The sequence below is a fragment of the Camellia sinensis genome, chromosome 9, assembly GCF_055761805.1.
Source record: "Camellia sinensis isolate YWXY chromosome 9, ASM5576180v1, whole genome shotgun sequence".
Taxonomy (NCBI): domain Eukaryota; kingdom Viridiplantae; phylum Streptophyta; class Magnoliopsida; order Ericales; family Theaceae; genus Camellia; species Camellia sinensis.
This window is the reverse complement of record NC_138969.1, coordinates 164,327,168-164,383,803: the sequence shown is the minus strand read 5'-3', so window position 1 is coordinate 164,383,803 and position 56,636 is coordinate 164,327,168. Positions and strand designations below refer to the sequence as shown.

Sequence of the window (56,636 nt, the reverse complement as noted above, 5' to 3'; positions counted from 1 at the left end):
ATTTGGCTACTAAACTATTTTAGTCGCCAAAAGTCTTCACTTCTTGCTACTAATTCCATTTTAGTCGCCGAAAGTGCTACTTTCAGCGACGAAAAATTTTTTTTTTAGTCGCCATTTGTACTTTTTGTTGTAGTGAAATATATTACTTTCATTCCTTATAAATCTTCTTTATACCATCTTCAAAATATATATATTTGTACGATTTTTTATAATTGAATGAATCAACATGTATGAATTTATAAACAATAGTTAAAAAGTCATAGAGTAATTAATCCTTTCATATTAAAGTTATATGTGTTTTCAAATTGGAAAACTTGTTAGTAATATGCCAAAAGAGCAAAATAAAATAAAAATTGAACAAAAATAGTCAAATAAAAACTAATTAAAAAAAAAGAAAAAATTACTAGAAGCCACGTATTCTAGATCAATGCGATGAAGTTTGTGGAAACAAATTCCCAATGCTGTGTGACTACATTTGAATTTAGATACTACTCGAGATGACATTTTATATTACACACACTAATCACATTATTTTAAGAATTCTGCAATATATTAGTATTGGTGCAAATAAATAAAAGGTGAGGCCATCAATTAATATATTTAATGTAATGTCACATGAAATGATATTCAAATATGATATCTTATTGTGTTTGGCAGTACCTTAGACAATATAAATAAATGAAATTTTGTTATAAATTGTTATTAGGGATGTATGCGGTGCGGTTCGAGCAGTTTGAAAGTAAAATTATAAATTGAATGACGGATTAGCAGATTGACAAATTGCGGTTTGAACAGTTTTGGACGGATTAACGGATTGGAGAATATTGTAACCTATTATCAAGTCTTTGCACAATATATAATACTAATTTGCATAATATTTTGCATATATATAACACAAACTAATTTTATATAGTATTTTTCATATATATATAACTACTACTTTGTAATAATTTAACATATTAAATCTCTCTCACACTCATTTTTACTTTAATATTTCATTATATATGATAGTACTGCTAATTGTAGGCCCTCGCTTCCAATGTCGTCCCCTGATCACTGAGCCCATCGAGGTACCTGCACAAAAGCCCAACGGGGAATGGGAGTCCCCCAGCGGACCCTTCGACAGTCAAGTTAGAAAAGAGAGGGGTTAATGGCGAATGATCGGAGAATAACGATAGGGCACTTAACTTTTTGTGTGTCTTGGAAGCCTCCTTATATCCTTTGTTCATCATTTCCTTGTCCACTCCGACCTGTCATGTTGGCCGAAAGTCTATGTTCTAACTTGCCTTGTTCATGGTGAGGCTGCCTGTTCCGACGTGAAGGGATTATCGCATTTAATGCTGCAGGGGCCTTATTAATGGCTGATGTGTGGTGCAATAATTTTGCAGGATCTTTGTCTGCTTATGTGGCTGGTTCCCCTCTTAACATGTGTTTAGATGCCATTGGTTCTTGGTGCAACGTTGGGTTTCAGTAGCGTTGGGCTTTAATGCTTAAACCATGAGTTGGGCTCTAAATGGTAGGCCAAAAGCCTCTATGGGCCCACCGATGTCAATATTTCCCTATTCCCAAGTGCAGCTTCAGTCCAACGAAGGGAATAAAAATGAAGACGGACCGACCGCAATAAGGGGGACCGAGCGAGAAGACCGACCGAGAGGAGAAACGACCGCGAAAGAGGGCCGAGCAAGAAAACCGACCGAGAGGAGGGCTGACCGCAAAGGGGGCCGAGCAAGAAGACCGACCGAGAGGGGGGCCGACCGTGAGGGTGGATCGAGAGAGAAGGCCAATCGAAAGGAGAACCGACCGCTAAGATGAATCGAGCGATAAGGCCGATCGAGAGGAGGGTCGACCGCGAAGGGAGACTGAGCAAGAAGACGGACCGAGAGGAGGGCCGACCGCGAAAGTGGATCGAGCGAGAAAGTGGCGGCGCGCGAGGCTCGATGAGCGGCAGGGCACGTGGTGATGTGAAGTGGAATAGATAGGGAAGGGGGGAAAATGGAGTGAATCGTGGTTGTACACGTGACATGATCCAATGATAAGGGAGGTGATGGGTTAGTAGGAAGTGAAGGGTTAGGACTAATATGGGACGTGGAAAAGGCGAGGGCGGATACTTTCAAAAAATTTCAAATTGGCAAAATTTAATCTCGATCTTTGGAATTTAGGCAAACCGTGGGCATTATGTTCTCAATCTAAATTGTTTGCAACTCTTTTGGAAAGAGACGGAAGTTGTCTAAGCGCATTATTGGCCTTTTGAGATTTTGAAACATATTGGGGAAGTGGCATATCGGTTAGCTTTGCCGCCATCACTATCTGGAGTTCACGATGTTTTTCATATTTCTATGCTTCGAAAATACGAGCCCGATCCATCACACGTGTTGGATTGGACTGAGTTAGAGATGGACTAGGATGTCTCTTATGAGGAGAAACTAGTGAGGATCTTAGACACTCGGGATCAGGTCTTGCGTGGCAAGACAATTGCCTTGGTGAAAGTGTTATGGAGACAACTAAGGAACGTGAGGTTGAGGTTCGTAAGAAGTATCTGGACCTTTTTATCGATGTTTGAGAGTTGTAATAGAAATGTTATTTTGATATTAGGATGTATATTGTATATGTTATGAGATAGGGTGAATTTCGTATGTTTAATTAGGAGGTTGTGTTATCATGCCATGATTGTGTTTCTACAATTGTAATTGATTTTGATTCAGCGAGGTTATCTAGTTTAAATTTCGGGGACAAAATTCCTTAAGGGAGGAAGGTTGTAACGAGTTGAATCAAATTGAATTTATACTTTAATCTCAGCTGGGGATTTATTTTAAATTATTAAACTCCATTCATTTTGGACCCAATTGATTGAATCGTGACCCGTTAGTAACCATGTAATATTATTGTGCTTTATTATTATTATTTGATTACCATAAAAGAGTTGTGAATATTTATGGCGTGTACCATTAAACGAAATATATTTTGTGGTGAGAAAATATTATATTTACTTTTGTTATTAAAGATGTTGAAATGTATTTTAATTGATATATATATATATATATGGGTGTGAATATATATATAGTTAGATATTTGTTTAGTTAAAAAAAAAAAAGAAAAAAGAAATATCTATAAATAGTAACCAAATAAATATTTTGTTCAACTTTTGGGTTCTTGCTGTGAGGAAAGAAAGAAAAGGGGTTCAAAGTTGGTTTTTTTTGGGTTTGATCTAGTGTAAGTCATTTTTGACCCCTAGTGCTTTGAATCAAAATGTAGAGGGCGGAAAAGGCGTCGTTTAGCTCCGAACAGATTTAATTTCTGTTGCCAAATTTTTTGAAAACTTCTTGGGTTGAGGTAGGGATTTTTCCCACACTTATTTATGCACTTTTACTTGATTATATGGAGCGTAGAGTTGTATATAATTTAATTAGAATTTTTGAAAAATTTATGATTTATTTGCTTAAAAGAGAAATTTTGAGAAAAATAAAGGGTTGATGCCCAAATTGCGAAAGTGTAAACTTGGAATATGTTTGTAAGGTTATGAAAGAGCTGTGTTTTAAATTTGAACAAAAACGGATTCCGACTCGATCGGTTTTGAAATTTTTACCGGTTTGCGACCAAAAGAGCATTTTTAAAGAAAATAAAGGAATTAGGTTTAACTTTTGGGGCTTTTGATCAAAACAGGATGTCATAGTTGAATAATGCTTGGAGAATGAGTTTGAAAAGAAAATGATGTTTTCTAGGGCATTAACGGTATTATTTTGCTTAATGTATCTATTGGAATAAAACCGACACAGTTAGAAATGGACCTTGAGAGGTTATCGGACGTGATTGTGATATGAAAACTAGTGTAGTTGTTCATATTTGATGAGATGTGGAATAGATTGCATTTATCGAAATTTTTAAAATTTAATTATTTAAATATCTATTTAGAAATATATGTGGCCTTAGAATTTCAATGTGGCCTTAGAATAAAAAAAAACTACCATATGTATTTTGTTATGGAATTTATGCTTATTCATACTAAACATGATCCAATGTGGCCTTCCATCTTCAATGTAAATAAGTATACTTCCAGTCTTAAACCAAACACCGCCAGTTTATAATTGTAAATTTATAAATGTGCTTAGAGACAAGCCTGAACATGCATTTCAATGTGGCCTTAGAATCAATTTTTAAAAGAATAAAGCTTCAGACCCCAGTGGGGGTGCTGGGGGTCTACTGTGGTTGGTGAAATTTTTTTTTTTTTTTTTTGAGCCAATGACAGGCCGACACGTCATTGGGGGTCTGACTGGGGGTCGCCCCCACTAGGGGTCGGAAACATTGCTCTTTTTAAAAATTTAAACTAAAAGTAAGGATCCTCTAGAGTTTTTTTTTTTTTCTAAAGTTTCCTAGAGTGGTGCATTGTGTGGTTGAGATTTAATGACAAGTCACATCAATTTTTCAGCATTAAATATCAACCACACAATACACCACTTAAAAAACTTTAAATAAAAAATACTCTAGAGGATCCTTGGTGCCCTTTATTCGTCCCACGAGTTCTTCTTCATTGACTTATATATTGAAAATTATTTGATGTCATCAACCTTGACAGTTGTACAACGACAACACACACACACAAAAATAATAATAATGAAAATCAAAATTATCGTTTTATTTGGAATGAAAATATCAATATGAAAATGACATCTAGACCTCACCTTAAAAAAATGATAATGTGAATGATGAAAATGCTTCAAAATCCTATATCAATCAATTCAACAATATAATAATGCGTTCTCACAAAATAAATAAATAAATGGGGTCTTGACTCTATAATTGCAATTTGGGACTCATGGAAAAAGTGGAGCAATGTCGTCAATTTTTTTCCCTTTCAAACCTGACAAGACTAAAAACATTTAGGATAAATTATAGGAGAAATTTATAATGTGCCTCCCTTAAAATGGTACATATAGTAAAAAAATGTATTTTTTTATAATAAATATTATGATTATTTGTGATATGTGTTAATGATATTTTGTGATAAAATTATGAATAGTGTGTACTCTAAAATTAGAGATGATAATATTATGACACTGCGATTTTTATTATGACATTTTGGGACTTTGTTATGACATTTTTTAGGAGAACCCTCACCTCTGATTAGTGCTAAACTGTGACTGAGCATGATAAGTAATTGATTAAGCTGAAATTCTGAACTGATTGCATGAGTATGTTGCTTTAAATGCATTTCTATCTGTTTGATTACTGAATCATCTGTTCATGTTCTGATTTCGAATTGCGAATTGGAAGCCTTATCGTCGACCGATTCAGAAATTGATTAGTATTTTATGCTAGTTAGAATTTATGTGATTTTATGATAGGTTTAATTAAAATTTGATTTGGAACAATTGAATTAGATTAAATAATGCTAGATTGATTGGGCCTAGGTTTATTACCTTTTTGCCATTGAGTGGCTTGGCTCATTGACCAACCCTTTTTACACCTCATACATATTTGATACATCATTTTGTCCATCTTCTAGACCAAAACCGAGTGAGAGAGAGGGAATAAGAGGAAATAAATTGAATTCACTAGAGTCTTGCTTGAACTTAGAATAATTGAAGAAGATTTGCAAAATTAGGCTCCTACACTTGGAATTCAAGACCTAAGGTAGGGAATTCACTCCCTTGAACATGAATTTAAGTTGTTTCTTGCATGGTTCATGGTAAATGAGTGATTTGAGTTAAGTGCTAGTTTAAAATGTTGATTTGAGAGTCCATTCAAGCATGCATGTACATATCTTTGAATTGTGAGTTTGTTTTCATGAAAATTTCCACATGTATGTTCATATTTTAGTGGTGGTTCAAGAATTCACCATGATTTTGAGTTCAAGCTTGCATTTGATTATGTTTTAGGGCATTAGAGTTCATGGGAACTCATGCATGTGTGGTTCTTGCATTGTTCTTCAAGGTTCTTTGAAATTTGTGTTCAATTATCACACCCTTGGGCTTGATTTAATAAAAGTGATATTTCAAACATGTTGTATTATGGGTTTTGAAGTGTTTTCCAGAAAATTAGCCCAAAAGAATCGAATTTGAAGCTTTAAAGGTTGAGTTTTGTGCTTGGGGGTCAATCTGGAGATTCCAGATTTTGGATCCACGCTCGAGCAGAAGACTTCACTCTCGAGCGTACACTCTGAGTACATGCACTTACGCTTGAGCGTAGAAAGTCACGCTCGAGCGTACACTCTGAGTACATGCACTTACGCTCGAGGGTAGAAAGTCACGCTCGAGCGTGAAATGCATATGCCCAGAAGTTCATGTGTTTTGCAGTTCGCTCGAGCGAGAGAATTCACGCTCGAGCGAGGACCTGAGTCTCACGCTCGAGCAGAGGTCGAGCGTCCGTCGAGCGTTAATATCATGCAACCAGTACTTTTCATGAGTTTGCAGACCGCTCGAGCGAGGGAAGTCACGCTCGAACGGAGCTTTATTGTCTGCATGTCTGCTCGAGCGTAGAAAGCCACACTCGAGCGTGGACCCTTGTTTCAGCAAATTTTGAAAAGTGTTTTAAAGTATATTTTTGTATCCTCATTTCATCCTAGGCATTCCTAGGTCAAGTTTAAGGCATCTTAATGAGGATAATGTTATAGGACCACACCAAGTCAAGTTTAGGGGCTAAGCTATTAACCCCAAGTGTGTAACTCAGTGTGTGTTCGTTCTGCAACTGTGTAGGGTTGGCACCCGAGGACGCTGATTAGCCTGTCTGTAGCCCAATACTCTGTGAGTAACGATGTTGTAAAGATATGTTCAATTATAACTATTTTTGAACGATTGATTGTACCACTTTCTGAAATGGCATTATTTACTAAATGAATGTTTGTCCTATTTGTGAACTGTATTCGTGGCATCCATAGCAACTTACTGTTACTGTACTGTTACTGCAACTGTTACAGAGATCTCTGTCAATTCCAATGTTTGGAACTACCACTGTTTACTGTTATGATGGCCATCAACTGACTGTTCGGTCTGTTAAGACCTACTGTAATGTTTGCTATTGGATGTACCACATATGACTATTATGGTTTCTAAATAACTGTTACGGCATGAAATATGAGCCACTGATTGAATAACTGATTTACTGATGCAAATGACTATTTTAATTAATGAAAGGACATTCATTCTTAACCCCTTTGCGCATATGTTATTCACTGGGTTTTAGCTCACTGTTTATATTTATATGTAGGTGTCCAGGCACCGGACCGAAGCTAGGAGCGTCAAGTTAAGCTCCCGCTTTGTCAAGCCAACCTTTGTGCCTCGCTTCGAGGTTCCGAGTTTGTTCAAGCTAAGGCTGTTTTAGGATGTCTCAGTTTCACCCTTTTGTCTCTGATTTGTAATAAATGTTTTAGACTTGACTGTACAGTTATGGTGAAGGGATTTGGTCCCTAACCTGGATGTTTGTATATGACGTATATATATATATATATATATGTTTTGATTATGAATGTGGCTTGTTTATAAAAGTCCTTTCGCATTTAGATTGTCACAGCTCATTGGACATATCTTTTATTTACTGTTTGGCTTCCGTCGGCCCCTTCCTCTGTTTTACTGTTATGACTGTCAAATAGGCCATTGGTAATCACAGATTGCTGGCCGGTTGCGATGCTAAACCCATAGGGGCGAGTTTGGGTCGTGACACAGGCTCTGTGAATCTCTAGGTGAGTGTCTGCAAGTAAGCCCTAATGCACTACCACTGTCATTTTTACCAGTGAAATAGAAGGCTCGACACCTAACCGCGCGGTTTTACACCCCCTACCTAGATTCACCAAGTATTCATCTTTTCGCAAACAGATACATTTCCAAACGTTTCTCAAAAACAGATACATTTCCAATGAAATGAATGTAATGCAATGTCCGATGCAACAAATGAGGAATGTGGTTCAATTTACCTAAGTCTCATGTATTTCAACAACAATCATGGCTATCCTCCACCGATAGCCCAAAACAGATATTTCTAAATAGATATTTAAACAATTAAATTCCAAAAATTCTGATAAATGCAATCTATTCCACATCTCATCAAATATGAACAACTACACTAGTTTTCATATCACAATCAGGTCCGATAATCTCTCAAGGTCCATTTCTAACTGTGTCGGTTTTATTCCAATAGATACATTAAGCAAAATAATACCGTTAATGCCCTAGAAAACATCATTTTCTTTTCAAACTCATTCTCCAAGCATTATTCAACTATGACATCCTATTTTGATCAAAAGCTCCAAAAGTTAAACCTAATTCCTTTATTTTCTTTAAAAATGCTCTTTTGGTCGCAAACCGGTAAAAATTTCAAAACCGATCGAGTCGAAGTCCGTTTTTGTTCAAATTTAAAACACAGCTCTTTCATAACCTTACAAACATATTCCAAGTTTACACTTTCGCAATTTGGGCATCAACCCTTTATTTTTCTCAAAATTTCTCTTTTAAGCAAATAAATCATAAATTTTTCAAAAATTCTAATTAAATTATATACAACTCTAAGCTCCATATAATCAAGTAAAAGTGCATACATAAGTGTAGGAAAAATCTCCACCTCAATCCAATAAGTTTTCAAAAAATTTGGCAACAGAAATTAAATCTGTTCAGAGCCAAACGACGCATTTTCCGCCCTCTACGTTTTGATCCAAAGCACTAGGGGTCAAAAATGACTTACACTAGATCAAACCCAAGAAAAACCAACTTTGAACCCCTTTTCTTTCTTTCCTCACGGCAAGAACCCAAAAGTTGAACAAAATATTTATTTGGTTACTATTTATAGATATATATTTTTTTTTAACTAAACAAATATCTAACTATATATATATATATACACTAGCAGTTGCCACACGCGATACGTATACAATTCAAATAAATAAAAATAAAATAAAATATTTATCATATATTGTGTGCTAGTTAAGTGGTAAAAGTCTTACTCATTCGACATAAATCTAAGGTTCAAACCCCCTTCTCTCATCTATCTAATTTTTTTTTTTCAAATAAAAAAGTAGACACATGGCAGTATAAGAAATAAAGGTTTCAAGACACCATAAGAGGTGTTCACTTTATAATAATATACTAGCAGTTGCCATACGCGATACGTGTGCAATTCAAATAAATAAAAATAAAATAAAACATTTATCATATATTGTGTGCTAGTTAAGTGGTAAAAGTCTCACTTATTTGACATAAGTCTAAGGTTCAAATCCACTCCTCTCATCTATCTAATTTTTTTTTTATTTCAAATAAAAAAGTAGACACATGGCAGCATAAGAATCAAAGGCTTAAAGACACCATAAGAGGTGTTCACTTTATAATAGTATAGATAGATAGATAGAAGATATATATATATATCAATTAAAATACATTTCAACATTTTTAATGACAAAAATAAATATAATATTTTCTCACCACAAAATATATTTCGTTTAATAGTACACATCATAAATATTTACAACTCTTTTATGGTAATCAAATAATAATAATAAAACCACAATAGTATTACATGGTTACTAACGGGTCATGATTCAATCAATTAGATCCAAATGAATGGAGTTTAATAATTTAAAATAGATCCCCAGCTGAGATTAAAGTATAAATTCAATTTGATTCAACTCGTTATAACATTCCTCCCTTAAGGAATTTTGTCCCCGAAATTTAAACTAGATAATCTCACTGAATCAAAATTATTTAAAACTGTAGAAACACAATCATGGCATGATAACACAACCTCCTAATTAAACATAAGAAATTCACCCTATTTCATAACATATACAATGTACATCATAATATCAAAATAACATTTATATTACAACTCTCAAACATCGATAAAAAGGTCCGGATACTTCTCACGAACTTCAGCCTCACGTTCCTTAGTCGTCTCCTCAACCCCGTGGTGTCTCCATAACACTTTCATCAAGGGAATTGTCTTGTCACGCAAGACCTAATCCCGAGTGTCTAAGATTCTCACTGGTCTTTCCTCATAAGAAACATCCTTGTCCATCTCTAACTCAGTCCAATCCAACACGTGTGATGGATCGGGCTCGTATTTCTAAAGCATAGAAATATGAAAAACATCGTAAACTCCAGATAATGATGGCGGCAAAGCTAACCGATATCCTACTTCCCCAATACGCTCCAAAATCTCAAAAGGTCCAATAAAGCGCGGAGACAACTTCCGCCTCTTCCCAAAAGAGTTGCAAACAAATTATTTGCATTTTTTGTTTTAATCAATTCCTATGTGATTATGTGCGCTACCTCTACTAAAGAACTTCCGATATGTCATTTCATAAAATTTAGATTGAAAACTTGGAGCTCCCACAAAGCTTGTGTGTTAAAAGTCCCCATATTCTTTATATAATAGGATAAATTACACTTACCTCTACTAAAGTTTGCCTTAATTACAAATACCTCCCCTATGGTTTCAAAAATTACACAAATTTCCTTTATTTTTTATAATAATAGTCGAATTCTTACTTCTGTTGGAAAGACGTTACTAAATTAAACAAAAACAGTGACATCAGTTATAATAAATATGCAAATATCCAAAATACCCTTCACATCTTTTATAAAACAATACACCCCTTCTAATTATTTGTCTCTAATTTTCCAATAGCTGTTAACTTTCCCTCCAAAGTCTCTTTCTACCACCTTACTTATGGATGAAGATTTCATGTGAGCTCTCCCTCTCTCTTTTAGTTCTTTGTATTATGGTCAATTTCACTGTCAATTTAACATCATTAAGGCTCTTTTAACGGAAAGAAAGAATTTGACTATTATTTTCAAAAGTAAGAGAAATTTGTGTAGTTTTTAAAATCACAAGAGAAGTATCTATAATTAAGGCAAACCTCAGGAGGTTAAGTGTAATTTAGATAGATTGGCACTGTGGATTTCTAGGGTTCCCAATAATCACCAACATTGCTCTCCATCTATTCAACTTCTTTATTCAATTCGATCCAATTCATTTCAGTGAATAAGGGGTTTTGATATTTTTTATCCAAGAAATGCCTCAGAGATACTCGAAGAACAACAACGACCTCGCATTCTTCACCTACGATGAGAAGCGAAAGCTAGGGTAGGGAACACAAAGGGTCGAAAGGCTCGGCAAAGACTCGATCAAGCCAGTTCTGATATTTTTGAAGCCCTTAATTAGGGATGGCAATGGATAACCTACCTTGTGGGTATCCATGGAGACCCAACCCAAATACATGGGATATGTTTGGTTTGTGTTTGAGAGATGTGTTTTAGAGATAAAAAGTACGAGAAGTTGTTTGGTTTGGTTTTTTTCAAAAGATGTTTTGGAAAATTATTTTGAGTGAGAGTTTTGGAAAAAGTGATTGATTTGATGTGTGTGAGAGAGAGATTTGTTTGGAAAACTTGTTTGGTTTACAAGTTTTAAGGAATTTTTTTGGGAAAATTTGTTTGGTTTGATTACTTTTAAAAACTTATTTGTAGAGAGAATTTCCCAAAAAATTTTCAGAAATACAAACCAAACGAACCCATGGATTTTCCCCTCTTTTTCTTATCCATTGGGTAGGGTAGGTGATATTCTTTAAATATCCACAGGGGATGGATTGGGGATGGGTACCCACAAATTTCCCCATATGTTTTTTTTTTTTTTTTTTTTTTTTTTTTTTTTTTTTTTTTTTTTTTTTTTTTTAAGATTCACAACTAAAACTAAATATACATTCAATTTTTTTTCTTTTTTTATTTATTTATTTTTTCAGGTTCACAACCAAATTTTTTTTTTTTTTTTAAAGATCCACAACCAAAGCTAAATATACCTCCAATCTTTTTTTTTTTAATTTTATTTTTAAGGTTCACAACCATTTTTTTTAAAATTTTTAAGATTCACAACCAAAGCTAAATATACATTTAATCTTTTTTCTTTTTTTAATTTTTTTTTAAGGTTCACAACCAATATTTTTTTTTTTTTAAGATTCACAACCAAAGCTAAATATACATTTAATTTTTTTTTCTTTTTTTTTTTAATTTTTTTTTTAAGGTTCACAACCATTTTTTTTTTTTTAAGATTCACAACCAAAGCTATACATTCAATCTTATTTTATTTTATTTGGCTCAACAATAAAATCAAATACACATTAATTAACATTGTCACATTATTCTTGTCAAATTTTATGCATATCTAGAATTTTTTAAATTTATTTAAAAAAAATTAAGGACACTGTCTAGTGTAGGTTTCGGTTTGCTTTTCTATGTTATTTTATTTTGTTGTGTATTGTAATTTTCAGAATGGTTTGCTTGTTCTGAAATTTCAATTAACGAGTATGAATCTATTTGTTTTATGTTATCACACAATTTATACAACATATATATATATATATATATATGAATGTATTTGAAAATAAGAAAAATTGTAGAGAATCAAAACAAGCATGAGTTGTGATTGGTTAGAAATGATGGGTACATAAATTTATTTGCTAGAAAAACAAAAAGGGGATACAAAGTCATACTAAATAATTTTTTTTAAATTAAAAGAATTTTTCTTAGTTATGAACAAATTTAACTGAAATCAGCTTGTTTCCCAATGTTATGCTTCATTTATTTAGATAGAAAATATTTTTTAATGAAAAATATTTTTTATAAAAAAAATTCAAAATATATTTTTTTATATTTGGTGGTGGTGGTGGTGGTGGTGATGGAACGAAGGTGAAAGTAGAAATTGTTACATAGTGGTGGGGTGATGGCGGCCGTGATGATGGTAGTGGCTATGGTGATGGTAGTGTGACAGTGAAAGTGAGAATAGTGGTGATGGTGTTGTGAAATTAGTAAAAATTTAATTGAAAAAACATTTTTTGTTTTTTAAAAGTAACAAACAACAAAATTCGTGGGGGACTAAAGGAAGAAGATGGAGGATGGATTGGGTGTGGTAATGCATAGATATCTTAAAATGAGTGGTTCAGATTTGTTAAAGGTATAATTAGATTTTGGATAAATTAAAATGAATTGTTCAAATTTGCTAAGAGAAAGATGGTTTAATGTCTAAATTGTCCGTGGCTAACAATTCCTTGTTTATGCCATAATGCAATTTAATATGAGTCTTATAACACTTTCTTCAAACAAACTTTTTGATTGTCTCAAAATTATATATTTGATTATTATAAAACAAACTTTTTAATTAATTAATTAATGTGTATTTGATTTTGTTGTTGAACCAAATAAAATAAAATAAGATTGAATGTATATTTAACTTTTGTTGTGAACCTTAAAAAAATAAAAAAATAAGTTGTTAACATTAAATATATTAAAAAAGAAAGAAAAAAGATTGAAGGTATATTTAGCTAAAACCTTTATAAAAAAAAAGACAAAAGAAAAACAAGAAGGTTGTTAACATTAAATATATTAAAAAAGAAAGAAAAAAGATTGAAGGTATATTTAACTTTTGTTGTGAACCTTAAAAAAAAAAAAAAAATGTTAACATTAAATATATTAAAAAAGAAAGAAAAAAAATTGAAGGTATATTTAACTTTTGTTGTGAACCTTAAAAAAATAAACAAATAAATAAATAAAATAAATAAATAAATAAAAACTGTTAACATTAAATATATTAAAAAAGAAAAAAAAAAGATTGAAGGTATATTTAACTTTTGTTGTGAACCTTAAAAAAAATAATAAATAAATAAATAAATAAATAAAATAAAAAAAAATTGTTAACATTAAATATATTTAAAAAGAAAGAAAAAATATTGAAGGTATATTTAGTTTTTGTTGTGAACCTTAAAAAAAAAAAAAAAAAAGTGGTTGTTAACATTAAATATAAAAAATAAAAATGGGGATTAAAGTGGGTTGGAGAAAATCCATACCCATTAAAAAATGGGGAGGGTGGTACCCATGGGGAATGGGGAATGGGGAAAATTTATTATAGGGAAACGGGGATGGGGAATTAATATCCACCCCATTGCCCCCCATTGCCATTCCTACCCTTAATCGACCCTTTGTGTTGCGTCTTTTGCAAAGAATGCATTCTCGAGTGCTTGTTGGCTCAGAAGAAAGACATTCAAAGGTCTGTCAATGGTTTATGTGCTTATTATTTTGATGCTTTGAATTTTATCAAATTTGGGATCTGCATATTGATTGAATTACTTTAATGGGTTAAAAATTGAACCTTTATGTATTGTCATATGAGTTCTGTGGCAAATTTTGTTGTTGTTAGGACTTATCTAAATTTCATGATTTGTGACTGAATGAATGGGTTTTGGGGTTTTAATTGAAGTTATAAAGGGGGTTTTTTTTGTGTAAATTTTTTTGTTTTTGTATTGGTAAATTATAAATGTACTTTGAAATTTGCTTAGAATATAAATTATTTTTATAATTTTAGAAATTACATTTCACATTTTCATGTTTCTAATAGCATGACAAATAATGTTTTTTATTAATAAACTATCAAGTTAATTAACCGTTTTTAATGACGTCAGAAATATATTTCAATTAATTATTCATATAATTTTATTATTTTATAGGAGAGTAGTTAGGAATTTTATTTTTCTCTGCTAATTATGTTCAATAAAAAATTATGATAATAGAGTGTTTATAATTTTTAAAACAGCATGTGGCAATTCATATTTTAAGCAGGGTGTATTTCTAAATTTAAAACCACATGTAACAATTCGTATTTTAAGCACAGTTAATTTCTAATTTTTAGAATCACATATGGTAATTTGTATTTTAAGCCAGGTGTATTTTTAATTTTTAGAATTACATGTGGCTATCCATATTTTAAGCTGGGTGCATTTTTAATTTACCCGCTCTTATTTGTAGAAATTTTGAATTTGTGATGGGTAGTAGTATAATAATGGGTTGGTCCTAGTGTTGATGATTGTTAAGAAGTATGCTCTGAAAAATGTGATATAGGCTCAATTTGGTGGAGTTTGTTTAAGTTAAAAATTGTTAATAAGAAAGTAGGCGTTTAACTTTTAAATAATTAATTTTTTTCAACTTATTTAAGTTATTTTGCCTAATAAGTTATAAATAAAAACTGTATTAAACGGTCTGGCACAGATTCTCAAATTATAATAAGTTATAATTATTCCCAAAAACTGTAACAAACAGTCCCAAGCTATAATTATCCCCAAAAACTGTAACAAACAGTCCCAGAGTAGTTATGAATACTACAAATGCAATACCTATTAAGCTCTCCTCCTTTATGTCTTTTAATTTTAGAAGCCCTAAAACCTTTAAATTTTTCAATTTCTTTAGACAGAGAGCTTTCCAAAATAAATATTAGGACATTTTACTAACACTTCTTTTTCAACATATAAAATGTAGAAAATGATTTCTTAGCTTTTGGATACAATAGAATTTAGAGTAAATAAATTACACTGTTATTTATCAAATAAAAAAAAAAAAAGAGTAAATAAATTACACTAGCCTTGATTCAGGGTTTAGCCAAATGCAAAGTGCCCCCTTACTTTTTGAAAATTATAGATTCCCTCCTGTTGATGAATTGTTAGAACAAATTTCTGGGGGAGTTGGCTTCAAACTATCGGAATTTTAGAAGTTAAAAATTACGTTTAATGCTTTCCAAAGGAAGGCGTGAAATAATAATTTCCCTACAATATAGTTACCACCTCACACATCCAATAGCTTGTGTTGGTGACATTCCTTGTTTTCCTTGTGACACCATTCTATGTTTACCTGTTTGTCACACTCTGTAACGATTCCTCCATGTAGTTTATTATTTGTTTGTCATTGCCCCACTGAAAAGTTTTACGTTGTTTGGCAGGAAGCTAGCTGCACATACAGCTCAGCAGAAGCAAGAAAAAGAAGAGGAAGAGGAGAAGTTAATGCTGCAGGAAGCCGGAGAGCTTGATGCGTTTGATCAGCAAAACCACGGTGCAATGCCACAATATAGTGATAAGAACCATAACAAGGACAAGAATGGCTTTCCCGGTGCAAACAGCGTGAAGGCCACCTCTTACGAGGAAGAAGCCCACCTCTTACGAGGAAGAAGCACTCTGAACAATGAAAGCATTCTGGCTTCCCACTGCCACACCAGAAGCTCCTGCTAAGGTTGAAGCCCCATCCACCGGTACTATATGCCCGGAAGGCAAAGAAAAACTGAAGTTGAAAACCCTATTCCCAATTTACTTCACTGAAGACAATTATGATGAAAAGAAATCACATTCTCTTGTGAAGACCTATATATGTCCCAGCTGCAAGGTCACTCTTACCAATGCACTCTCGCTTGTGGCTTTAAGTTCTTGTGGACATGTGTTTTGCAAGAAGTGTGTTGATGAGTTCATGGCTGTCGATAAGGTTTGTTTGGTATGCAACAAGGGATGTAAAGAGAGGAATTTGGTTCAGTTGGGAAAAGGAGGGACAGGCTTTGCTGGCCATGGGGATCATTTAGTAGCAACTGATTTCAATCATTTGGGTAGTGGTTCTGGTTTGGGGCTGGTGAGGCCTGCAATGAAGACATGAATTGAATTCAATTGAGATGATTTCCTTCAGTTAGTGTTGTTCCATGATTTGCTTTCATTTAGTTACATGTTTATTGTGGGATAGCATTGTGAAAGCATTACAGTATTTTATGAATGGGTGAAGGGGCACTAGGAAAGATTCAAGGTTCTTGATCTATCTTAACAACTATGTGGTGTTTTGAGAAGATGGTAAAAAGTTATTTTTTTGCTTTTAACCAAACTTTTTAACTTTTTCAAAAATTCATTAGGAAGTTGGTAAAAAGTTATTTTTTGGCTTAATATTTGTTTACAATAATGCTTGAGACCACTAAAAGTGGTGCTCTAAAAGCACCACTAGTGATGTGGTAATGGACGGGGCCTACTGCTTGTGTCTTGTTTTTTTTTTTTAAATGCTTGCCAACTCATTAGTGGTACTTTAGAGCACCACTTTTAGTGGGATGTATCATTACCCTATTTGTTTATGTTGTCACATCAGCATGGCTAAATATAAATTGACCAAAATACTCCCACCCAATCTACAAAATATACATTTTCACCCATGTACCTAATTTCTAAACTGATGGTTTCACAAAAAAGAAGAAGAGGGTAGTTCCATAATTTCACCTGTGGCTTATAACCACAATTCCAAATCAATTTTAGCAAAAACAGCCAGCGTCTGGCGTCTGCCTTCAATGGTCGGACGCGGGTTATTACCGTGTTCCCAAAATTACTCTATATTAGAGATCTTAAATGAATTATTTTACACAATATTTGACCATTGAATGCGGTTTATTACCGTGTTCCCAAAACTACTCTATGGCATGGTTTGGCAAGTGGGTTTGTATAGGTATGGGGCTATTTTAGCCATAAAAGATAAAATAAGTTATTTTAGTCACAACAAACAAAGTATCACATCTAACCCATAATCATTACATTCTTCTCTCACAAAAAAAGTTAAAAAAATTAAAAAGTCAAAAAATCATTTCCAAACCAAGCTTTTTAACCCAGACTAAAATAGTCAAAAAAAAATCAAAAAGTCAAAAAGCCAACTCACTTTTCAAACAACACCATGTTTAAATGAATTATTCTACCAAATATTTGATAATTGATTTAAGGGCCCAATTGGTGACTGGTTTCAAATTTTTTCTTTCTTCCTCAAAGAAACTCTTAGCAAGGATGTTAAAAATGTCAATAGTTAGATGAAAGCTATTAACGGACAGAGAGAGTTAGGTTGCGTTGGATAGAATTTTGTAAATATGATTTGAGAGTATGAGTTGTATTTTAAGTTTGTGAGTTGTGAAATTATGATTTGAATGTAAAAAAATTTATTTGGTTATGATTTTTTAATAGAGTGTTGAATTAAGATTTGAATTGTATGTGAAATTAAGTTTTGAAATTTGATTTGACATGTGAAGTAAGAAAATTTCTTTAATTATGAGTTTTGGAAAGACTTTTCAAAACTTAATTCAGATTGTTATAACTCATAACAAAACATATTACTTTCACACTATTGGAAATTTTGATCAACACTCATAAAATTCAATTAAAACAATTTATTATTAACAGAAAATAACATTAATTAATTTTTTATTTGAAAATACTACAAAGGAAATAATTTTTTTTCAAAATAAATATTCAAAAATTTTAAATCATAAATATTTAAATAATCTAAAAAATTTAATAAGTAAAAAATTAAAATAAATATTCAAAAATTTAAATTGTAAAAATTTAAATAATTTAAATATTCAAAAAATTTAAATAATTTAAAATTTTAATATTTTAAATTTAAAAACAACATTACACTCAAATCGTAACAAAACACATAAAACAAAACTCAATTAAGAAATTATTTTTAAAACTCATAACTAAACACATAACTCGAAACTCCATACTACTTTCACAACTCTACACTCAAATCGTAACCAAATACATAACAAAAAAATTAAAATATTTAAAATATTTTTATAAAATAGAGTTTGAATTTATTTTTATAAAATATTTTAAAATTTAAAAAATTAAAATCGTAATATTTAAAAATTAAAATATTTAAAAATATTCAAAAAATTAAAAAATTAAAAAAATCGTAACATGTTTAAATATTTAAATATTTAAATATTTAATATATTTAAAAAAATTAAAATATTGATTTGAATTGAGTTTTGAAAAGAGTTTTGAATTATGCGTTTGGTTATGAGTTTTGAAAAGCAATGATTATGTTTTGAATTGAGTTGTGAGAAATAATTATAGAATTATAATTTGAAAGCTCAAAACAAATACCACACTCAAATCATTAGGTGAAACTATAATTTAAGAGACTTAACAAACGGGGCCTTAATTTTTAATTCTTTATTTTATGTATATATATATATATATATACAACAATGCTCCATACACCCAGTGGGGGTGGCGCCCCAGTGACGTGGCGCGCCCCCACTGGTCGAAAATCAAAAAAAAAAAAAAAAAAAAATTGTTTTCTTTCTTCCAACCCCCAACTGACACCTCACTGGGTGTCACCCCCAGCTGGGGGTAGGAAGCATTTTACTATATATATATATATATATATTTAAGTAGATTTTATACTTATTTAACACACATTTGAACATCTTTATTGTTGTACTTGTTCTTTAAATTAACAAATACGTAAGACATAAATTTGAGTAGTATCATTTTTATCATTACACATCCACTGTGGTGCAACTTTTTTAAGCACCTGTTTTTGGGCAACTTGTAATAGAAAATTTTCAAAAAAGGTTTTGGCAACTTAAGATTTTTTTTTTTTTTTTTTGAGAAATTATATATTATATATGTGGAAAAGTGGTTTGGAAATACTCTTCTGATCTTGGGGGAAGCTCGTAATCCTCAGCTAGCCACCTGAAAAAGAATTAACACTGCGGTCGGGGGTGTCGGAATTAGCACTCCAATGGGCAAGTCAATCTCTACTCTCTGAATTACTTGTATTTTAAGTTAAGTGTCATGGTTCTCACGTACCTCTTTCTGGCTGATGTTCTTTTATTTATATCTTTTCTTTCTTGGGCCTCGGGATTAGGTCCACTTTCAATTCGCTATTCGGCATCTTTTGTAGCAAACCAATTTTCAGTCGGCCCCTTGCTTAACCGACTATTTGGCCGAGTAGGATTGGATTCGAGCGTGCGAGACGACGCCGAGTGCTATATACTTCGACTCTCCAAGTTCGACTATCCGAAATCTCTACGACTCCCAATACTCGGTCCGCACAATTGCCCCCCGAGCACTCTTCTAACGACAGTTGGCTGGAGTGTTTGGCTTCGAACTCGAAAAGTTAGAGCTGAAATTCGGCGGCTGACCTCATTCCAACGCAAATGTCTGAACACACGCTTCTCGGTTACAATTTCAACTTCCCGCCCCTCCGTACACTTCAATTTATTGTGATTTAAAATTTAGACATCTTGTCAAATACATACACACTTTTAGACATTCGTCGCTAGACTGCCTTCCGAATTACCTCTGCAACTTCATTTTCTTCACTATCCTCATCGCTTCTTGTAAGTTCTCTCCCTCTCTGCTTTGAATCTTTTTTCTTGCTTTGTTTTTGGCTTAGCATATACCTATAGGCTGGGGGAAATGGCAAAACATTTAAAAGATCTCCTCTCTTCGGATCGAATTTCTGGCTTCCAACGCCATTTCTCCATTCCTGATGACGTCTGTCTGTCACTTGTGATAGACGGCACCCTCAATATAGAGAGGGCTGATGAAACCACGATCGTCTTCCCTCTCCTATCAATTGCAGAGGGTGGAGTCTGTTTCCCCCTTCACCCATTCCTTAGGGCTGTGCTCTGCCATTGGGGCTTAATCCCTTCCCAACCCAATGTCAACTTCTTTAGAATAGTAATGGGGATTATCACACTAAACCGTCACCTTAGGCTTAACCTTGGCATTCCCGCTATTCGTCATTGTTATGCCTTGGCAAAGTCTTTTGGTCGGCGCGGGCGTTACTTCCTTAAGGCCAAGGACACCGACTATCAACTAGTGACTATGCTTTTTAGCTCTGGGAAGCGAGTCGATGATGTTATAGTCGTCGTTCAAGGTAACTGGGAATTCGGCGAAGGCGAGGATCGCCTCGATTCTATTCCTAAACGAACGGGCGAACCAGGTGGCCGTATAGCTTCTTTTATTTATTTTTTGTTATATTTATAAAGCATCATTTTCGAGACCTCATGGTTTTGCTTGTGCAGGAAATGATTTGAAGAAAGTCCTGACCTCAACCGACGACGCTGTTCTTTTGGAAATCAAGGTTGCGCTCAAATATTTCGGTCGACCGAGTCTTCAAAAATAGGGGAGGGTGGCCCACGTTCTACTCCGCTACGAGCCGACTTATACGACCTTTTTGGCGGCAGAAAACATCCCAATTCCGAAGGGTGAGGAGTTTCTTACCGCTCTTATCTTGATTAATTTCAAAAAATTGAGGTAAGTTGGTTTCGAGGGGTCAGATTCGGAGCGACCGGAAGTAGCTGAGGTCGCCGAGTTAGATCAGTCCAAAGCCGAAGTCAACGAGGCTTTGAAGTTAGTGTTTGAAGAAGCCGGCCTCAATTCAGCCGACCCTCTGTCCACTTCGGGCCGAGAGGACCTTCCACTTGACAACATTTTTTACGGTTTAGAGGACCTTCTCGGCGCGTACCGCGAAGATATAGCTGGGTTAAGCCTCACTCAACTTGCCAAGAAGGCGAACGCGGAAATGATGGCCGCGCGGCGAAGAGTTGAGGCCGTTCGAGCTGCCGAATCTCAGCCCTCCCTGCCTGTTGGCGAATCTCAGCCCTCCTTGCCTGTTATTGAGGAGGGAATAGCAAAAGGCCGAAGTGCCAAGGCCGAGTTGGTTGTGCAGGTCGGTCAAGAGGCAGAGCAAAGGGCAAAGAAGCGCCCTGCTGAAATCGAGGCCGGCTCAGAAGAAGATCGCGCCGACAAACAACCTCGTTAGAGGAATCAGACGTGATTGTACCTTTTGTTATTCAACCGAAGATAAAAAACACGCCGATCCCGTCCGATGCTTCGGTAATTAAAGATCCAGCAGTCGCACTCAGCATGGCTACGTCCGTTTCACTGCCGGCTGACAAGGCGGCTTTTCGGGCAGAGCCGGATCTGGTTGCAATAGCGTTGGTCGCGTAATTGGCTTTTTTGGTATATATCTTGACTTTGTCTTTTCACTTTACGCAAATACTGTTTTGGTCTTAATTTCCTGTTTTGCAGACCGTTGAAAGGATAGCCGAGATGGGCTGTCGCCATCATGACGCCGTCGAACAGCTCGGCCGTTTACAAACGGAGGTTGAGGGCCAAAGGAGTAAGGCCGAGTTCGAGGCTTTAAGGGCGAAGATGAAAGGCGCGCGGGCTGAGGTCGAGATGGAGAGAGCCCGTAATGCTGATCAACTGAGATCGGCCACCAAGAAGAAGGCGGACGCGAGCGAAGACGCACTTAAATTGGCCCAGGAGGCGATCTCCAAACTGGAGGCTGAGTTGGAAGAAATAAAGAAGGCGAAGGAAATAGCCGACCTGGAGGCTTCCAAGGCATTTGAGGCCGGGAAAAATGCTGCTTTCGTCGAATACGTAGACGAAGTCCCCAAATTTGAAAATCAGGGATTCAAACACGACTGACTCAAAGCCCTTACTGCTGCTGATGTGACATTGGCTATGCCGATTCCATGCAAGCAAGTGGATGTTGAACCGTTGGAGTCTGACTCCGAGGACTAATTTGGGCGACAGTTTTTTTTTTTTTGTTTTAGGATTTCGAATGTATTTTCACAGCTTTTCGTTTAGTAATTTTCATGTATTGCTACAGTCATAGTTTTTTACTAGGCATTTTCATATAAACTTGTAGTTTTTTGTTTAGTAATTTTCATATGCAAAATGGCTACAATTGGTGCCCAATTTACTAATGAAAATTTCCTTTTTGCCTTGCTATTATTTGTGCTAAGTTTTGTTATTGATGAATGGTATTGCTTTCAATTGTGACATGGGTGCATTTTGCTTTCAATACCAAGTATCATAATTCAATCGGCATTGGGTTTAGGTACATGGCCGGTCAGATTAATAAATCTGCCTTTGCCCCAGCCAGTACATGAGCTTCATAAGTCGAATAGGACTAGTTCGTGGAGTGGCTGAGGCATAAAACGATCGGCATTGGGTTTAGATACTTGGCCGATCAGATTAATAAATCTGCCCTTGCCCCAGCCAATGCATGAGCTTCATAAACCGAATAGGACTAGTTCGTGGAGTGGTTGAGGCATAAAATGATCGGCATTGGGTTTAGATACTTGGCCGATCAGATTAATAAATCTGCCCTTGCCCCAGCAAGTGCATGAGCTTCAGAAACCGAATAGGACTAGATCGTGGATTGGCTAAGGCATAAAACGATCGGCATTGGGTTTAGATACTTGGTCGAGTAGCTGAGGCATAAAACGATCGGCATTGAGTTTAGATACTTGGCCGATCAGATTAATAAATCTGCTCTTGCCCCAGCTAGTAAATGAGCTTCATAAGCCGATTAGGACTAGTTCATAGAATTATCCGATCGGTGTCTGGCTTTTGGCGTTTGCCATTAAAGATGTCGCCTCGGGGGCGCTGCATACATTAAGAATAAATGAGGTGAGTTCGCGCCAGTGATTCTATTTATTCTTATTCATACTCGATTTAAACTAGCTTGGGGTAAGTGCGAATGTCAAGCAGACTGTTCTTTAACAGCAGAGGAGAAGGACGAACATTAGTGGAGCTAGACACCGCAATGAATCGCAGCGGCGAGCCTATACACATGAGAGGAAGGACGTCCAAGGAACAGGAAAAATGGCAGCCCCCAAGTCATCGAAGTAGATCACCCCGAAAAGAAAAACAGCAACGGGAAGCTCCCCGCGACCGCGACCGAGGAACGAACCAGACGCGGTGCCATGACCTTTGAGTTTTGTGGTTTTCGTGGGGAATAAACCGATGATGGAGGCGGATTCCATCATTAAGGATCCGAGCACGGCGGTCGAGTTTGCTCGACAGATCTTTCCACCGAAAGTCCAGCAATCGATGGTTGGACGACAAGATTTCGAAGTATTTCGAGAAGGTATCCATGGGGCGGTGAAGGGGCTGTACACCACTTATGAAGTCGGTATGCGCCTGCGCGCCGCGCGATGAGAAATAGAGAAGAAGGATGAAAGAATCCGCAGTTTAGAGGCCCGCGCGGAGAAGGCCGAGCGTGAGCTCAAGGAGCTTAGGAAGGCTCAAACCACCGAGTCGCGTGCGGCGGGTCAATCCAACCCGATCGTGGAGGAGAGTGTGACTCAATGGCTGTTGAGTCACGCCATCGCCGACCGAGATGCGGTAACTGTGTTCACCATGGAGAATGCGAGGACCATGGGTTACGAACAAGGCTTCCATGCGGGCTGAAAGGTTGAGATCGACAAAACCAAAGGGAAACTTGCAGAGGAGGTCTGCCGATACGAGAACCGGGGATTTAGGCACGGTTAGATCGAGGCACTTCAGGCCGTGGAGACTCTTCGAGCGAAGGGCGTTGATTCGGCGTTGCCGTTGTACCAGCGTGCTCTTTTTCCCTTTTCCGCTTTTGAAGTCGAAAAGAGTGACGATGAGGGAGACGCCAGATAAAAACACACATTGTGATGCTCAAAACGCAGATTGTGTTAAAAACTATGTAATCATTAGCTAATCGAATAAAATGTTTTGTTTTCAATGTTCGTGTTTTTTTTTATAATTTTTGTTTGGCAGACATATGTTTGCCTGTTTTATGTTTTATTGCATAAATGTTTGAATAAATGTGTTTTAGATTATTGGATAGACATTGATCGTCCGGAATTCATTTCAAATATATATATGCCTTAATGTGCAAACGGTTTTTGTCGGTTCGCCATAACAGAGCGTTCTTCATTAAATATTTATTCAGTATACACGTGTTACGCATAGCCCTGGCTCTAAATCCAGAAGCTTTTTCGGTCCAAAGGCGTCATGTGTCGATGAGGCTCTGAATCCGGAGACTTTATTTGGCCAATCGTGATATCCACGAAGGGCGCTCTGAATCCAGAGGATTTATCGGCCCAGAGACATCATGCGCTGATAGGACTCCGAATCCGAAGAATGACTAATCATGATAAACACGAAGGGCGCTCCGAATCTTGAGGCTTTATCAGCCCAAAGACGTCATGCGCCGATGGGGCTCCAAATCCAAAGACTTTATTTGGCCAACCGTGATATCCACGAAGGGCGCTCCGAATCCGGAGGCTTTATTGTCCCAAAGACTTCATGCGCCGATGGGGCTCCGAACCCGGAGACTTTATTTGGCCAACTGTGATATCCACGAAGGGCGCTCCGAATTTGGAGGCTTTATTGGCCCAAAGACTTCATGCGCCGATGGGGCTCCGAATCCAAAGATTCACTTTATTTGGCCAATCGTGATAAACACGAAGGGCGCTCCGAATCCGGAGGCTTTATCAGCCTAAAAACTTTATGCGCCGATGGGGCTCCGAATCCGGAGACTGACTTTATTTGGCCAATCGTAATAAACACGAAGGGCGCTCTGAATTTGGAGGCTTTATCGGCCCAAAGACTTCATGCGCCGATGGGGCTCCGAATCCGGAGACTTTACTTGGCCAATCGTGATATCCACGAAAGGCGCTCCGAATCCAGAGGCTTTATCGGCCCAAAGACTTCATGCGCCGATAGGGCTCCGAATCCGGAGACTTTGACTTTATTTGGCCAATCGTGATAAACACAAAGGGCGCTCCGAATCCGGAGGCTTTATCGGTCTAAAGACGTCATGCGCCGATGGAGCTCCAAATCCGGAGACTTTATTTGGCCAATCGTGATATCCACAAAGGGCGCTCCGAATCCGGAGGCTTTGTTGGCCCAAAGACGTCATGCGCCGATGGGGCTCCGAATCTGGAAACTTTATTTGGCCAATCGTGATATCCACGAAGGATGCTCCGAATCCGGAGGCTTTGTCGGAACACATTTGAACTGGATTTGGCAGTGAGTAAACAAGGATCTTTGCATTACAAAAGTGGTGCACGTACACGTTAAATCATTCAGAACTAGTATCATTCCCCACAAGTCGGGTTTAATAATAGAATTTTCGTAAGTGCGTTAAATTCCAAGGGCGTGGGAGGCTCCTTTCAGACATGTCTTTAAGCCGATACGCCCCTACCCCTGCGATCGAATCGACCTAATAGGGGCCGTCCCAATTGATGCCCAATTTTCCATCAGCCGATTTCCTGGCCGCCAGAAGTACTTTCTTCAAGACCAACTCTCCTAGTCTATAGCGGTGCAGCTGAACACGTTGATTGTACGACTTGGTAAGCTGTTGCTGGATCGTGCCATGGAGGCAAGGGTGCGGTCTCTTCGTTCTTCGATCAGAATCAAATCCAAAGCCAGCATCATGTCGTTTCGGCCCATATTAAAAACTTGCGATTTCAGGGTTGGGTGGCCGATCTCCAGGGGTATGATCGCCTGGGTTCCAAAACATAAAGAAAACGGCGTTTCTCCAGTGGATCGCCTCGGCGTAGTTCGATGTGCCCATAATACACTCGGTAATTCTTCGACCCATTTGCCCTTAACTTTCTCCGGCCTCTTCTTGATGCCGTCTAAGATGGATTTGTTAGAGGCTTCGGCTTGACCATTGCTCTGGGGGTAAGCCGGCGTGGAAAAGTAGGGCCGGATATCATACTTGCTGCACAGCTCCCGGTAGACATCACAATCAAATTGGGTGCCGTTGTCTGAGATAAGAGCTCTTGGAATGCCGAATCGTGTTATGATATTTCTCCACACAAAGCGTTTGACATCAGTATCTTGAATATGCGTTAATGCCTATGCTTCGATCCATTTTGTGAAGTAGTCTGTGGTGACGATCAAGTATCGCTTGTTGTCCGGGGCCCTCGTCAATGGTTCTACGATATCAAGCCCCCACTAGGCAAACGGCCAGGGACTAGTGATAGAGCTTAACTCTTCAGTAGGCAGATGGGTTAACAGGGAGAACTTCTGGCACTATTTATATTTTTTCACATAGCATTCGGCATCAAATCTCATTGTCGGCCAATAATACCCCTGTGTTATAGCTCGATGGGTCAAAAAGCGCCCGCCAGAATATGCACCACAGTTGCCTTCATGTATTTCGGCCAAAAGCTCTTCAACTTTGTCCGAATGCACGCATTCTAGGTATGGGCCAGAAAGAGACTTTTTGTAAAGCTTTCCTTGCGGATCCAAGTAGTAACACAGGGGTTTGTTTCGCAGCTTGTGCGCTTCTTTTTTGTCCTCTGGGAGCTATTCGGAAGACATGAATGCGGCGATGGGATCATCCAACTCGGTCCCGATTCTATGATGTTGACCTGGACTTCCTCCGAAGGACCAATGCTTGGCTCCGGGATAAAACCTACCTCGATGGTCCGTTTAATCTCTGAGTTAATGGCGGAGGCTAGGCAGGCCAGGGCGTCTGCATGCGTGTTCTAATCACATGTTATCTGATTCAATTCATGATAGTCAAATTTTGCTAGCAAGGAGTTAGCCGTTTTCATGTAAGCTGCCATACGGTCATTTCTTACCGCGTACTCCCCCTTCAGCTGATTGATCACCAGTTTTGAATCGCAAAATATAAGCAAACACCGAGCACCCAGAAGATGTGCATTCCGCAAATTAGTTAGAAGGGCTTCGTATTCGGCTTCGTTATTTAACCCTTCGAAGCCGAGTTTGACGGCCTGCTCAATTATTTCGCCGTCATGAGCCATGATCACTACTCCGGTTCCACTGCCACGCTAATTGGATGACCCATCACAGTACAGCTGCCAAATGTCCCCAACATAGATTCTCCAGTTCTGCTTAGGTCGAATTTCATCAGACTTGAAATTGGCAAGACCCCCGGTAAATTCAGCTACAAAGTTGGCAAGCACCTGCCCCTTGATTGAGGTTCTAGGTAGAAACTGAATGTCGTACTGGCCGAGTTCAAGAGCCCACTTTGAAATGCGTCCTGATGCTTTTGCATTGCGTAGTACTGATCGGAAGGGGTAATCTGTTAGCATCCCGATGCTGTGCCCCTGGAAGTAATGCATCAGTTTTCTTGCCGCCATGACTAAGGCTAGGATGAGTTTCTCCAGCGACAGATAGCGTGTTTCGGCGTCGACCATTGCCTTGCTCACATAATACACTGGCCGTTGCTCCCCCAGCTCTTCCTTAATCAGTATGGCACTGACGGCCCGGTCAAAAACTGCCAGATACAAGATGAGCGGGTCGCTTGCCGAAGGTGTTGTCAAGAGGAAAACTGATTGAAGGTAGATTTTGAGACCGTTGAAAGCGGTTTCGCACTCGGCGGACCATTTGAAAGACTTGTCCCACCGTAGTGTATGGAAGAAATGTCGGCAGTGATCTGTAGACCGACTGATGAACCTGTTGAGTGCGGTGGCCATCCCCATCAACTTGTGAACCTCTTTTACCGAACGAGGGGAGCCAAGTTCCAAGATTACTGTGATTTGCCTCGGGTTGGCCTCGATTCCTCGGTGGTTGACAATGTAACCCAAGAACTTGCCAGAGCTGATCCCAAACGCACATTTAGAAGCATTCAGCTTCATTTTGTATTTGCGTAGAATGCCGAATGTCTCCTCCAGATCGGCTATATGATTATTCTCTTCCTTGGATTTGACCACCATGTCGTCAATGTATACTTCCATAGTGTGTCCGAGTTGCTCTTTGAACATGGTGGTGACTAGTCTCTGATAAGTTGCCCCTGCATTCTTCAGTCCAAAAGGCATAACCTTGTAGCAATAGGTTCCTCTAGGGGTGAGGAATGCAGTCTTGCCTTGGTCCTTCGGATGCAAGGCAATTTGATGGTAGCCTCTGTAGGCATCGAGGAAGCTCATGCACTGATGACGTGCTGTAGCATCTACCAGTTGGTCTATCCTTGGGAGAGGAAAACAATCTTTGGGGCAGGCTTTGTTTAGGTCCGTGAAATCAACGCAGACTCGCCAGGTCCCATTCTTCTTCTTCACAACCACAGTATTAGAGAGCCATGTAGGGTAGGTCACTTCCCTGATTGCCCCGGCGTCAAACAACCGGTCAACCTCTTCAACAACTGCGGCAGTGTGCTCTGCAGCTGATCGCTGGCTTTTCTAAATGATCGACTTGCATTTAGGATCAACATTTAAACGGTGTTGCGAAACAGACAGATCTACACCCGGCATCTCATATGGAGTCCACGCAAATACATCAAGGTTGCCGAGCAGGAAGGAAATTAGCTGCTGTCTGTCGGCTTGATTGAGGGAGGCGCCGACCATGAAGAACCTGTCTGGGTTGCCATTGATTTCAACTCGATCTAGGTCTTCCGTGGCCTTTTCATTTGGGAGCCGCCCAACGTCGTCGAGGCTTTCCCGATCTGTTACCTTAATAGAGTTTACTTGCAACTCCTTTGGCGTCTTTTAAGTAAGGAGATAACATGCTTGTGCCGATTTCTGAAAGCCATGGATTTGTTTAATGCCGCATTCTGTGGGGAAGCGTAGCAGCTGATGATAGGTGCTTGGCACGGCCTGCATAACATGCAACCAGGATCGCCCCATGATGAGATTATATGACGATGGCAGCCTGACGACCAAAAATTTCACATCCACTGTTCAGGAGCCCGCTCGGATTGGTAGTGTGATTTTTCCCAATAGGTATTCTGGATTGACGTTGAAGTCGAATAATGGGTAAGGAGCCGGAGAGAGATCCGATTTTGAGAAGCCAAGTTTGGTTAATGTCTTGTAATACATAACCTCTGATGTGCTCCCCGGATCAATGAGTCGCTCAACGGTGAATCGGTTTACGCGTAACTCAATTACCAAGGGATTGATGTGAAGAAGTGTCACTCTGACTAGATATGAATCATCGAAAGAAATGTTTGCAGCTTCATAGGGCCGTTTAGCCGGAGTGAGTTGATTTTGAGGATCGGGGTTCGACTGAATCGTATGCACCGCGGATGAAATTGGCAGGCTGTATATCATGTAGATCACACCGAGTGGAGGGAAATCCTGTCTTAAGGCTATTGCTTTGGTTGAGTTGCCCTTTCAGACGTACTGTTGTAGTCAACCATCCTGTACCAATTCCTCCAGGTGATCCTTCAATGCATAACAACTCTCAGTTTCATGGCCATGATCCTTGTGATACTCGCACCGCCTATCCCGTCTTCGAGTGTCGAGAGGTTCCACCATCTTCGATGGTCACTTGAAGAACAGAAGATGTTGGATTTTGGACATGACTATGCTGATCGGTTCTGACAACTCAGTATATTTCTTGTCGGCGCGCCTTGTGCGCCTGCTGTCAATTTGCAGCTGTTCATTCGCTCGGTGGGAGCATTGGTCACTTGATCAGCAAAAATCTTGTCTCTTATCTCGTTTCGTCCGATGCTGTGGTTCAGGGCTCTGAGGTGCTACAGAATTTAACGGCTGAGCAATTGCAGCAGGGGCCGTCTTGTTGGTCACGTTGTTGGCTTTAACCCGCAAGGCATCATCTTCCACTTTACAGTATTCTTCAACTTTCTTCATCAACGACCAAACTGTTTTGGGGGGCCATCTGGTCAACGAGCTGCGGAGGGCACTGTCGGGATGCAGCCCCATCGTGAAGACGGTGATGGCTATGGAGTCATTGCAAGCATCGTCTAGCATATTGAAACGTTTCCAATACCGCGCCGAATAGGCACGAAGGGTTCCCCTCGGTTGAATCTGCATTGTCCAAAGGGAATCGACTTGCTTTGGCTGGACCTCATTAGTGATAAACCTTGCCCTGAAGGATTTTTGGAGTTGGTGGAAGCTTTTAATCGAAGCCGGCTCCAGTTTATAATACGACCTGACAGCTAGTGGTCCCAAACTACTCGAAAATATTCTGCACGTGAGAGCCTTTTCATTTGCATGCAACGTCATGGCTTGCTTGTAATGGCGGATGTGATCGGTGGGGTCTGATTTACCGTCGTACAAGGTGAATGACGGTGCTTTGAATTTCTTGTGTAGCACTGCCTTTGAAATCCGTCATACAAAGGGATCGTGCTGATCTTCATCTGAACTGTTTCTTCTTCGCTTATGCCTTATACAGGGACTCTCTTCAGAAGAACTAGTAGTTTCAGGTCGTCCCTTCTTCTTGGGCTCCGAGGATAATGAGTCGGAGTCGCTATCAGTGTCGTCTTGTCGGGCTCAAGATCGTCGACCACCTGCCTTCGGAGGTCGTTCCGGATCTAGGCGTACAGTTTGTTTGGACTTTGCCACTTCTAAGGCCAAATCTTGACGGAGACGTTCATTCTTAGCGATCATGTTCTCCAACCTCTGTTCGTTTTGCTTTGTTTGTTCCATGATGGCCTGCATTGTCTCATGCTCCGAAGTCAAGGGTGACGCGAAGTTCAAGGCACGTCTTGCGGCGATAGTCTCCAGTCCAAGCATGTTTGTTGGAATGAGGTCGTCTCTTTGTGTGGTTTCGTCAGTGACTATCGGAGGGTCTTCTGTTATGCCCGCCGTGGATGTATTTGAGTATTCCCACAGACGGCGTCAATTGTGGAGAAGTGGTTTGGAAATATTCTTCTAATCCTGAGGGATACTCGTAATCCTCAGCTAGCCACCTGAAAAAGAATTAACACTCTGGTCGAGGGTGTCTGAATTAGCACTCCAACAGGCAAGTCAGTCTCTACTCTCTGAATTACTTGTATTTTAAGTTAAGTGCTATGGTTCTCATGTACCTCTTTCTGGCTGATGTTCTTCTATTTATATCTTTTCTTTCTTGGACCTCGGGATTAGATCCACTTTCAATTCGCTATTCGGCATATTTTGTAGCAAACCGCTTTTCACTCGGCCCTTTGCTTAACCGGCTATTTGGCCGAGTAAGATTGGATTTGAGCGTGCGAGACGACGCCGAGTGCTATATATTTCAATTCTCCAAGTTTAACTATCTAAAATTTTTACGACTCCCAATATTTAACCCCCACAATATACAATACAATGTAAATTCTAACCTATAGGACGGGATCACTTGGGCCGCTCTTTATTGCCCATATTTTCATGATGAATGTAACCAAATTCTAATTCAAAAGCAAATGGGGTTAGTAGGTTGAGAAAATAAATGCAAACTTTATTGAAATTAAAAGCTTTATGCAGCTATCACAGCTTTGCCTTTGCTGTGATCCAGTGGACTGACGGCACTGCACGCTGACTGAGCAAACAGCATCTTATCCAATGCGTGATCATTTGTTATGTATAATAATAAAATAAATTATTTACACGAAACTTCTTAAATTATTGATAAATATTACTTTAATCATTTAAATTATATATACGTAAACTATTGATAAGTATAAATTCCGCTTTTATCTAAGTTATATAAACGTAAACTATTGATAAGTATAAATTTTTCTTTTAAATCATAAAAGTGTATAAATAAATTTTAGATTTTGTTTGCCATTCTCTAAATAATATTTTTATTTTTTTCACATCAATTAATATATTCTCTCTATTTTTATTCACACCTTTTTATAAAAAATTAAAAAGTGAACTTATTTAAAACATCTCAAAGTTTGACCTCTTCCGTTAGTTGGTTCAATTTGTATATTTTTATAGTTTTGAGAGTGGATTTGTATGTTTTTATAATTTAAAATACAAAGTGATAATTCTTAATAATTTAAAAAAATTATTTGTACGTTTTTATAATTTAAAAATGATGATATTTTTTTAATAGTTTAAAGAATCTCTATCTATATAAATGATAATCCTAATAAAGTTTTGCGTACAGAATAATAATTCATAATAATAAATTAATAACATATGTGTTAAATGAATTAATTTACAGGTTGGTAGGATAGAAGCAAAGCATCCCACGGCACGGTGTTCTTTTCTTTGTCCGTGCTTATCTCCCTCCTCTTATCCTTTTGTTTTGGTTTAATTATTATTGTGTTTGGTTTAATTAATTAAATAATAACAAATGCAAACAAGTGACATTTATTATTATTTAATATTAAAATTTATGTAAAAAATATTATAAAAATTATAAAAAAAATATATTCTAAAATCAATAAAAAATATCTCTTATTTTTTTTACATATATATAATCCTTTTCTTGTACTTTAGAAATATTTTAGCAAGACACCGATAAGTTCAAGATTTTCAACTTCAACAATGAATTTTTTTTCTTTTGGTGTGCGCGGTTAAATTTTATTTTTAGTTTTTTCCTTTTTCTTCACCATGTTAGAGAATAGAAAATATTTTATTTTTTTGGAAACCAAATTAAGCTACTCAGATTTACAGTTTTGGCTCGACTCTCTTACATTTTATTTCTCAAATCTCAAATTTACAAGTATAATTTTTTCACATAGTCGACAGACAAGACACGCAATCAAAAAAATATTTTTTCATTAATAAATAGAGTCTTCTCACCACATTTTAAATGGATCCTATTTATTTATTAACTTGACACATTAAATTAGGTTCAAAATATATCAATTAATGTGTTTTTGTTAACACACCCACGTCTTAACAGAATATAATTTTCCAAAATTCACCTAATCAGGATTTTTCATATATTCTATATGAGTGGATATGAATGGACACGTGGGAGGAACAGCTGGACGGTTGGCCCGAACCTCTATTATTTACCAAAAATATTTTAGAGTGTTTTTTTTTTAAAAGTTTTTTAAAGTGGTATATTGTGTGATTGAGATTTAATGCTGAAAAATTAATATGATTTATCATTAAATCTCAATCACACAATGCACCACTCTAAGAAAGTTTAAGAAAAAAAAATTCTAGAAGATCTTGCTTTCTATTATTACCCGCCAACTCCCATTACATTACCAAGATATAACGAATTGGCAACCGTTGTAACCCAAAAAAAAAGAAAAAACAAAAAAACCCAAAATGCCATAAAGATTTTAGCACAGATATATGAACATAGACAGATAGAGAAATGATATGCATATATTGATATTGTTTCTATGGTAGGAAGAGATAGAAGAAGAAGAAGATGGAAGGCCTAATGGCGGAACCAGAGAAGGAAGTCGCCGGCGTGACAGAGGAGGAGGAGGAAGAGAAGTTGTTGAAGGGGGTGGCGGTGTTGGATTTTGATGTGTTGTGCTCCACTGTGGCTATGAAGACGCATGGGAAATGGACCAAATTCGATAATCATGAGCTCGAAAATGGCGGTGTTGGTGGTGAATTTGGGGGTGTTCTGAGGATGTGGGAGGGTGGACTTCTCGATTGCTTCGAAGACCGCCGTATCGCTCTGGAATCTGCTTGGTAATATATGCTACAAATTCTTCTTCGTCTTCTTCTTTCAGTTATGAAAACAATGATATGTATGTTTCTTTTTTTTTCGTTTCTTTTTTTTTTTTTTTTGGGTAGTTGAATAAATTTCGACATTATGTTTGACTTTAAATTTTTTTATTTTTCGTGTTTTGTTATTTTTAATTAATTTTTTTTCTTCATATTTCAGTTAATTTTTAAAAAAAATTTAGATGTAGTTAATCTAAATATATTTAAAAAGTAAAAAACATTTGTGAAGAAATTTTAAAAAATCAATTAAAAAAAAGTACGAAAATATATTAATTTTTTATATTATTTATTTTTATATTTAGTGAATTTTTTTAAAAAAAAGAATATTGATTAAAACATTTTAAAAATCACTAAAAACCAAAAAATATGGATTGAAAAGTGGAAAACTGCTTTTGAAAACTGTTAAACAATGTTGTTTGTTTTGTGTTCTATATTTTGACTTCTGAAAAGCATGTTATTTTGGAATGAACCTTCTGAATTTCTAGTTATTTTATTTTATTTTATTTTTAATTTTTTACTTTAATTTGTCTCTTTTTGCTTGTGAATACTTCAAATGGATTTTGACAAATGAACATTTTTTTCACCCATTTTCTAGTAATAGTCATGGACAATCAATCTGTAGTGACGGTAATTTAGGAATGAATGGGGATCCCTATTAAATACTAGAATGACATAATTATTCAATAATTTTAGCTCACCAACTCGGTATGTTTGGTGCTTTTAATACGGTGACTATTTGTGGTTAGCAACATGGGAAACACATAGCTGGCCCTATCCATTCGTTTTTTTCTCCGTTAAGAGCACCATGAGTACATGCGGCAGTAATGCTATGAGACTTAGGTCTCGTTTGGCATGCACTTATTTTAACTCAAAAGTCAAAAAGTTTCAAAAAAAAACAAAAAGACTATAACTTATACAAAAAAGTCAAAAATTTCATTTTCTCTTTACTTTTTGCATATCTTTTCGTAAAAAATTAAGAAGTCATTTCAAACATACTAATTTTTTTTTTAACCTCATATTTTCACCATAAAGCTAAAAAGTTACTAAAATAATCTGCTCCCAAACGAGATCTTAGTAATTTTGTCAATATGAATACTTCAAATGCATTTTGACAAATGAACGAAAATTCCCCCATTTTCTACTAATTATACTTCTTTCAATGCTATGTTGTCATTACAAGATGATGCGTATTAAATGCTAGAATGACACAATTAGGCCAAGTTTGGCATACACAAAATAATTCATCTTTTTATCTTTTTATCTTTTTTCCATCACATCACCTTTCTACTTTTCTGCACATCTTTTCGTAAAAAGACAAAAAATACACTTATTTAGGTCATCCCAAACAACCCCTTATTTAGTAGTTTCGAATCACCAACTTAGTACGTATGGTGCTCTTGGACCAATAAGGCGAATATTTAGAGTTAACCACGGATGAGAGACATGGTTGGCTCTATCTATACCGTTTGTGCTCCTTTATTGGTTGGCAGCACCACTACCACATGCCATGGCAATGCTCTCCAAGACTGCTGAATAATTTTTTCAAATTGATAATAATTAATTATAGGTTTTTAGGATGATATATATGTTTGTACCCAAGATGAGAGACTGATACTGTAATTTAAACAAACATGTATTGTTTTTTTTTTTTTTTTTTAAAAATTTTTATCCTTATGTGTGTTTGGTATTGTGTGTATGCAGCTGTCCATGCTATAGATTTGGGAAAAACATGAGACGAGCTGGTTTTGGTTCTTGTCTTGTTCAGGTAATTTATTTTGCTCATTTAAAATCCTCACCATTTTTTTTTAGACTAATGATTGAGACCCCACAAAAACTCCACCCCCACAACCGCCACATCATCTAATGTAAGAGAGAAAAGAAAAACAAAAACACATATGGACCAATCACACACATTTGAGAGTCATGAAAGTCCCCAAATTGGGCTTTCCAAACTTTTTTCCTTTTTTTAACACCCATAATTAGCTGCCTACTCTTTTTAACATATTTGTCTGTTCATGAACTATTCATTCCTGGATGTCCAAGTGTTAGTAATGGGCGCCCATGTGGCATGACCATTTAAATTTAACATTTGATCCTTATCCAAATAGGTTTTGATTTTGAAATCAAACCTATTTAGGATAACCACTCTTGAAACAGACGTTATCAGTTTGAACTGATATAGATAGATATAATATATATTAGATATTATCTGTATCTTAACTGATATGGATAGATATTATAATATATTAAATATCTGATATGGTTATGGGTAATCTGAAAAAAAGGAAAAACAACGTAGTCTGTTTTTCTACCCACATTCTGACTCTCTCCCAAAAACACAACGATCAAGTCTTTGACACTGTGGTTAGTGTGGGTGATATTCAATCTGTGATATCACTCCACTGCTGGGTTGGTTCATCAAGAAGTTTCCTAGAAGCACGTGATTTATCCAAGAAGGTTCTATCATCAAGAAGGTATGATCTGATCATTTTAATCCGCTGCATATTCTGTGTTTTTTTCAGTTAACATTGGTATCAGAGCCTGTTAATGGATATTTTCGTGTTTTCCTCATGTGTATACTTTTATATGTATATGTATATATTATACACATGAATATTTGTAGAAATTTTTTTTTTTCAGATTAGGAGCATAAAAATATTTTTTTATGTTCTTTAATGTCTTTTTTCATATCATAAATAGTTTTATTTTGAAAAAAGGAGTCCGGCAGTACAAAAATCGGACCAGAAAACACCCTGGAAGGCGGCGCGTGGCCTGCACGCGCCACCTGACGCCGTGGGCCGTTTCCACGCGCCTCCACGCGCAGCCACGCGCCTCCACGCGCCAGCTGCTCACCCGACGCGCTTGCACGCGCTTTCACGCGCGCGTCAGCGGCGCAGTCACGCGCGCGCCCTCCGCGCCACGCACGCGCGCCGTGCGCTGAGCCGCGAGCCGAGCCGCGCGCTGAGCCGCGAGCCGAGCCGCGCGCTGAGCCGCGAGCCGAGCCGCGTGCTGAGCCGCTAGCCGAGCCGTGAGCCGAGCCTCGAGCCGAGCCGCGTGCTGAGCCGCGCCGTTTTCCTCGGCTGGCTTGGCTGCTGGCGATTAGGCACTGTTTGTTTTGTTTTTAATTCTGAACTGCGTTAAATGATCATAATTAATTCATTACATATTTGTTTTATGCGTGGCTTATACTGTTAGACTCAGAATTAAGTTTTCTACATTCTGTAAAATTTTGAAAATTTTCAGAAAATATAAATTATTTTTCCTGTGTTAATAATTCATTTTTTATGCTTTAAAATGATTCTGGTATTGCATAAATAATTTTCTGGGGCTGAAATATTTATTGTAGACTTCTGAAAGGTTTTATTATTTACTGGTAATATTGTCTCATTTTATCAGTTTCTGGATTTTTTATTTCTAATTTTATGTGTATTTATTAGTCATTTAAAATTCCAGAATATTTCAGAAAAATTTCAGAATATTTCAGAACAATGTACATTTTAATTATGGCATAATCTGAATATTGTTTCTGTTTACTAGTTTCTGGATTTTTTATTTCTAATTTTATGTGTGTTTAATTAGTTATTTAAAATTCCAGAAAATTTCAGAAAATTCCAGAAAATTTCAGAAAATTCCAGAAAATTTCAAAAAATGATGTACACTTTAATTATGGCATAATCTGCATATTAAATACAATTTTTTTTGATTTTTTAATATGTTGCAATTAAAGCATGATTATTTATTTATTTATTTATTTGAATTCCATCATTAAATAAATATAGCATGAGTTGTTTGCAAATTTATATTGAGATGCTATTGTATGGAATTTATCATGCTTTGTATATGCCATAAATAGTGGGAGATTGTTTGATTATTTTTTGCGCATGGAATGAAATTAAATTTTGATAATTATCACTAGAGGCGCAAGAGATGATTACGAGCATAGCAAATTTTCGATCTTGAGACATGTGTAAAATTATCATTATTTAATTTAGATTCTTTTTTGCTGCAAAATATTTTGTTTTGTGTTGCTATCATTAATATCCCCTGCGCATTTTTATTTACTCTGTATGTAGAAATGGCTGCTAAGTCAGTGGTGGCAGACTTAACTAAGGGAGAGAAATTGGATGGCGACAATTACGACATATGGCGCCGTAAGATCCAATACCTCCTCAATGAGCAAGAAGTGTTGACCACACTTGAACAAGTGATGGTTGAGCCAGAGCAGGGCAATACAGCTCAACATCGTCGTGATCTTGAAGCCTTTCAGACTTGGCGTAACAAAGATCGGTGTGCGCGCTTTACTATGTTGAGCAGCATGCACAACGACTTGATTAGTGAGTTTGAGCATTGCCCGACTGCATTTGAGATGTGGGAAGCTCTCAAGCAAAAGTTTGGTATTACCTCTTTGGCAAAGCTACGTGGGCTGACTATGAAGTTTGACTCATATCAGAAAAGGGCGCATCACTCGATGAAGCAGCATTTGAGAGTCATGTCAGCCATGATACGTGAGCTTGCGGCTGCTGGGCATAATTTGACTCAAGAGCAGCAAGTACAGGCTGTGATATGCTCTCTGCCAAATTCTTGGGAGCAGATGAAGCAGAACATGATGCATAATGAGAGTGTGAAAACATTCGAAGACATATCGCGTCATTTGGAGCTAGAGGATGAGCGCCTTGAGGCGGCTAAGTCTGATGGTTCTGCTATGGTGGTTGAGTCAAGCTCACGTAGGACTTCTCAGTTCAAACGTGGAAAAGCAAAAGGTGCCCCCAAGAAGCAAGCAGCGGCTGCGCTTAAGCCCAATGGCGCTAGAAATTTCAAGCGTAGGGGCAAGAGAGGTGGTAAGAAGGCAAAGGCTAAATTGACATGCTTTAACTGTAACAAAGAAGGACACTTCGCTCGGGATTGCCCTGAGCAGAAGAAGGTACTCCCTTACTTAATTTCTCGCATTCAATGCTTTGTGTCTAGTCAAGCATTAATTGCTCATTCTCCTCATTTTTGGGTTGTAGACTCCGGAGCAACAGACCACATCGCGAGGGACAGAGTAGGGTTCGTTGAGTATCGTCGAGTACCTGCTGGGAGCAGAAAAGTTTACATGGGGAACGAGTCCAGTGTGGAGGTGCTTGGCATAGGCACATTCAAGCTGGAAATGCGACGAGGGCGCACCTTGTATCTTCATGATGTTCTTTATGCTCCGGATATTCGGCGAAACTTAGTTTCAGTTATTAGCATGATGAGCCTTGGTTTTAGCTTTTGTTTTGAGAATAATGGTGTTAGCATTTTTTTGGGAACAATTTTTTATGGTTTTGGTTATCTTTCAGATGGTTTTTTAGTTTTGGATGTGGATGATTCTAGTATCAATAAAAATGCCAATGGCTCTATTTCTAATATTGCATTTTTTTGTGATAATGATTCTATGAGATGGCATGCTAGATTAGGCCACATAGGGCAAGACAGGATGACTAGATTGGCTAGAGAAGGTCTTTTAGGCCCACTCGCTAGAGTCACTTTGCCTACTTGTGAGCACTGTCTTGCTGGAAAGGCAACAAGAAAACCATTTGGGAAAGCCATAAGGGCATCTATCCCATTGCAACTTATTCATTCTGATATATGTGGACCAATGAATGTGAGGGCAAGGCATGGAGCCCCCTATTTCATCACATTTATAGATGATTGCACACGTTTTGGTCATGTTTATCTGATTTCTCACAAGTCAGAAGCATTGGATTGCTTTAGACGGTATGTTAATGAGGTTGAGAATCAATTAGACAAGAGCATTAAAGCTCTAAGGACTGACCGAGGACGTGAGTATCTATCTGAGCAATTTAAAGTGCTCTGTGAGGAAAAAGGAGTTATCAGGCAATTGACAATTCCTAGGACTCCGCAACAAAATGGTGTAGCGGAGAGAAGGAATCGCACATTGCTTGACATGGTTAGATCAATGATGGCGCAAGCTAATCTTCCAATTTCTTATTGGGGAGATGCTTTGTTGACTGCTGCCTACGTCCTTAACCGTGTGCCCTCCAAATCAGTTCCTTCCACCCCATATGAGATGTGGACTGGCAAAAAGCCTGATTTGGGCAATTTGCGGCCTTGGGGTTCGGCAGCTTACATACACAACGCTTCTCATAAGTTTGGGAAGTTGGGCCCTAGAGGAAAGAAGTGTATCTTCATTCGCTATAGTGAGCATTCTAAGGGCTATGTGTTTGTTGGGGAGCATCCGGATGGAAGTGTGACTGAAATTGAGTCGCGAGATGTGGATTTCCTAGAGGAGGATTTCCCTAGCAGAGGTGAGGTAACTAGAGAAGTAGAATTCTACGAGATGGAGGATCTACTTGAAGGCGCACCTAGTAGCTTAGTAGAGAATGAGGAAATAATTCCTCAAGCTCCTAGGGACAGTGGGAGCGATCTACTTACCCATGGATTGGATCCAATGGATGAGGATTCTCAACTACGTAGAAGCAAACGTGGAGCTATACCCCGTCGTCGTTTTGAGATTGAAGGGGAAGCATTCATGATTGCTCCGAGTGATGAGATGGAGCCTAAGAATCTCAAAGAGGCTCTCTCATCCCCTGCTAGTAAAGAATGGAGTATTGCAATGGAAGAAGAAATAGAGTCTATGAAGAAAAATCATGTCTGGGACTTGGTTGATTTGCCGCTAGGGCGCAAGACTATTGGGAACAAATGGGTTCTCAAAATCAAGCGCAAGGCGGATGGTTCCATAGAAAGGTATAAGGCTCGCCTAGTGGCGAAAGGTTACACCCAACGAGAGGGTGTGGACTATGAGGAAACTTTTTCACCAGTTGTAAGGTTTGCCTCTATTCGCCTAATCCTGGCCATAGTAGCTCAGTTGGACTTAGAGCTATATCAGATGGACGTTAAAACTGCATTTCTCAATGGAGAATTGGATGAAGAGATCTATATGGATCAACCAGAAGGCTTTGTGGCAGTAGGTCAGGAGCGCAAAGTTTGCAAGCTTCAACGATCTATTTATGGCTTAAAGCAATCATCCAGACAGTGGAATCTGAGATTTCATCGAGCCATTATTTCAAATGGGTTTACGATGATTGATGAAGATCACTGTGTGTACGTTAAGCGGTCCAAGGACATTTTTCTGATATTGTCATTATATGTAGATGACATATTATTGGCTGGAAATGACAAGGAGATGATTGTCGCCACTAAAATGTGGTTGTTCTCTACATTTGAAATGAAGGACATGGGTGAGGCGAGCTATGTGCTCGGTGTTAAGATCCTCAGGGATCGCTCTAGGAGACTTCTTGGTTTGTCTCAAGAGACTTACATTAAGACTATTCTAGAGCGGTTCCAGATGCAGAGCTGCAAACCCATTGACACTCCTGTTGCAAAAGGCGAGAGCCTAAGCCTTGATATGGGTCCTAAGACTCAAGAAGAAAATGAAAAGATGGCCCGTGTTCCCTATGCAAATGCTGTTGGAAGCTTGATGTATGCTATGATGTGTACACGTCCTGACATTTGTTATGCAGTCGGATTGGTGAGTCGTTACCAATCCAACCCAGGACCAGCTCATTGGAAAGCAGTTAAGAGGATATTACGATATCTTAGAGGAACTGCAGATTACACACTTTGCTACCAGAGTTCAGATCTACATCTAGTTGGCTATTGTGATGCTGACTGGGGAGGAGACCTAGATGAGCGTAAGTCTACTTCAGGATATGCTTTCATGCTTAGCGATGGTGCTATTTCTTGGAGCAGTAAGAAGCAATCCTGCATCGCCTTATCGACCATGGAGGCTGAGTTTGTGGCTTGTTCATCTGCCGTTCAGGAAGCCGTGTGGTTGAGGAGATTCCTTCAGCATTTGGATGTTGTCACACACACTTCAGATCCTGTGACTATCCATTGTGACAGCATGGCTGCACTCGCTTACGCTAAGGATCCTAAATACCATGGCAGAACCAAACACATTGATGTGAGGTTTAATTTTATCAGAGATATTTTGGCGCAGAAAGAAGTGATCCTGGAGCACATCCCTACAAGTCGCATGGTTGCGGACCCTTTGACTAAGCCCATTGCTAGAGATGTTTATCTTACTCATGTTAGGGCTTTAGGACTACGTAGGTGGTGATTTTTTATGTGTATTCAGTTGAACTCTTTTTTTTTGGGGATATTAATGCCATTAGTATTCATACTTGTTTCTATCACACATTTATGTTTACTACTTTTAGTAATGGTTTGTGAATTAGCATACACAAAACAATTAAATTGATGTTAGCAGGCAAGATTGGCTCACTCACACGAGCAATCGCCCTTAGCGCTGGGTAGCGAGTAAGGATGAGACTAGAAGCTAAAATTATCCACTAGCTATGTCGCCTTGGTTGAAGCCAAGATGAGGTCTTGTTAGAGACCGACCATGGATATGAGAGTACCCACTTTTCCATGATATGTCTGTTATGGATAGCCAGATGCGAGATCTCATTTGATGCCTGAGAGGCGAGCAAATAGAGAATTCGAGTTAGACGCTAGGAAGCGACTCGTGCGCTTAAGAGCGACTAGACTAAGATCTGTATGGTGTGTGAGTTTAACATCACTCTTTGGAAGAGTAACTCCACTATAACATGCATTCATACTGCATGTGCTTATCGACCCGTTAGCGAGGTGAAAGAATGGATCCCTGCTTCTTCACCGTGTGAGTCCTAAAAGTCTTTTTTTGACTTTACTTTGTGCCTTTTGTGACCTTTGACTATGTCATAAGATGAGGAGTTGATGTTCAGCTACTTTGGTATGTTGCCTGCGGTCATGTATGATTCGGCTTTAAGGGACATTACTGGGAAAGCGGTCAATTTCAAATTGAATGATATGAGGGTGAAGGGAAGATCATCTAGTTCTACATCTCTGCTCTATATTCACTGTCGACAACTCACATCGCTCTTTATAGGATGCTGATTGGGTGTGAATATAATGCGGGACCTAGGAAAGTCAAACATGCTCTTTGAGGGATTAGAGATGTTTTTGGACTGATGTAGCTAGATGGGTCTGGGTACATGAGACACTATTTCTGTTCTTTTTGGGTTGATGTCTCTATGCTGACTCATGTTGAGTTTCTAGTATAGAGCTCCCACTTGCAGGTGTTCTCAGCGGTCGCACGGTGCATTGGCTAGTATGAGATTGTTCGTTTTTGGGGAGATTGAGATAGAGATGTGGCAGTGTCATGCCAACTCATGTGCGAGTGGGAGATGTTAGTAATGGGCGCCCATGTGGCATGACCATTTAAATTTAACATTTGATCCTTATCCAAATAGGTTTTGATTTTGAAATCAAACCTATTTAGGATAACCACTCTTGAAACAGACGTTATCAGTTTGAACTGATATAGATAGATATAATATATATTAGATATTATCTGTATCTTAACTGATATGGATAGATATTATAATATATTAAATATCTGATATGGTTATGGGTAATCTGAAAAAAAGGAAAAACAACGTAGTCTGTTTTTCTACCCACATTCTGACTCTCTCCCAAAAACACAACGATCAAGTCTTTGACACTGTGGTTAGTGTGGGTGATATTCAATCTGTGATATCACTCCACTGCTGGGTTGGTTCATCAAGAAGTTTCCTGGAAGCACGTGATTTATCCAAGAAGGTTCTATCATCAAGAAGGTATGATCTGATCATTTTAATCCGCTGCATATTCTGTGTTTTTTTCAGTTAACACCAAGAAAGAAAATTTAAATATCAGAAGTTGAATTCTTAATAAAATCTCTGATGAATTGGTCCGACATTTTGTTTTCTTCGTTTCTTATATTTTCAGAACCTTAAATGCACCTTATATTTACCAAAGTTCCCAGATAATCCTAGTGCTGAACCTTTATGCTGTCTAAGCCATTTCAAATTAGTTTAAGCCTACCCACGTGGCTTGACACTTACCATTCACTCCGTAGTAGCTTTTCAAGTCAACTTATGTCACAGTTCTGGCAATGTTAGTAAGCTATGACCGATGATCCATTTATTTACATATGCTAACTGATATTGCTGTTGAAATTATCATTTTAAGTACTGGGGACACTGAATCATTTTTTGTTCTGTATATTCATTCCTACATTTCAGTTGTCATATATGTTTCTAAAAGTCTGAAACATTTATAATAAGTTTCATTTCTCATTCTAATTTTGCAGGGAATTGTGTATTTCATTCTTGCTGCTGCTGCATTTCTCAACTGCATAGCCTTTGTTGTGACAAAGAGAAATTGCTTTCTATTTTTGGGTGGTGCTTTCACCATCTTAGTTGGAACATATTTGGGATTTTACCGTACAAAAATTAAGAAGAAGTTTAACATCAGGGTGAGTTTCTCCTTAGATATTCATATTTTATGGATTTTGCATTTGGTTGAATTGTCAACCACCTACTCATCTCAAAGCTTAAGCTACTAGAGACTCTAAGCAGGCTAAATAGATGCAAATATTTTAATTATCGGGTTAGCAGTGAGATTCAAACACACGATCTATTGCTTGCTTTGATACCATGTTGAATTGTTAGTCACCAACTCATCTAAAAGTTTAAAAGTTTTTAGTGAGTGTAATAACTTGATTGTTTATATCTATCAATACATTTGTTTAGGAAACACATTACCGATTAATTTAAAACTTAATTTGTAATGTTTTATGTCATGTGTCTCCTAATTATTTTTTTATTCTCATCATTTGTAAACTCTTTTTCCCTATCAAGCTTGGTTGCTAACTTTTTCTCCCCTCAATACACATTTCTTTGATTATGATCTGAGCCGTACCAATGAATGAAATTCCTTTAGTGTGCACATTAGTACTTGTTCTCAAGAACTAATCCCTGCACGTGCAAATGTACTGGAACTTTTAGCGTCTCACATCAGTTATAGATGATGTCTAGGATGGAACCTATAAGACGGCGCATGACACCTCCATTGTGGAGGCGCCTTTTGAGTTAGAGCCCAAAGGGACAAACCCTTGAGGCCAGCTGTTGAACAGGGCCATAGGGACAAACCCTTGAGTTAGAGCGTTGAACATGGTATCAGAGCCAAAGATCATTTGTTGTGGGGGCATTTTTTGGATTGGAACCCAATGGACAACTAGCAAGGCTAGCAGTTGGATTGGGCCATAGAGGACAATACTTCCAGGTAGAGGTTGAGCGGCGTGTCTAACAGAAACAGAAATCCAAGATTACAAATATGCTTCTTCTGGAAAGTCTAAACATTCTTGTACATATGAATTATATTGCTTCCATTGAAAAGGATTCAAATTTGCTTTTATTTCAATCTCTTATATGACCAAATCGAACTTTTGACTTCATACACTCCTTCCTTATCCTTTCATATAATTAGTATATAATTTTCAAAGATGTGTTTCTTAACTGACTTGTGTTTGCATAGCCAATGCCATTTTTTGGTTAATTTCACTTCTTAAAAACATCTTGAGCAGGCTGACATCTTTTGGTAAAAATTGTTTTACAGGGTAGTGATAGTTCACTAGATGATTGTGGCTACTATCTTGTATGCCCTTGCTGCACATTATGTCAGGTTTGTTTGAAATTTTTGATTAAACAACTACATGTTAAAATAAAATGAAAATAAATTTAAATTACATATTTCTTCCATTTGAGTTTTTCCAACATAGTTCTTATTTTTCTTATTATATTTTTTGGAAATGATTAATTAATAATCTAGTTATACAAATCAGGAATCTAGAACATTGGAGATGAACAATGTCCAAGATGGGACATGGCATGGCCGGGGTGACACAATCTGCATAGGGGGCTATGGCGAAGGCAACAAATCATTCTTTCAGTTACGTCCACCGCCTATTATGTCAACTGAGTCTCCTGACCCTTGCAGCATGCCAAAAAGTATAAATGTCGATGAGCACTCGTGGACCACAGAAGTTGGTCATTCTGTGCCTTTGGTCGCACCATCCCAATATTAGCTATGACAATGTATGTATGTATGTACAGTCTGTAGTGTTATATGATGGAAATGTATTGTTAGGATTATTCATCTAGTTTGATTTGGATAGGGATTCAACAATCGACTGCCATTTGAGTCGATAAACCATGTAGTCTTAGTGCTGTTCTGAATTTCTAGCAGAAGCCCCAGGTTCTCACCTCCAAATATTCTCCTTAACGCTGTATTTAGTTTGGATATTTGAGAAAGGATTTGGAAAAGAAAAGGAAACAAGTGTGTAAAACCAGGTGAAATTTTTTATTCACATTTCACTTACTTTTTCTCTTTCCATTTATAAATTCTTTCTAACATCTCCCAACCAAACACAGATGTGTATATGCAAAGAATTTCAAGTGTTTCATTCTTTATGTAAGAATGATTAAGATCTAATAAGCATGTATATGGGCACGGGAAGGAACACAAGACACAAGGATTTTAAAATTAAAAAAAAAAATTTAAAAATTAAAGTGTAAACGCACCCTCTGTCCGATCCCAAAAAAAAAAAAAGAAAACTTGCCAAAGTAATTCTAGGCAGCTGGCAGTGGTATAAGAATTTCTAAAAGGGTGGGTGGAGCAAGTGCTGATTCTTACTGTTGCCCCCAAAAGGGAAGGGTAAATTATATCATAGGTTCCTTTACTTTGACTTTGAGTGAAATTTCCCTTTTACACCGTCAATTGTTATTAACATTTTGGACCAAAAACAAGTGTAAAATTAAAGAAATTAAAGTAAATTTTTAAAAAAAAAAAAAAATTGTAGAACTATCAGTGTAATTTATAATATGAGTAGCACGTGAAATTTTTCATTCAAAATACTATTGACTAGTAATGGAGAGACTATATTGAAACATAATTAGAAGTGTGGAGTTTAAATTGATGACATTGAAAATATGGAGTAAAGTGAAATTTTATTTAAATTAGAGACATCAATAGTATAATTTCTAAAAAAATAAATTAAAAAATAGTAGAGGACCTTATTAGTTATTATGGTTCTAGTTTTGAACAAGAAGGGTGAAATGTGCAAGTCCTCTATGCAAGCTTGGTGTATAAACCCTAACATCACAACATATAATTTTTAATTCATAGCTATGTTTGGTTTGATTTTCTGAAACTATTTTTTTATTTTTTTAAAAAAACAGAAAAATAAATATTAAAAATATATTTTAAAAATTATTTCTATCATCCAAAAAGATAAAATTATATAAAAATAATAGGTGTGTTGGATTTTTTTTTTTCCACGATTTTTTTTTAATAGAAAAATATTATGAAAACCAAACCAAATATGCCAGTCTACTAATTGGGGAGAAAGCAAACAATTTTCAGCAGTGTTTCTAACATAGAGAAAATCACATAATAGAACACAATTGTGCTATCTGCACAGAAATAATTAAACACAAAATGCAGATATGAGACAAAAAAATATTCGCATTTGAAGTTAAGAACATGTTCACATCTATAATTGTGAACATTTATCTCACACCTGTGTGCATTCTATGCTCTATTCCTTCTGTACATCTAGACTTTTCAACATAACATAGATGTTTCATAAGGGTTGTGTTCTAGAACTTCTACGTATGTTACATTTCTGTAATCCCCATTTGTTCACATAGACTTATTGGACAAGTTTAGCTAAACTATCAGCACGTTGATTCCCCTATGTATACAAAAAAAGAAAATAAACTTTGTGAAAGTATGAAAATAATGTTTTGCAAATAATGAAACCAGAAGACAAAATACAACGAATCAAGCCTTATTAACTTGCTCAATACGTGTTCATTTGATATATAAAAACAATATTAAAAAAAAAAAAAGTAGCCTAAGCCATATCTCTCCAATTTAAGAATGGGACGAGCAAAAGTTGTTGCAAGTGTGAAACCTATACCATTTGTACCAATAAATAAATAAATAAAATAAAAAGAGAAAGAAGAAAGAAGAAAGGAGGAAGAAGAAACGTTAACACATAACCCATTAAGGCTACATTTGATTGGGAGTTCGGAAGGGAGGATTGGATTGATAATTCATGTGTAATAAAATATCATGAGATTAGTTATTCCATGAGAGTATGAATCCCCGCTCATGGTGGGATTAACATTCCCGTTGGAGGGTTGGAATAGTTAATCCTCTCTCACAAATTAATGGTTAAAATATCATTTTGCCCTCCACTTTATAAAATTCAATAAAATTATATTATATAAAAGGAGGGTTTTTAGGTAATTTTATAAATTTAACAAATACCACCACACTATTATATAAATAAACACACTTCATCTTACATCTCTAATCTAATATCACCACAACTAATAATTTCCTCACTCAATTTCTCTCACACAAATTAATGGTTAAAATATCATTTTGCCCTCCACTTTATAAAATTCAATAAAATTATATTATATAAAAGGAGGGTTTTTAGGTAATTTTATAGATTTAACAAATACCACCACACTATTATATAAATAAACACACTTCATCTTACATCTCTAATCTAATATCACCACAACTAATAATTTCCTCACTCAATTTCACCGTACTCATAATCTCATCCTAAAGTGCCATTGCATAAATTTAAAAATTAAGAATTGGTAATCTCATTTTGATCCTTTTATTTTTAGTTGTAACAATTAATCCCTCATGTTTTAAGTTAAGCTGTAATTTTACCGCTCCGTCTGTGAATTAAATTCAAAGGAAAAGTCACATTGCAATTTGACAGTAAAAGTGCAGAGGTGCCAAGTATAATTAAGATAAATTTCACTTTATATCCTTACACTTTAACTACGGACCTTTTAATTATCCCAATCAATCCTTTGTGCTTCAGTCAAGTTGCAATTGGATCTATTTTTGTAACACCGTTTCAAAAATTAACCAAGAATAGCCAATTAATTATATTTAAGATAAATTACACTTTTCACCCTTATAGTTTGGCCCAAATTTTTCTTTGGTTCTTATTATTTTAAGTTAAACAATTTAATCCTCAAAGTAGTTTCAATTTGGTCATTTCATGTAAATTTCTTGTTATTATTATTATTATTATTATTATTATTATTATTATTATTATATGTACACTTCAGGAAACTAACAAGTGTCTCAAAATTGCTAATTTTAACTTCCAACTTGAATGAAAATGCTAAATTAAAACTAGAATTGAAGTGTAAAGATCAAATTATTCATTTGAAACAATATAGAGCAAAGTAAAATTTAGATCAAATTATAAGGATTAAAAGTATAATTTACCCTTACATTTATTATTTTTACACTTCTACTAAAATCTCACTTTAATTCCTTCATTTGAGACCCACTGTCAATTTCCTAAACAACATTACAAGACTGAATCTAATTGCAACTAGATTCAAAATCTAAGATTGATTGAAATTATTAAATAATCATACGTCAAAATAAATGTAAAATACAAGAGTGTTGAATAGCACTCAAATTAATACTTTAGAGCTTCCATTTCTTTGAGCCCTTACCTCCAAAATTTAAAATATTTCTAAAACCTCCTCTGAGCTAACATTGTGATGCTTTATTGGTCTCACGATATTGGAGTTGTTGGAAAAAAAATTTACTCATTGCCATTGCTAAGGGAGTGCGAACTATCCAAAGCTTTTTGGGAAATATTTACCGCCGAAGAAGACTTGCCGCTGGTGTGTGTAGGTTTTGGAAATTTTGAAGTGTGTAGGTAGTGATGGAAGTAGATACTCTCAAAACCGTATGCTATGATTCGGTGGAGGGTTAATTGTGAGATGGGATAATCCAATTTTATTCATGTCGTTTGTAATAATTTTATTTAAAATTATTATTGTAATAAAAAATATAAAAAATAAGGGTCTAAAGTAATAATTATTGTGTTATTAACCGCACTAAAAATATAAAATGGTGTAAAATGAAATTTGCCCATTTATATCAGCATGTGTTTAACGTTTATTTTTTTTAACAACTTTTCATCGTTACATGAATACTCTTCTTCTAAAAATCTTTAATTGGCTCCAATAATTAATGATAGTACCTAGTGGTAATAAAATATGTCTCAATTTCATTAGTGAACAATTGAATGGGTTTAGGTGACCCAACAATCACCAAGTAATTTCAGGTTTCAGATAAGAGTAGACGGTACAAAGTCTAAGTCTAAGTCTAACACATGATAATTATTATATAATTGATCACTTTTCTTTGCAAAATGCAATTGGCTAGCTGTCTTTGTTACTTTTTTTTCTCCTCTTGATACATATTTTCCTTCACTCGGTACAGCTAATACTTGTACACTGTGTTTTGACTTTAAATTTAACAAGAGACTTGTGAGAGAAAATAATATTATACACAAATCAATTTATATAAATTTCATTTGTATTTCACTCATTGAAAAGATAAATTAAATTTGTATACATTTTAATGCTTACTTTTTAAATTAAATTTGAACAATCTTTATCACTCAGCTCCATAAATTTATATATTATAAAGAACATTAAGCACGTGTAAATTGTTAACAACGTAACTAAAACTCATTTGAGATTTGCTCGAAAAATCAAAGTTAAAACATTTTGTAAACTCGTACAAGTTTGAATTTAAGATTGAAGCCTTATTTGAGAACGTGTTAAATTAACTAAAAGTTAATACAAAAAATCAATTTATTCTTTTTATTTTTTATATGTCTTTTTGTAATTCAAAAAATTATTAAAAAATTAATTCCCTTATGATTTTATTTTATTTTATTTTTTCTTCTAATTTTTTCTCTCTATAACTCTATAATAAAATTCAAAATCCAACACACAAATTTTGAATTCTTCCTCTATTTGGTTTGGAGTTTTTTAAAACAATTTTTTGAGTTTTCAATTCATTTTTTTATATTCTTACTATTTAGATGTATTTAAAAAAAAATTATAAAATATTAAAAAATAAACTAAAAATAAAAAAAATACGAAAAAAAAACCTTAATTGTCCTACCGTTTAAAAAAAGATCTGAAAGCAAAAGAATTTCAAACGTGGTGTGCTATTTTTGTCTTATTATCCATTTTTTAAAAATAAATTATTGATCTAGAACTTTTTAACATGCTTTAAAGTTACAGATGACGAAGGGCAAATGACGTCACACGAATCATGCTCGTAATTGATTGTCTCCGGTACGCTAAGGTGGATTTGGACGGTCCAATTGAATTGGGTACGTGGGGCCATTATGATCTCACTCTTTTTATTTTAGATAATTTACGCTAACACTTTTTGAAATTTTTGTTTAATACAGATTTTTTTTTTATTTAAAAAATTATAATTACCCCTTATTAAATTAAAATAATATATTTGTCTCTTAATTTTTATGTATATAAAAAAATAAAATAATACTGATATTTTGTTCATGTTATTTTAAGAGAAATAACAATTATCTTATTTGGTTAACTTATACAAAAAATAAAATTTTTTATTTTTCCTATTTTTTTTATTTTTACTGAATTTTTAAAAATATTTTAATCAATTTTTTTTCCTTTTTTAAATATACCTAATTTAGATATACTTAAAAAGTATAATATTTTGTGATTTTTTTTTAAATTCACTAAATACAAAAACATATAAAAATATAAAAAAATTAGTAATACTGTAATAAATGTGAATGACGGCATTTGATAATACTGTAATAAATGTGGGTGAATAGATAAGATAGAAAAATGATAGTGGGAATAAAAATGAAAAATTCTATGCATATATAAAAATTTATACAAAAAATATTATAAAAATATTGTGATAGTGATATTGTTATAAATATAAATCATGTATATCATCATTCAATAAAAATATGTTTAGATAGAATTTAATGATGAAAAATTGTAGAATGTAACCATAATGATAAGAAAAGGAAATTGTAGAAAATATGACAAAATAGTCATTTAGAAAATTTTAGAGGATAACATCAGCAATTCAGGAAGTAATTTTTAATGAAATTACAAACCTCAGGGAGAGAAATGTAATTTTTCAAACGTGAGGAAGGATTTGTATTAAATAAAAACTTCAGAGGGTGTCAGTGTAATTTATATATTTATTTTGAATGTTCTTTAATGTATATAATAATTTAATTGGTTTATGTCACAATCACATTATAATATTATATTTGTTTTTAAAAAAATAAAAAAAAATATTTTTAAATTAATTATTATTTAAAATATATATATATATATATAGGACCTTGCTACATCCCTCTAATTTTTGGCCCCCTAATCCCCCTAAAATTCAAAAAAAAAAAAAAAAAAATTACCCAAAACGACGTCATTTTGAAAATTAGGGAGATTAAGGGGGATTTTTTTATAGGGACAAATCATTTTCTTTATATATATATGATGCAATAATATAGATATTAATGAACTTTTTAGATCTGCTCGTAGGAAATTTTTGAAAAATACATCATGTCATGATGTTTTTCATGGCATATTGAATTTTTACAAAATTATTATAGATTGGTGTTAAAATTTATAATTATTAATAGTATAAAATTTATTATTGATATGTAATTTTTTTAAATAAAAAATATACATTAAATTGATATTTTTTTCTTTTTTAAATATGATGAATTTTCTACACACTTGCCTTTGTTACAACTTACATCATACCTTTTTTGAACATCACATCTTGATTCAAATGTAGCAGCGATGTTACAGGTTCATCAAATCAAAAACTCATATGCAACTATCTACTCCTTCTATCCCAAAATAAAAGTCTCTGGGAGAATTTAATTTTTTTTAATAATATAATTATTCAATTTTAAAAAAATTAATTTTTTAAAATTATTCTTTAATATTATATTTTTTGAAAAATATCAATATCTAATTGTTCTTTTTATATTGTTAATGAATTTAAAAGAATGATAAAATAAAAAATTTATATTATTTTTGTACTTGATTTTTGAAAATTGACTAATATTTGGGATAATAAAAAATAAAATAAGGGACTAATATTTTGAGACGGATGGAGTATATCATTAAAATAAAATTTGAAGTAATATTTTAAAAGTTTTGAGCATTTTTGAACAATAAATAATTAAATAAATTTGATCACAAATAATATTTTGAGCATTTACACGAGTCTAAACTATTGTCAAATATTATTTTGACCTTCCAAATTTTTTATAAGGTTGTGTTATTTTAGCCTTTGACTTTTAATTGTGATATATTTGATCTTGAATTTTTAATTTTGTTTCAAATAAGAACAATTAAACATATTGTTGCTTCATTTCAAAGGCAAAATCGTCAATTTGATAAAATATAAACTAGGTTGACAAGAATGAATATAAAAAAATTATTTTTGAATTTTTAAAAATTATTTCTACCCACTAAAGATAAAATTATATAAAAATGATAATTTTTTTAATTTTTTTTTGTTTTTTTACCAAATTAATTTTTAATATGTGTCTGGATAATGATTATGTAATGGGTAGGTTTTTTTTATATATATTTTTGGATGGTAATCATGTAATAGATATTTGTATTTGTTGTTAACAGATATTTTTGGATAGTTATCATGTAATGAATGGTTATTAGACTTTTAATGTGTATATGAAGCGTTTTAAGTTTTGAATTTTTTTATTTAATGAATTTGTTTAATAATGACATCAAAACATTGTCGCCATGTTTGACTTTTAAAAAAATAGAAACTTATTTAATAAAAATAAATATCAAAAAAAATTATTTCTACTCCATCAAAAGATAAAATTATATAAAGATAATGTGTTTTAAATATTTTTTCACCAATTTAATTGTTATTTTCTTAAAATAATAAAGAAATTCTGAAAATAGATTTTGAAAAGCAAACCAAATAGAACATTTTAACCAAGAAAGTTTTAGTATTTTTTATTAAAAAAAGGTCATTATATTTCAAACAACATACAAGTTAATTAACATAAAATAAATTATATGACGACTTTGCCCTTCAAATTGATAGTTTGCAAAGAAAACATATTTGGTTGTCCTCATTCAGAATAAAATTTAAAATTTAAAATCAAATGTATCATAATTGAAAAGTTAAGGACTAAAGTATTATAAGTTCTAAATTACAAAGACTATTAGTTTAATTCACCCTTTTTTATATTAAAAAAAATGTAATATACCTCTAGTATCATTTTATACCCTTGAATTGTCATAAACTATTACTTTACCACCTTAAACTATTACTCTATCCCCTGAGCAATAAATGATTTAACTATCAAAATATTACCCACATTGATAAAATGACCAAATTGCTTCCTCTTTTCTATACTTATCACACTCATTATTTCTTGAAAAAATTGCAAATCAATGATCTTTTGACAAAATATTTACAAATTCTTGAAAAAAATTATAATTTTAATTATTAAAATTGATAAAATTTATCACTGATTTATAAAAAAAAAATTAAAAACGTGTACTCAACTGCAATTTTTCCTTATTTCTTTGACAGTCCATTAGAAACCATTCCGATATTTATAAATAAATAAATAAATAAAATCAGAATCTGTGGCCCCATCCACTCACCTTCCTATCCCATTTCAAAAAAAAAAATCCATCAATTTTTTTAAAAATTTATTTCAATTTTGTAATAGTTTCTTATGGCTTCAAATAGAAAACAGATTTATTGTTAGTGTATAAAGTGATATTGTCATTAAATAATCAAAATCATACGACATGACTTGCAATCTCACGATGTAATAAATGTATATGATATATTTTGCTAATTAAGAAAATTTAATTACATATATATATATATATATATATATTAGTTTGAGGAATCAAAATAATACTTAGCAATAGTTCAAGTGCTTTATGTGAATACCCCTAATATTTGTTAGAGAACCGTAGGAAATAAGGATGATGGAGCTCCAATTGTGAAAGGATCTTTAGACCATCAATGGCAAAATCATAGATTTTGAATAAAAGGTCTGAATCCATATTGTTTACCAATAACCCAATGTTCAGCTCTCAGGCTAAGTCATTAAATTCAAACTTGTTCATATACTAATGGATAAATTATATTTTAACCTCAACTCATATTTTATTTTCATTTCTATTATTTTAATTTAAACAATATTAATTCTATTATAAGTATAATTCAATTTAATTATTCCATTCAAATTACCTAGGATTGGTCCTAAGCGAAGGCTAGCAAGCCGCGGCCTAGGATCTCCAAATTTGCGTTGAAATTTAGGACCCTCAAAAAAAACCCCTAATACTAAGGCCTAGTTTGGGAAGACTAAATAAGTGCACTTTTTGACTTTTTATGAAATATGGGTTGGGTTTGGGTTGGGTTTGAAGTGATGTGTTAGAGAGGTGATGTGACTTAAATAAGATGATATGACTTAAATAGGATAGTGACTTTTTGACTTTTTATCTTTTTTCAATCATGCCAAACTTGGCCTAAGTCAAAAAATATAAATAAAAAAGGTCTAAAATAAAATAATAGTACCAAGAATACTAACAAATGTACAAGCAAACATACCAAGTAATAAAAGACTTTGGGTTTTACCATATTGCATTGACAAGACTTTTTTTTGAGCCCTTGCTTTGAGTCCCCCAAAAATAATGAAGTTTATAATTCAAAAGGTTGACATACTTTGTGAATTCTACGATTTTGGATCAATCAATTCTGAATTTGTTCACACACTTGGGAACAAAACAGTTTCCCTTCCTATAGTTTAGATCCCTTTATTAATTTTATAATTCAATAATGTTAAAATATTTGTCGATTTATGTTTAATTTTCGTTAGATAGGATTTAATTTATATTGTGTAAATCCGTAACTATGTCAGTTTGTCTTCAGATTGGAATTCCTGTGGGCTGAATTTTCTGTTGGATTGTAGGTTGGAATTTGATTAATTATACTTGTGTAAGTTTGCTACAATTTGTTGAATTTTTATTTGATATTAATTTTATATTCTTTCATTATTTTTTACTTACTGTAATATGAATTTTACTCTTTATCAAAGTTAATTTTAATTTGTAGTTTTGGTGGTTATATATAAAAACATTTTTATTTTTTTATTTTTTTTTGCTGCAAATGTCTAAAGGATCTTATGTTAAGATTCCGCCCAGGGCTTCAAAAACTCAGAACTGACCTTAAAACTAGTGTAATTTTTTGACATTTGCTAATGTGATTGATTTATGTTAAAAATATATGATTTCTAACCTTCAATTTAAATAAAATAACTAAATCAAAATTGGAGTCTGAATTTAAAATTGAGAGCTAATATTTTTAAAGAAAGGCAAATTACACTAACAGTCCTTATAGTTTGGGACTCGTATCACTTTGGTACCTTTAAATTTAGATACATTTCACCTTGAATTTTGAATCTTGTTCCAAATAAGAACAATTAAAGATACCATTGTTTAATTTCAAGGGCAAAATCGTTAATTTAATAAAATATAAGCTAATTTAGCAAAAATAAATGTCAAAAAAATATTTTAATTTTTTTAAAAATATTTTTATCCACCAATAATAAAATTATGTAAAATTGATAAGAATTAATAAAAATTACATGATTAATTTTAAAAAATTAATTTTACACGATCATTATCCAAACACATAATAAAAATTAATTTGGTAAAAAAATAAATAAACGTCTAAAAGATTTATCAAACTTGAAAGTTAATTATATTTTCAAAGAATTAAGGTAAAACTTGACTCAAACTAACAAAAAGTGAAAAAGTAAAATTTGTCTTGTTTGGGGAGTGACTAAAATAGTTAAAAAAAATTAAAAAATCATTACAAATTGTCACATTACCTTTTATATTTTTTTTACATATTTTCTCATAAAAAATTAACTAAAATAGCTAATGACAGCACCAATATATATACTTGAGCTTCCAAGTTCCAATGGTTGGATGACTGGAAGGTACAGAAATGGATGATGAATTTTATAAAAGCATTCCCCTCTCCCTCTCCCTCTCATTATTCATGTAAGATTATTGGTATTTATATGTTAACCTTTAATTACAGAAATAATTGCACTTAGTATCTCAAATTTTTACTTTGATTCTTTTATTTTTAATTGTAAAAATCAACTC

At 35.1% G+C, this 56,636-nt stretch overlaps 2 protein-coding genes and 1 pseudogene across 3 annotated transcripts; all 3 read left to right on the top strand.

The window, feature by feature from the left end:
- Window positions 1–13,933: 13,933 nt before the first annotated feature.
- LOC114317720 (E3 ubiquitin-protein ligase CSU1 pseudogene) lies at window positions 13,934–16,708 on the top strand (annotated as a pseudogene). The gene is made up of 2 exons (XR_014341342.1): window positions 13,934–14,013; window positions 15,733–16,708. The product of XR_014341342.1 is annotated as an E3 ubiquitin-protein ligase CSU1 pseudogene (transcript).
- Window positions 16,709–36,992: 20,284 nt separating this feature from the next.
- LOC114317744 (retrovirus-related Pol polyprotein from transposon TNT 1-94) lies at window positions 36,993–45,909 on the top strand. Its single transcript, XM_082887913.1, has 4 exons — window positions 36,993–43,325; window positions 43,841–44,005; window positions 45,148–45,213; window positions 45,374–45,909. The coding sequence occupies exon 1, from the start codon at window positions 37,760–37,762 to the stop codon at window positions 41,783–41,785; it is 4,026 nt and encodes a 1,341-aa protein (XP_082744039.1). The 5' UTR covers window positions 36,993–37,759; the 3' UTR covers window positions 41,786–43,325; window positions 43,841–44,005; window positions 45,148–45,213; window positions 45,374–45,909.
- On the top strand, window positions 43,643–45,616 carry LOC145788913 (uncharacterized). The gene is made up of 4 exons (XM_082889513.1): window positions 43,643–43,648; window positions 43,841–44,005; window positions 45,148–45,213; window positions 45,374–45,616. The coding sequence occupies exons 1-4, from the start codon at window positions 43,643–43,645 to the stop codon at window positions 45,614–45,616; spliced, it is 480 nt and encodes a 159-aa protein (XP_082745639.1).
- Window positions 45,910–56,636: the final 10,727 nt, after the last annotated feature.

Bases quoted from the DNA above. Each gene is read 5' to 3' on its own strand.
- LOC114317744 (XM_082887913.1), top strand. From the start codon at position 37,760: ATGGCTGCTAAGTCAGTGGTGGCAGACTTAACTAAGGGAGAGAAATTG.
- LOC145788913 (XM_082889513.1), top strand. The intron at 44,006-45,147 runs GTGAGTTTCTCC...ATTGTTTTACAG, and splicing joins AGAAGAAGTTTAACATCAGG to GGTAGTGATAGTTCACTAGA. The intron at 45,214-45,373 runs GTTTGTTTGAAA...TATACAAATCAG, and splicing joins CTTGCTGCACATTATGTCAG to GAATCTAGAACATTGGAGAT.